Source organism: Cupressus sempervirens, chromosome 5, assembly GCF_028749045.1.
Source record: "Cupressus sempervirens isolate cs-2001-9-10 chromosome 5, ASM2874904v1, whole genome shotgun sequence".
NCBI classification, from domain to species: domain Eukaryota; kingdom Viridiplantae; phylum Streptophyta; class Pinopsida; order Cupressales; family Cupressaceae; genus Cupressus; species Cupressus sempervirens.
The window spans coordinates 610,876,028-610,948,116 of NC_143122.1; positions in this window are offsets into that span (position 1 = coordinate 610,876,028).

The following is a 72,089-nucleotide window of genomic DNA, read 5'->3' on the forward strand; positions in this document are numbered from 1 at the left end:
TTCCTAGTATTTTACGTGTGCAATAGTTATTCAAGTGTAGTATCTTGGCTCAAATTATGGATTACCATGGATAGAATATAAGTTGAGATGGCTTTATTTGAATTCTTGTAGATGGTTTGGCATTCAAGGACATAGAGGAAAACTGAAAATACTTTAAATAAGAACCTCACAATCTTAGGCTTTCATTGGTAGAAGACGATGTGAATCTATTTGGAGAGATGAGATCTATTTATTTAGTGTGGTCTATTTTTGTTATCAACTATAATTTTCCTCCATTGATGTTAATAATGAGGGAACACGTCATGTTGGAAATGATTGTTCTAGTTTTTTAAAAAAAAATTAATGGTTATATATATTTAATTATAAATTTTTCAATAAAATGGTCACAATAATTATTTAATGTTGTTCATTCAACTAGGCAAGTACCAAGTTTAAGATATGAATGAATACATTGACAAGCTTTTGAATTTATGGAAAGGTCTCACTATGCATGATGTCTCTAGGCCAATGGGACAAACAGAATTTCAATTCCATGCAATGCTTATATGCATGATACATAATTCCCTAGGGCTAATGCATTTTAGTGGTAACGTAAAGTATTCCAGTTGTAAATGATTATTATAATTATGAAAATTAACATATTTAATCAAATCATATGATTATCTTGTAGGACTTCAAACAAAGGAAAAATTTACATGTTCAATTTGTGGTCCAAAGATGAAGTCTCATGATTCAAAAGCTTTAGGAAAGAAGGTCTTTGATGAGTGTAAGCACTTCCTCCACAGGAATCATTGGTATCAAATTGTCAAAATTCATCTTTTGAATGGGAAAGAAGAGAATACATCAAAGCCATGAAGGGTGACACCTTGCCTATGGAAGTTGGGATATAAAAGAATTTATCATCAAGGTAATGTCATTCCACTTAATTATTTATATTTTGAATTTATATTTTTCTATTGTGTTTTGTTTACCCATGATGTGACTAATGATAGTGAAGGTCATCAAAGAGTCATTGAACACCTTCCAAAGGGACTAAAAACCTATCCTAGCCAATTTTATAGGTTTCCCTATTACAAATATCTACAATTTGTGCATTTGTTTGATATTATGCATATTGGAAAGAATGTAACAAAGACATTATGGAAAATATTAGATGTAAGGCATGACAAAGAAAAACTTATCAAAATTTGTACTGATATTCAAGACTACACTCACTCAATGAAAGATCTCATTCAGTCAAATAGTAATGCAAACCAGATCAATATAAGTGTCCTTCCTTGGTTATTAATGGAGTGGCAAAGAAATGGTATAAAAAAATCCATACAAAATATGCACTTTCTCATGGGATTTACTGCAAACATAAGAAATCTCTTATCAAAGAAAAAAATAATTGGCTTAGGGTAAAAAATGCATGATTGAACACCTTCATCAAAATAATTAATGTTTTTTATGTATTAATTATATATATGTAAACTACATGTCATTTTTGTTCTATTATGTTAGTAAAAAGTGAATAATCAATTCATACTTGTTGTAGTTGTACCATCTTAAAATGAATATACTTTCCTTTTAAGAGCTTTTAAATCCCTCTTTAGGATGCCTTCTCTAGACCATGGATGTACCTGTGCTTAATCTCCTTTTTTTCTATATTCTTCCTATTTCCACCATATTTCTTCTTATATCTGTCTCTTCTTTCTGTGGCACTCCAGACCTAATCTACAGGACTAGGTCAACTCAGGTTGACCTATTTTAGACTAGATTGACCAAGGTCAACCTAGTTCCTAGTGATTTTGGGACTCGAGGCCCAAAAGGTCTCAGGGGTTTTAGTAATTTTTGTTTTCTCTCCCATCGGATTATATTGCCTTATTCCCATAAAAATCGTATATAAGAAGACTTGGAGGCTTCATTTTTATAAATCAAATTCATAATTCAATTCCAACATTTTACACACTAGCTTTCAAGTTTAGATTTCTAGTTTTGCATTTGAGGAGTTCAAATATTCAAGATTTTCAAAGCTTTAAGAAAGGATGTTTCTATCTATCATTGAAGGGTCCTTTGTGAGCATTTCCTTGTGAAGATCTAGCTTAGTGTTGACCATCAAGGGAGGAGATCTACATTAAAGGATTCATCATTTTCTCAGTGGTGCACTTCTACATCCATGGAACCATTATGGGATTACATTAAATCCATTATAAATTGTGGAGATACCCTACATTCCTAGTTCAAAATCTATAGCACATTTACATACCTAATTCTTATTGACAAGGGTTTCAATCAAGGTGGATTGCAATATCTATCTTTTCTTTCACTCATTTACATATATATTTCTCAATTGTGGTTAATTCTTTAACCTAGGGCTTGACCAAGGAAAGACCTCATTAAACCCCATCAAAAAAACCTTTCTTTTATATGTTGATTTTTAGGATACAAGTTAGAGATTACATATTTGGATATACTTTTTGGAAGCTTTTTGGAGAAGTTAGTTTTAGGTCACCAAACAATGTCAACCTAGTTGTAGGATGCCCTTCCAACTCAACATAGTCATCCAGTCTCCTTTCTCAAGGAGATTTATGGGTTTTATTCCTTTTGTCATTTTATTCCAATATCTACAGACAAGTATTCAAAACTTTTTCAAATCTATGATTTTTTTAGCTAAAATGCATCTTCCTCTATGCATTTCAAGGAGAGTCTTTCATATTTTATTTCCTTTCATATATTTACCTTGGATCTATATCTTAATTGGGATAATTATCTTCACATAGCTTCTAGATTTACATTATTTAAGTAATTAATTCAATTTCACATTATCCTACCAAGGGCCAAAGAGTACATTTTCTTGTATTGTATTCATCTTTATAATTTGAATGTAGTATCAACACCCTTCTTCTTTTGGGTCCTACTTAATCTAATTTGGATCATAAGGAGAATCATATTTGGAAATTCCCCTATTTCCTTCACATACATATTTGAATGGCTTAGTGGCCCAAAAATAGGGAGTACAATAGTCCTATTAAAGTGCCTCCCTTTTCCCCCTAAAGAGTTTGGTGAACCCAACATTCTTACCCTCTCTCTTGGAGTTTGATATTCCTATTTTGGAAATCTCTCTTCTTTAGCCTTAGGTTCATCTAAACATTGTGGTGAACCTGACTTTTTTAGCTCTTTCTTTTCTAGTATTAGATTGACCATTTTCATTTTTACCTATGTTTACCTTGTTTTGGTGAACTTGACAAGTCCTCTCCTTTTTATTTTGGAGTTAGATCTCTTGATTATTTATTTTAGGTGTTTACATTTTTTTTGGTGAACCTCCTTCTTATCTTATTTCATAGATTTAGATTTGGCTATCTTCTGTGTGGTTAAATTTCTCTTTTATTATTTTTACTATATTTTCATGGTTAGATCTCATTACGTTTTCCTTTTTTTATCTCCTCATTTATGAGCTTAATTACATGAATTCCATCCTATAGAATTCTCATTAGGTGAATTTGTAGATACATGTGCTCCTTTGATCATGATTCTTCTTTTCTTCGTAGTCTACTCATGATGACACTTATGTTTTTATTCATTATCTTAATCATTTAATATAGCATAAATCTTCTCACTCATCCCATGATGAAGATGACACTTTAAGAGTTCCTCCTTCACAAGTTGATAAAATTTCTAGTTAATTTAATAAATTGGAAACTTGGTTTTCTCAAGGAAATTAGAATCCTGGTAGTGTTGCTTCTATTGAAGCTCTTAAGAAGCTTGCTAACAATGAAGATAATAATATTTCTATCTTTTGTGGTATATCTCACCTTATTAATACTCATGCTAATTCTTTAATGGAATGTGCCACAAAGATAGGATAACCTACTCCTTTGAGAATTGTTAAAACTTCTATTCTGATTTGTACCACTCTTTTTAGCATACCTACATATGCTCCACCTTTTATAACTACTTCTAAACAACTTTATGATCCTTTAAGTGTTGTTTTTTCTATCCTTTCACTTCTTGCGAGTCTTCCTCCTACTTCCATTCCTTCTTCATTACCTTCATATAATACAATTTATTTTACTTATTTAAACCCTTTACTTATTCCTTCTAATCCCTTGCCGACATCCTTACATATTCCTTTTTCTTCTTATAACTTTCCTAATCTATCTAGTGTATCAATACCTATGATAATTTCTTTTGATCCTACTATTGGTACCTTATTTCAAATTGCCACTTCTTTACAACAACTTTCTCAATTAACTCAATCTGAGTACAATATTCCTACATGTGATATTTCTAATCCAATTTCCATAGATATCCTTCTTGTTCTTATCCCACAATATGTTGAGGCACCTTTTCTTGAGACTTATAATGCTAAGAGAGATCCTATAATTCATTTTAAAACTTTCCACATTGTATGTAGTGAATTTTCTCATGAATATAGGCTTATGGATAAGTTTTTCTTGCGTACTTTTAGGGATAGAGCCTTCTAATGGTATTTCTCTCTACTTCCTTGTTCGATTGATTATTTTAAAACTCTTTCTAATGCTCTCATTCAACAGATTTAGAATAATGCTGGTCCACAAAATTTTTAAACTAATTTAATGCATTGTAAGCAAAATGTTAAAGAGAAAGTTTTTGAATTTATTGGAAAATTTAAACATTTTTTGCTCACATTTCTTACCCTATGCTTGATCAAAATATTCAATGCATCTTTATTTCTAATTTATAAAAAGACATTAGGGATAAGATTCTCCTTATTGATTATACCTCATTTTCATAGCTATGTGTATTGCTTCACAATTACCAATTAAAATTGAGTCAACTTGAGAGCTCTACTTTAAGGGCTCCTATTTCTAGTGATAAGAGTGATGTCACTAGAAATTCAAACAAGTTCTCTAAACCTAACTATTTCATCAAAATGAAGTCTACAAATACAGTTGATGATCAAGTGTCTAGAACATATAGAGGTACGACTACTTTTTCCTCTATATATCATCTTAATTGTTAGTATACATAATTATCGAAGCCTTTATCTAAGGTAATGACTAAATTGATTCATGCTCAAGTTCTTAACCTTCCTCCTATTTGTCATATTGATCCTAGTAAACTACCACCTAAGCCTTTTGATTCAAATTCTTTTTGTCAATATCACCCAACTATGTTGTGATACTCAAAAGTGTTATAGTTTGAAGAATGTTATTTAAGACGTTAATGATTCCAAGGCTATATGTGTTAATGCTCAAGTTAATAACACAAATAAATTTATCGTGTTGCCTAGTCAAAATTTACAAATTTACACCAATTCTTTAACTTCACACTCAATGAATGTTATTAAGAAACTCTTTTCTTCCAATCACCATATTGATTATGTTAAGAAGATTTAAGAAGTGAATCATATGATTAATCATGTTGAGTTATGACCTCAACCTCTAATTTTTTTCCACTTGAACCTAAACAAACACCTACTATTAGCTTTAGTCAGTCTAATATGTTTAAGGTACCTAATGGTCCTCTTTACATCACTGCTAGAGTTGCTCATATTCCTTCTTGTGGTAATTTTGTTGATCATTCATCCAATGTGAATGTTTTCATTGAAGAACACCTTTTTAACAAATGATTGCATAGAGATACTTATGATGCAACTCTTGTATGGGTTCAAACTCATAATGGTTTTCTTTATCATCCTCAAGGTTTTATCACTTTACCTAATAATCTATAAGGGAAAAATGTTTTTACTACATTTTTTGTTATTCCAACTAATAAATTTCAAGTTAAGCTTGGTATTCCATGACTTTCCATGCAATATGTAGCTTATTGTATTCATAAATGCCTTACATTTCCTCATGATGGAGATATTCTAACTATCAATCATTATCTTCATAAACTATCACATCCTAGAGATTGTAACAAGATTGATTTTTATTATCCATCTCATCCCTAAAAAAAACCTACTCATCATGATCATCTCTATAGAAATTACCAACAATATAAAGTAGTCAAGATCATGCAATCGAGTCTTCCTAAGTTTCATTCACCTGCACCTATCTTGCCTACTCCATTTTCTCCTTCTACTTCTATACCTATTTTATGTTCCACATCTATTCTCTTAGCTACTATACCTGAACCCATTGATGTTCCTCCTTTGGAACCTATGGTAGTTGATCCCAATCCTCCTATTTTATCTCATAAGACTATTCATAATTAACATGCTTGTTAGCATCGTAAGAACCATCAAGCTAAAGCTAAGGCTAAAGCTCATTATTTTTATTTTCAACTTGCATCTTCATCTCCACCTTTGCATTCCTTCAATCAAAAAATTACGAGTCTTTGGATGAAGCTAAACAAGGTAAAACTATGCATATGGATAAACATGATACTTTTGTTCATATTTAAGATTCTACTAATCTAGATATGTAGGATACTCTAGATGATGAACATGTTAGTAGAGATGATGAGTTAATTTATATGGAAAATGATATTCCTAAAATGCTTTCTATGTAGCTTATAGTCACTCCTATTAATGAGGATGGTGACCCTCAAAGTCCTTTCTTAGAACTTGCAATTCCTACTATAATGGATGTTGTTCCTCTCATGAGTCGTTGTCCTTCCCCATTAAATCAAGCTATCACTATTCTTCATTAAATTCTTCCAAATTTCCTATTTGATAAGCTTAACTATGTTTATTGTAGTATCCTTGACATGATGGTCTTCAAAAGATGTAGTTATAGTTTGTGCAATTGCACTATCCATCTTTTTTTTCATTTCAGACATCTCTATTTCACTGTTTTCATATTTCCTCTAGTTGTTATTGCCAATTAGTTTATCTCTTCCTCTCATCCTCTAATTCCTTCTTCAAATCTTAGTTTATCTTTATAGTAGTTACCTCTTTTTTTTTTCTCATCCTCGAGTTTCCTTTTAAAATCATGGATTGTCTTCACATTGGACTCCTCCTTTTTCTTCACATTGTCCAATTCCTTCTTCAACTCATGAAGTGTGTTTGCAGTATGAATAGATTCCTCTTTCTTTTCATTCTCTAATTCCTTCTTCAAATCAAGGATTTTATTTTTAGTTGAATCCTTTTTTTCCTTCACATTTTCCAATTCCTTCTTCGTATGGTGGATTTTCTAGTTGCATTAGACTCCATTGTCTTCACATTCTCCAATTCCTTCTTTAAATCAAGGATTTTCTTCGCAGTTGACTCCTCTTTTTTCTTTATTTTCATTTCTTTAAATTTTTTATTGTGTTTGCACTAGACTCCTCTTTCTTCTTCGCATTTCCCAATTCCTTCTACAAATTATCAATTATCCTTGCATTAGACTTCTCATTTTCTTTTCATTCTCCAATACCATCTTCAAATTATGGATTGTATTTAAAGTAGAGGAGTACTTTTTCCTTTCTTTCTCCAATTCAATATTGAAATTATTATTTTCCTTGATAGAAAAGTCCAAGTCAGTTTTCAATTTATTGTTTACCTGTGCACTACTCTCTACAGACTTGAACAATTGTATAGTAGATGCTTTTTCATGCTGAAATCTTTTTTTGCACTTATCCAATTATTTAGTCATATTTTTAGTTGTTAATTCATCTTTTCTTGTTGGACAATTTCCTCTATAGAAGAAGAATTCATTATCATGCTTTGCAATTCTTTGAACCTATTATCTGTTGCTTTCTCCTTGGCCTTCACATTCTTAAGGTTTGCTTGTAACTTTTCTATTTTCTTTCCAAGCCTTTTCTTGTCCCTCTCAACTTTCAAAAGTGTAGAGTAGACCATTTTGTTGCTCTCTTTTGATATATTGAGTTTGTCAATATTTTTCACTTTTGAGAAATCCATTTGAAGACTGGTAACTTGTACATCATTGCGATTTATTAGATTTTTTGGTGGATTATTATCTCTAGCTAGGGGCATAACAACCATAAAGTTCATCATTTTGATTTTTGGATCATATGTTGAAAATATATTGTTACTAGATCCCTAATGTTCATCAATTGCATCACTTTTCAAAGTCCTCAAAATTTGCCTATTTATTTTTCTTGTCTGATCAAACTTTGGTGCAAAGTCATTTAAAATAAAATATGGTTTTGTTGACAAAATTGAGTGTTTGAAAGGTGAATTATCAGTTGTATTTTTGCATGTTCCTCCAACTCCAGTTACACTTACTCCATCTACAATTGTATTTTGAGAATTGTCAACATACTAAAGATGACCCATTCCAAATTATGGTGTTTTAGGACTATTTTTAGGGTTTTCTACAAAAGCTATTGGTGCTTACATTCGTGAAGTAACTGCTAACATTCCTTGCATTGTAATTGTCATAATTTTTTTCATTTTTTGCACAAGATTCACCTGTGGTAGTGCCAGTGGAATCAACTACAATTGAATTTGAAGATTTAACAAATTTTGTCTTGGGATGACCTTCAAAAGTAGAAGTATAATGTTTTTTTCACTTTCTAGATGAATCATCTTCAATCTCATCGAAGAGTCTAATGACTAGTTTACTTCTACTTTTCGGTGGGTCTGGTACAAAAATTGGATTACAAATCCCTTCACCACATGCACCAATGGGCCCTATACTTGCATAACCCATGTTTTGTATCATACTTGCCCTTTTAGTATACATTTGTTTAATAGAATCACTAATTTTAAGTTTAACAATATGTTTAGTTGACCTAGGATCCTAAGTACCTTGAATGTCTTCATTAGACTTGAGGATCTTTTGTCATTGACTATTACTATCACTACAAGTGCCTAATTCATATAGTATAGTTGGATGCTCTTTATTCTAATAATTTCTAAAAGGGTTCATCCTCCTCAATTTCCTCAAAACCTGCTAAGGTCTTTGGTTCACCCAAATTTTGCCTCATTTCCAAAAATCAATCATCTTGGTTTGACACCGTAATTTAGATTTGCATTCCTCTTTAATTTCTTTCGACATAGAACTCTTAGAAGGTTCAGATGCTTTCTTGTAGAAATATAATTATTTTAGAGGCTTTGATTTGTGTGACTCTAGTATGTGCAATGTCATAATTTGGGATGACAATTCTTGCATTGAAATATTATTTTATATTGCATGTTTCTCCATCTCTTTCTTAACCTCATCCCACAAATCCATGTTTTTGAACTTTTCTATCAATGACATCTCCTGATATTGATATTTTCTTGCAGAGTTCTCATTGGAAATAAGTCTTGTTTTTATTATGTCTAGTGGATCATAATTCGAGTGATTGACAAAATCAAAGCTAAAAAAAATTTTAAAAATTCATTTTCCACTTTAAAAACCTTTCTCTCAAATGTGAGGCCTCCAACTGCGAAAGGCAACGAGAGAAATATCATTTTCTTTTACTATCTAGAAAAAAGTTCATCTGCGCTCTCCATATGTTGTACATATTCTAGCGCAAAAATTGTTTCTGTAATAAGCATTGGAAGCTTTCATGATTCAACCATTGAACCATAAAACCTTAACACAATGCAGTCTTCCATGAAGAACTAGTCAGCTAATTGAATTTGACTTCCTGGTTGAATGCAATCTTTACAAGACACAAGCAGTCTAGGCATCAAAATACCTATAATTTTTTGATAAATAGGTGCCAAAAAGAAGTCTACAAAATGGTTGTAGTTATTATTGTTACTAGTCATCCTCATCTTATGTGTCCACTTGTATACTAGACTTGGAGTCTCTGATTTCTTCTGGGTTTTCTCATCAAACTTATAGACCTCAATATCAAGCTTGTTGGTCTTTATCTCAAATATTGGGCGATGCTTTGCTAAAAGAAGGTAGCATAAGTAACTTGTGAACCTAAATGTCTTCATGTCACTTGTAGTTGTACTTTGTTTAATCATTAGTAATTGTTCTTGCATAGATTCAACAATGTGTTGAACATTATTATATCTTACTTCTACCTTCTTACATGATTGACCTTGACAATGGTTATTATAAATCATTTCAAGAACATTGGCCCCCACTTCCTTGTTATTTTTGTCTAAGGTTAACGCTTACATCTAAGAAAGATTTGAAATATCAAACCAAGGATTGCAAAGAAGTTTCAAGCCTTAAGAAAGAGAATGAAATCCTGAAGCATGAGTTAGAGATTACAAATTTAAAGTTGAGATTGAAGGATGATGATAAGAAGATTGAATTAGATTTGAGATATGAAAATGCAGATTAGAGATCTAAACTTGTGAAGGTGACATTTGAGCTTGAATCATCAAAGTTACAATATACATAACTTGAGAAGTATAATGCAATTGTGAAAAGAGAATTAATGCAATCTAAGAAACATCTTGAGAAGTTGTACTCTAGTAGTGAAAAGCATGATGAGAAGATCTGTATACAGAGACATTCTTATGATAAGACTAGTCATGGATATTTTGAAGGAGAATCATCTAAGAAAAATGAGGTTACAAAGGAATCAAATATTGTGATCCAACAAACTTGGCAAGAAAAATAAGATCTGAACAAAGTTGAGTCAAATCAAGCTGAAGATGTACCTAATAATCTGAGCAAGTTGAATCACCTAAAGAAATAAGAAACCAATTCACTAGAAGATGATATGCATGCAATGAGTCTGTTCACATTAAGAATGACTGTACATGTAATTTATTTAAACCCCTTTCTAGTTATTGCTATAATTGTCATGGTTTTGGTCATAGAGCCATTGAATGTAAGAAACCTAAATTCAGTAATGATAATAGTAGAATGTTTAGAGGTACTAACCCTGCAGCTAATAGACGTATTAGAGGAACGAATCATATAAGGAATGTCATTGTGTGTTATAAGTGTAACAACTTTGGCATATAGCTAGAGTTTTCATAAAACAAATCAATCAATCAGGACCTAGATATAGAAACAATGTTGTAGATTGTCATATTTACAACAACATGGGACATACATCAAGATTTTGTAGGATGAGTAATATGAGAATGTGGAATAACATGATAAATCTGAATCCTAGATGGAATATGAACAACAATAGGAGTGAGAATAATAGTAATAATCAGAAAGAGAATGTGAATTATCTTATAGGAAACCTTGATGAATCATTTGTTAAAGCTAAGGAACCAACAAGTTCATATGTGGTGCTGGAAAGTTAGTCAAGTAAAGCATCTAAAACCATATTAAAGTTAGTTATAGTCACCAACCAATCATAATCTTTAGCAGTTCATTTCATCAATTAATATAACTAAATTAACAGATCAGATCAATATATAATACATTAGGATAGGAATTGAGACTTGCGAAGTTAGTATGTGGTAAAGTAGGATTTAAGGAAGCTATGGTTAAGAGTGCATAATATTTTGAACTTATATGTGACTGAGTGAAGTAAAAGAAGTTTACTAGTAAAACATAAACAACATTTTGTCATGTGTGTACTTGCACAATTAATGCAAAAGTTAAGTGAAAGTGATTTAAGGATCAAAATCAGGTTTTTAAGTACCATTTGATCATGAAAGAAGTTAAGGATCCTTTGGAGTGAATTTGAGAGAAAAGTTAAAGTGCTTTGAAGAAGATTTGAAAACAAATTCAGCAAGCCTTACTTTCATGAATTTGAGGTATTTTATTGCTTGCACAATCATAATTTGAAGCTTAATTTGAAAAAGAATGGAAAAACCAACCGTGTGATGTACGTGAGAGACATAGATACAATTGTAAAAAGAACCCATACATTTCAATGGAAGATGACCCATCAAGAGCATTTTCACAAGTGTCAAATAGGGTTTTACATGAAGAAGACATTCATGCATACTTTCACTGCAATTTTGAGTCGATAGGAGACAATCATATTCATGAAGACTTGAACCAAGTATATAACAATGACCTAACATTTAAACAAGGATTTGAACATTTGGAGAAATTAAACATCACTAGGAAAATGTTCTTTATGGAATTTGACAACCATGAATGGACACGGATAATCAGTCGTGTACATGAGGACATGTTCTAGGTAGGAGACATACTAGTCATAATTGACAATGATATTATTAAAAAACTAACTAGATTAAGAAATGATGACATTGACCCTTTAAATGTCAAGAATGTTAAGAATTTAGTGGAAACAAACTTAAAAATTGTATTAGATGGAAGAAACATGAAATTGGACTTGATCAAAGAAACTATTGTCAGACTTGTAAGAAAAATAATTGGATATAAGATGAATTATGGTTATGGATTGAACTCTGTTCCAATATAAATTATCCATGTAATATACTTAATGATAGTTGAGAAGGAGAAAATCAATATGTGTGATATTTTGAAGCAACATATACTTGACAACATAGAAAACATCAAGAAGACTAAGAATGCAACATTTAGGTTTGAATCTTTGATAAAACATTTTTTCCAAGTAATCATAAATTTCCTTGGAATGCCAAGTTATGAATGAAACTCCAACAAATGCACAATGGACTTGATTACACATTACTATAGAAGCAACCTAAGGACAAAATAACATAAGATATCACCAATACAATGAAAATTTTCCAAACTAAAATGAAGCAAAGGTTTAGAATACCATAATCAATAGTTGAGAAGTACAAGGGTGAAATTTATTTTATGGTTGAAACTGATGTTATTTGCATGGAAGCAGTCAAACCAAGAGTAAAATTCATTGATCCTATGAGATATGAGATGAAAAAGGAGTTGATTGAAGGGAATGAGAAGATTATTCTAGAGTTAGAGAAGGATAAGGAGTGTCCTAGATGGGGCACTTATGAGGAAAAGTTCAAAGAAGTTGATAGTGAGCTATATAGAAAGGACATAAAGAAGAGAGTTGACAAAAAGATAGACATCGTACTAGAGGAAACATGAATGAACAGAGAATAATGTAGAGAAGATATGTGAATAACAAGTGAGATAAAAGCAAGTGGAAATCATATATTCTCGTTTCCAAACCATTAGCTATTGATACTAGATCTGAAGGATTATCAGTCGTAGTACCATCTCTATAGACTCCTATTGCACCCAAAGTAGCATTTTCATCTATGCAACCACCATTTGTTCCACCAATTTAGAGAAAAAGATGAGGAAAATGTTAGCATAATCAAAGTCCAATCAGCTAATCCACCTAGTACCAGAAGGTTTGCAAGATTTATAGAAGTTAAACAAGAACTAGTTGAACCACCCAATCATAAGAGAGTAAAAGAAATAGCTAGTGGTATAGGTAGGAAGAGAAAGACACTTATTACTTATAAGGAAAAGTAGGAAAGGAGAGCACAAGTAGTTGAGTAAAAGTTTGAAGAATCTGAAAAGGAGGAAACAAAATCAATAAAAAAAGACACACCAAAAGTAAAAGAAAAAGATATGGTAGAATCAGAAGTACCAAAGAAAGTAACAAAGCAAGGAAAATCAAAAGTTTCTACTAGAGAGAGGAAGAAGTAGAAACCAAAAATTAAGAGATTGAATTGTATGATAATTGATAATCAAGCTTTTCTACAATTGAACAAATTTTATGACTCTTAAAATAATTGTGAAAGATTTGAGCTAGAGAATGCAATCATTAGACATGTACTATTATCTAATAGGAAATTTGAAGATATATAAGGACATGTCCCCAAAGATCTATATGAAAGACTAGTATGTGGGAAAAAGAAAGTTGCAGAAGAGGACAAAAGTATAAGAGAAAGATGAATAAGAAAATTATGCGAAGTAAAGGATGATGAGAACATTACAAAAATAATGAAGATCATTGAACCTTTATTGAGAAACAAGAAAAGAGACATACTAATAATTGGAGGAAACTATGAAGAGGTTAACAAATCAAAAAAATATGTTATTGTGAAAGTTATGATGTCTATGGAACCAATCACAAGAGAGGAGAGAAAAGTGATAGGGGAGCAATCCCTGTAGTAGAGGTACAAACAAAGCAATAAGATAGACTCGTATCTTCACCCGCAACCACAAAAGATACATAAATGAAAGAGACAAAATAGAGACATCAGAGATGCCACAACTCATAATTACTGCAGATACAATGCTTGTGGATAGCACAAACATTACAATGCACACAATATAAGATGATTTAAAGGATTTTGGACCCTCCATTGTTGAAAATTTGGTAGATTACACAAGCTCTGCAAAAGAAGAAAATGAAAAAGAAGAGATAAGAAGAAAAGGAAAAAAATAGAAGAAGAAAAGAAGAAAAGAGAAGAAGAAAGGAAGAAAAGAGAAGATGAAAGGAAGAAGAAAGAAGATGAAAAGAAAGATGAGGCAAAGGAAACAAAGGATGAGGTAGAAAAAGATAAGAAAGATACAACATAGGAAGAAATGTAAGATAAAAAATCAACACACCTATTCAATAGACCCCTCAAAAGGTAATTGAACTAAATTTTTCAAGATCACAACTTGAATAAGACTTGTCAACTCTATGAGGAGAGGATGATGATCAAATTGAGTTGATATCATCATTGAGAAAATTAATTGAGAAGAATAAAAGGGTAAAGAATTTGCAAAGTTCATTAATGGAAGTCACTAACAAATTGCAAAGTACTATATCAATTAGAGTTACTAAATCTGACCCTTAGATAAGAGCAAAATAAGTAATCAAAGCCTTTGATAATGAGTTCACACAGTTATCAATGATTACAACCACAAAGGCCCAGACACTTCATGATGTTGAGATGTTTAGAAAAGTCTGTGAGAACATTAAAAAAGAATTGAAGAGCCTTGATGAATGCATCAAAGAACTAAGGAGATGTTTGACTGAAGAAAAAACATTTTATGAAAAATGTATTTTATCACATTATTTTGTCAAAGATATCTCAAGTGAGATATCAGTCAAATTGACAAAGTTGAAGATTCTTGTTGCTGAAGTGCAAAGTCCTAATTTACAGATCATGACTTGGAGAGAAGAGTTAACACAACTCATGAGGACTTTGGACTATTAGAGATGAGAAAGAAAGGACATTGAAGAGATTCTCACTACCAAGAGAGCACCTTACTTTATAAATCAACTATGTACAGATGCAATTGAATGAATGCCTTTCCAATAAAGAAACATATGAAAAATTTGTATATTCATATTTAAATGTAGTGGAGATTGCATCTTATGGGCTATGTGCATTACTCAACATATTTGAAGTAGTCAAGGAAAGATTTGAAAAATAATTCTCTATTTTGAAGAAGAATTTTGTAATAAAGGATTCGACATCCTTCTACATTGACTTCATGACTAGATAGAATCAAGCATTTTCCTAAGTATAACATACTGACTTCATTTTATTTGTCAACCTAGGAGCATAAGCTTGAAAGGGTGGCTGCAAATTATATGCTTTGATTCCTCTTTAAGTCATTACAACTACAACATGAAAGAAATGTTGAAGGAAACTAAGCTAGGAACTAAAACAACATTTTCCTTTTTGCTTAGAGTAATGTTGCAAATAGTAAATATATTTAAACACTTATGTTGCAGGAATAGTCCAATGATTCTGTTATCAATGGCTACAGGAACAACAGAAGTCTACTTTGCAAGGAAACAAACTAAGAAAGGAAATCTATTCTAAGAAATTAGTTTACTCACCAAGTGGGCCCCCTTGGATGAGTGAACAAAAAAAAATCAAGTCTGAAGGTGGAAACTTGAACTCTATATTCTATTCATTCATAATAAAAAATTACATTTGAAAACAAGATTCTACTCTACTGAATAGAACAATCTACTCTATTTCCTTCTGGTCAAACCAAGAAAAGATCAAAAAAAAAAAATCTCCTTTCAAGGTTACAGCAAAAATTATTTAAAGGAAAGCTTTAACAACTTCCTACTCCTACGATCACTCCATCAATGAGGATCAATTATAAATCATAAAGTTTATAACATAAACAACATTCATTGTGTTTTAACTCCCCCAGGAATATAGTAGGTTGAGGAAGCTATCTTCATGCACTGCCATAACATAATTCACACCATGATATGCTTTTGCGGTGATTCATCAATCATCTAGTTGGCTTTGACTCAATGCTTAAGTTGTCTTCAATACGCACAACAATACCTACAAAGCATTAAACACAATAACTTCTACATATATGCATTTATTTCATCATCAATGTTAGAAAAGGTATAATGTTCAAATTACCACACTTGCAAATCCTACAGCTCTAGGAAGGAACCTACCCAAACATAACATGGATGAGGAAATATTTATCAGCATGTAATATCCTTCATTAAACCATAAAAAGCCATAGATTAAAACAAACACATCATGACTGATCAATCTATTCTTCAATCTCCATGTCTTAACATATAGATAGCATATTCATAAAACATAAGTTGCTTTTGCTCAAACCATAGAGTCATAAACTGTTTCTTGCAAGATAACTATTAAAAACAAGATAAAAAGTTCACAAAATAATGGCCTTTTAGAGGCTCATCGGGTATAAAAAAGAACAATAATCCACAAGTTTTTAAAATTTCTGCAATGGCCATGTAACAGTTGTTACAAGTTTTGAAAATTTGAAGTTTTTGGAACTCAACCAATTTTCTCACATATTGGCATCAATGCCAAAGGGGGAGATTGTTGGCAATTCGGCTAGGATAGATGCTATAAGATTTTCATTTGTCGTAACATACAATCAAGATTAAGTGTGCAATTCATGAAGATGGAGATTTAATAGAAGTACTTAGAAAATTGTCTAAGTAGTGCAAAGTTTATCTGTCAACACATACATTATTTTGACTAGTGTAGTTCATAGTGATATTTATGGCACGGGCACACCGAGGTACAAATAGAACAAAGTATGATGATTCTACATCTAAGAACGTGGGGTTGTATAGATAGTACAAACAAAGTTATTACAATTTTTCCTATTGCAATAATGAGTTGAGAGTACAGGGTAAAGATATGGAATAACAAGGGGCATATCATGACTTGACTACACAAATTTATAATTAAATAATTAAATTTATTTGAATAGAGGATTATATTCCACTTCTAAAAATTACTTAAAATTAAAAATTAATAAAGATATCAAATCAATGAATTTTATCAAATTTCCACAATCCATTTTAACAACATGATTTGTTTATGGATTCGATTGTGTGTATAATCCTCCAACACATGAAAAGTACGTGCCATGTTGTTTACATCAAAATGAATACGTCGCTCTCTTATAATCCTCATTGTCCCTCATCTTCGACCACACCATCCTGACAGCACATCTCTTTTTTAAGTTTTATTTTTATTATTTTATACTTTTGTATTGTAACAAAATTCATTCTTCTTTCACCGACCAATGGAAACGATAGAGAATGTTAAGCCCACATTAGAAAAGTATTGTTTCCTTCTCCTCATATATTTCCAAAGAATATTGTTATTTTCCAATGGAATTAATTAAATCGAATAAAATGGTGGAATAAAATGGTTCGTCATATCTTAATTAAAGATAAAGTCTTGTTTTTGATATAGAAGCAGCCAAAACAAGGGATCTACTCTTTTACTAAATATAAAGTCTTGTTAATTTCTTTTAATTAAAATAATTTTTTAATTTGAAAGAAAGTTAATGGCTATGTAAAATTAAATGGCCATTTAAAATTTATTAGATTATATAAATTTATTCAATTTTTAAATTTAGATTTGACTATATTTTTTTATTTTTTTATAAAATGTGTTTTAGCATTATGACATAAAGAAAAGGAAATTCATATATTAAATTATAATTTTGAGTTTGATTTCAAGAAGGTAGAGTTGGGATTCTTGTAGACTTCTTCATTAATTAAGGCTTAAGCTAAGATTAAGAGATTAAATTGGATCATATAAAGACTATTTAGAAATCAATATATTATATTTACTAAATCAAATCATTTAGAGAGATATATAATTAGATAAATGAACCTAACTTTCTACAAAATCATATTAAAAAATAAAAACACTTGTATACATATATTAAACTATTCTACTGAAAAGTAATGTATCATTTCAACTTACTATAATATTACATGACATTGCTAAAAGACACTTAATTCCATCCTAAAGTCTATTTTATAAGTAGCTAAATAGTATTAGATTTAATAAAAATATTGGAGAGCAGTTGTTTTCAATACATTCGAAGCTTGAAACATAAGTTTTTATTTTTTCAGTAAGTTCATACAATATTGGACATGGAACCCATTCCTGGCGGCGTAAAATTGACAGGATATGTGGGTGTTTTGGTTTCGGATCCTTGGTTGCAAAGCCAATTCACCCAAGTGGAGCTTCGCTCTCTGAGAACACAAGTATGCAAACTTTTCCCTGTTAATGTTTAGTATGAGCCCATTTTCTATCAGTTCAAATGCATTTCGATATGAAATTGTTGCTCTGTGTAAGATGCGAAATTTATGTGATAAAAACTTCAAATATATTGAAGAGAAGAATGATTTATTGGATGGCGGAAAATCTTATTGAATAGATTGAGCAAAAGTTAGACATTGGGAGCTCTAGAAGTAAAGAAGAAATTATTCAGCTAAATAGATTTGTAAGAAAACTATTAACAATGAAGATAGGATTGCTTGAAGGAATCTTTTATTCATGCTATTTTCATTTTTGAGATTTTAAAGGTTTGACTTGAAGATTGAAAATAATTTAGGTTTCTAAAAACTCTAAAATCAAATTAGAAACCGACCTTTTCACAAGAATTTTTATTCAGTTGATACTTGATTGACAAGATATTTCGAGTTAAGAAACATTAATAGCAATCCGGGAAATAAATACATTTTGAAATTCACTTGAGTGAAGTAAATAGTCAGATTTCGAAAACTTCAAAAGCTAAGGGTGGAGTGATTCTTGAAAGACAATTTTATCTTTGGATTGAGGAAAAAAACAGATTTTTAAACCAGAGAAGCAAAGAAGAGGAAGATTTTAGGAAGATGAATTTATATGGTAGATTGCGGGAAAAAATAGATATGAGAGGCTTAAAAATCACAGATAGAAAGAATTGCTTGAAATAAACTTTTATTCAAAAGTCCAATGAGTAAAAACTCTTTTAAAAATTCAACAGCACAGTTAGAAGGGTCCAAAAATGGGTTTTATTTAAACAATGAAAATTTATTAACCAAACCAGGCGAGATGACACCAGGCCTAGTTCTGGTGAATGTTAAAATAATTATTGAAGGTGAACCAGGACAGACTATACTGAAAGTGGTTAAATACAGTTTTCAGAAAAAAACCCAATTTAGTTTTAGTGCGTCCATAATGTATTACTCAACATAATGATTGCTGGCTAAGGTAGTGCACAAAAGATAAATTATTAAAGAGACTGAGACAAGTTCTGGTTTTAAAACTTTGACAACTAAAGAAAGAATTTTTTTCCTTTTTTCTTTCTAGTAAACAACCCGGGTTGTGCACCCACGAACCACAAAAATTTGGCATCAATACAAAAAGTTTATTACCAAACCCTCAAATAAACCACTCCCAATTTTTACGTTCTGTATATATTGGAAATTTGGAACCATCAGACACTTATATGTCTGCTTTATGGGCTTCTTACAGTCGCTTCATTGATTGATTCTGTAAATATGGAAGACAAATTGTCTGCTACCAGGATGACTAGTCGCTCATTGTTGTGAACATCTTAAACCGACTCTTTGTTCCTTTTCATGTGATTTCATTGGAATAAGATGACGTGATTACAAGAGTCAACAATAAAAATTATGCCGAGTTCATTGATTTCTTCACTAGAGATCAAAGCTCATTCATATAGATGATTATTGATCACCTTTCTTTTTCCCCTTTTGAGAATGATCTGTATACATTAAGGTAACACAATGACACATAGTCCCTTAACAGGAGCATCTTATTTCAAAGGACTTGATAACTTCAAAAATGAGATTGCAAGCAGCTGAAGAGAAACCCATCCCAAACAATCATTTTCTATTACATGTCCATGGATAGTCTAACTCTGTCTTTGGCTGCTCACTAATCAACTACACCCTATCTACATGACAAGAATAGATGGAAACATGCTCTTCAAAGTGCGGCCTTTAAATATCTATTATTTTACAATAGTATCCATGGCTAATAGCAAAAAATTCAGAAGATTGAGACATTGAGTTTCAATTTGAGCAATGAAATCAGAAATGTGAATAATTGTTGTTAGTATTTCCTGAGAGAGAGACAGAGACTCCAATACCATGTTGAAAATTTAGAAGTCTGAATCATAAACAGTGAAATTGCATATTCAATATGAATGTTAAATTTTAATGTTAACTGTTATGCAATTTATGTCATTGGGTATGAATCTGAATCATCATATAATTATTGCCTTTACACTACGGGCACTGTTGTTAGGATTAATTTTATTGCTGTTATGCTACTGTCATTATTTTTGATTTCTGCTGTTATAATGCCCTCATAATATATTTAACTGTATTTTAATTAATGTTACAATTTTTTTTTTTTTTTGAAACATTATAAAAGCTTGCCATGCTGTCGGGGTTTCTGGCTGTCACCAGGCCAGTTGAGAGACATCTCAAATATTTCTGGGCATCTCAGGGACTGGCTATCACTCGGATGATCAAGGGACATCTCAGACATTCCCAAATTGCCAGCCATCTTGGGGATGGCCAGAGGTCACCTCCATGTTTCTTATTACTTCAAACACATTTTAAAAATTTGAGAGTTTTGGGCATGATCATCCCTGCTGTCCCACTCTACCTGGAACACCACTGGGGACAGGGAAGTTCATTTGAGGGCCAGATGCATCCCACTGGAACACTTTAAATACTGCTCCCAGCTCCCCTAAAGAAGCCCCAACTTTACCAGGCAGGAAACTGAAGTGTCTGGACATTGTTTACCGATCTTTTTCGGTTTAAAAAAAATTCTTTCCAATTCTGCACATGAGTTTGTTAGAGTCCCAGTGATCACTTCTGCAAAAGAAGCTATTTATCTACTTATGCACGTCTTTGTTCCTACTTTAATCTGTAATCAATCTTTCCTCCTTTTTCATACCAGGAGAAAAAATGCTGCCTTTGTTCCCTGCTTTTGTGCCATCCCTCTCACCTGCCTGTACACCCTTTTCTGGTTCTGTGTTTCCACACTCCCTTACTCCTGTTCTGTGTTCCATCTATTCAATATATTGTTTTTTTGTTAGTCAGAAGCTTCTATATGAATTGAAGGATTGTTTGAGAGAAATTTAATGTTCAATACTCTGAGAGAAACCTAGAGCTTAAAAGATCAAGAACAAAGAAGAAAAGTATGATTGGAAATAACTTTTTATTCGATTTGCTGTTTTTTTTTCAGTAGGTCTCAAAAAAGAGAAAGGCAACTTGAAAGGAATTTTTAGAGCAGCTTAAGAAAAATGTTGAATCAAAGGCGAACCAAAAAATGACTTTTAAATAAAATTTATGCTCATAAGTTTCGATTTTTTTTATAATAATTAGAAATTTCAAAATAGCAGTTAGAAAGATTGCTGGAATGAAACAAATTTAGTATATTTAGAAACTCCAAAAGTACAGATAGAACTGTTGGATGGAAACGTTAACTCAATAAATAATAAAATTAGGAAGCATGTGGAAAGATTTATTTTTGGAGAAATTTTCTATTTAGAGAAATTAATTGCTTTAAAATTTTCATGGGCACATAAGAAAATGGTTTCATGTAAGGGCATTCTTTTGTTATCAAAAAAGATTTTCTCAAGGTCTTTGGCTTGTGATACCCTGAAGTAGATTCAATTATACCAATCAGAATACTGAATGGGGCAAGAAACGCCATGCCTGGTTAATAACTAAGATTAAAGAAAGCAAAGTGATGCAGACTGCCACATGGAAACTTATTTTGTACCTTGCAGATGGTGGCTAAAAGCATATTTTACAAGTCTAGTTACTTGTATAACTGTAAGCTAAGTTTTTGTAAGTGCGATTTGGAATGCAGCTCAACATAACAATGTGCTTGCCTCTGCTAGTTCATGAAAGAAAATTTTATTCACTATATTGGGAGAAGTTTAAAATTTAGAAACTATGTAAGAAAGTTGCTTTGAAGGCTTTTATTCAAGAGATTGAAAAAAGTTGCATTTAAAAAACTTGAAATGGAAAGAAGAAATTAATCACGTGAGAGAAATGCTTATTCCACATAACTGAGATAAATTTATATTTAAGAAAAAATACAAATCAGAGATGAAAAATATTGTGTTCAGAAAAAAAGAAATATTACAAAACTTTTCAAGCACATATGAATAGGATTGTATAAAAGAAATTTCTGTTAAATAGGTGGACATAATTTTGTTTTTAACAGAGTTGCCTGCTATCCATGGGAATTCTGACTGTTTGGAAATAATGTCTTGTTTTTAACAGTTTTGGTCCATGAAGAAGGAAACTAGCAGAGTGACTCGCAATGTATTGAAAACTGAGTTGACCAATATGAAGGCATTTAAGGAGTTGTTTAGCAAGGAGGAAGTGGGAGATATTGTGGCTAAAGACCATCCAGATGCTGAAGAGGATATTGATTTTGAAGCTTTTCTAAGGGTGAGTCAAATTACAATTTAATCAAATTTATAAGGAAATTGAAATTTTATAACTATATTTCTATTTTAAGCTGTTTATTTTCAAGAGTCAAGTGCTAATCCATCTATATTAGAATATACTATTTTTGATACCTTTCTTTATAGCATTGCTGCAGAGAAATTTGTATTGAGAGATATAACTTATTGAAGGGGGAATAGCCCCCACAGCCCCACTGGACCAAAACATGTTATTGCTGGCTGTAAAAAACTAGTCTTAAATGAAGCCTCTCTAGGGGATTTCATGGCCTAATTATACAGTTTCCTGGTATGGAACAGTTTGTGGCTTGTGCATTGACATGGAATATCTCTTTCATCGTGGAGCCTAAATTGGTGTTTATATAGCTGATATTGATTTTAATTGTTTTTTACTGAGGCATAGGACTACAAGACTAACCCACGCCATTATAATGTGGGAAAAAACTCAGCCACAGGAGGATGTCTAAGATGGTAGTATATTCTGTTGTTGAGGGCCTGATGATCCAGGTGACTCTAAGCCTACACCCAAACAAAAGAAGAATCACCTGTGTCGTGCTGGCTCAAAATATATTTAGTCGGAGAACTTGGTCTGATACCATAAAGCAAACCATTTAAGCATTACGTGGCCTCACTGTAGGATTAGTGGTCTGATTAGCTCTTTTCTTGATCTATTAAAATGCTTCAGGAAAAAACTGTGCGAAGTGCTTCCAATTTATAACAAAATTTAACCTGAGAAAGTTGAAATGCTCAACTTAATACTGTACAAATGGATGATAAAAAATGCCAAGACTAGACATAACTACAGTGATTCTGAACCATAAAAATTGCACTCAGCGACATTCCAAACATATTGACAAGCATGCTCACTATGTTCGTTATGTGGTAGCAGAAGGAAAACTGAAGGTTACCAAAATTGATACCAAGATCAATCCGGCGGACATGTTGACGAAGGTTGTTAGTGCATCACCGGATGAAGACTCTTTATTAGTTCTCCTCATGTCTTCACTAAGCAATGTAGAGACTGTTAATTATTGTTAGTTGGACAGCTGTTATTTCTGACCTGGAAATAGCAATAGTATTTACGAGTAGCTTGGACAGCTGTTTGTCCTTATCTATGAATAGCAGTTGTATTTATGGGTGGTTTGGACAGCTGTTTGTCCACTTGCCAAGAATTAGTAAATGGTTATTATTTACTAATTTTAGAGATTCCCTTTTGGCAACCTTGCAACCAATTCTATTATTGGCTGTCGAGTTGTCTTAATCTCAGCCGTTGGTTTGATTTAATCTCAGTCATTGGTTTACCAACAGGAGTAGTATAAAAAGGGGTCATTGGGTCATTTGGAGAAGAAGTTTTGGAGAAACGTTTGCAGTGTTAGCAAATAGTCTTGCAGTGTTAACAAGGGTGCGGTGTTAGCATGGAGATAGCAGTGGGGAATATCAGCAGGAGAAATTAGGAGGTTGTCAGAGTTCTGCCAGTGAGAGGCAAGGAATTTTGTATCTCTTGTTTTGCTGAAGTTTAATATTATTCCTCATCTGTAGAATTGGTTTTCCCTTAGGAGTTTTTCCATGGACAATTTGTACGAAAATATTGTGTTCATTGTGTTGTTCATTTCTTTCCATATTATAAGTGAAATTGCAGTTGTGTTATTTTTCAATATTAGCTAGAAATTTTTTTTCAGCAATTTAATAATCATTTATGATAGGAGATTAATAATCAGTGACTACAATAGTTGATTTATCACATGGTATCAGAGCATTGTTAAGGGTAGAAGAGTTTTTCCCTAGGAAAGAAATTTTGATCTCTTTAGATTTATTATTGCTTTAAACCCTTGAGATGGCTTCAGCTGGTTTGAGAGATCAGGATAGATTGGATGGTGCCTCAAATTTTAGTGTCTGGAAGGCCAAAATTTTTTTATTGTTGGAAGAGAATGGTATCAAGGATTATGCTACCAGTGGTGTACCTGTAGCAACGGATGCAACACAGCTTGCAGCGTATAGGAAGAATGATGCCAAAGCGAGGAGGATTATCCTTGATGGTGTCAAGGATCATATTGTTCCACATATCTCGGAGCTAGATACAGCAAAGAAGATGTGGGACGCCATTCTAAATCTGTACCAAAATTCTACCACCAATAGGAAGTTGATTCTCAAAGAGAAGCTAAAGAATACCCGGATGAATCAGGGAGAAGACGTCACAAGTTACCTAACCAGGCTCAGACTTGTCAAGGATGAGTTAGCAACTGTTGGAGATAGCCCTAGTGATGATGAGCTAGTGAGAATAGCCCTAAATGGGTTTACTAAACAATAGAGTTTCTTTGTTCAAGTTGTCAGTGGATGAGATACTTTACCGAGTTGGGATCAACTATGAACTAATTTCACTCAGGAGGAGTTTAGACTAAGTCTTGTCAATGGGGCCAACAAAAGTCAGAAAAATGAGGTGGAACAAGAGAACGTTGCCCTAGCGGGTAAAGGGAAAGCAAAGAAGGGATCTAGCAAAGGATCAAATTCACAAAGTGAAAAGAAGAAGAAGGACCTTTCTAAGGTCAAGTGGTTTGGATGTCACGAGTTTGGCCACTATGTCAGTGATTTTCTAGAGAGGAAGAAGGGTAAGAAGCAGGTGGCAGCTTCAACAAGTGCAAATGAACTCTCCAGTAGAATGGAAATGAGTTTGCACTCATAGCTTGTATGGTTAGCTCAACCTCACAGTGTGTTTGGTATATAGATAGTGGGGCGTCATTTCATATGACAGGAGTTAGAGAGTACTTCTCGAGTTACAAGGAGGAGGACACCAACATCCAGATTTCTATGGGAAACTTGTCCAAACTCAACCCTGTTGGGAAAGGGACTGTTTAGTTTCAGAGGGAGAATGGAAAGATAATTCCACTTCATGATGTGTTATATGTACCAGGCTTAGGTATGAATTTGATTTTTGCATGTGTTCTTCAGGATAGGGGGTATAATGTACTCTTTAGAGGGACATGTGTTGGTTAAGCACAAGGATTGGAAATCACCCATAACTATTGGAGTTAGGAGTGGTCGCCTTTATAGATTGTAGTTTGATGCTCCTAAGGCACTTATGAGCAACAGTAATCCTAGAGATCTTGGAGAGCTATGGCATAGGAGGATGGGCCATATTCATCATGGAGCACCTAGATTGCTTCATGAGACCGTGACAGGTGTTCCAAAGGTGAGCACAGAGCATGACAATGTATGTAAGTGATGTGTGTTGGGGAAGTTTACGAAAGCATCTTTTCCAAGGAGTGACACCAGATCTAAGGGTGTTCTTGATCTAGTACATTCAGATGTTTGTGGACCAATGTCGATGAAATCTCTCAAAGGATATGAGTACTATGTTACTTTTATTGATGATTTCTCTAGAAAGACCTGGATATACTTCTTGAAGACTAAGGATGAGGTTTTCAGTCGATTCCAAGAGTTCAAGGCTCTTGTGGAGAACTTGACAGGAAAGAAGATAAAGGTTCTTCGGTCAGACAATGGAGGCGAGTACAAAGGAAATGTCTTCCAGGAGTTCTACACCAGAGAAGGAATCAAGAGAGAATGGATTGTTTCTTACAATCCACAGTAGAATGGAGTTGCTGAGAGGAAGAACCATTCTATATCGGAGGCAACAAGAGCTATGCTACATGACCAGGACATGCCCTGTTACTTATGGGCAGAGGCATGTAATACAATAGTCTACATTCAAAATAGAGTTCCACACAAGGTGCTAGGGAAGATGACACCAGAGGAGGCTTTCACAGGGAAGAAGCCAGATGTTAGTCACTTCAGGATATTCGGGAGTTTGGCATATTGTCATATTCTTCGAGATACACGTACAAAGTTAGATCAGACTGCAGAGAGGGAGTACTTTGTTGGGTACAGTGAGACCTCAAAGGCATATAGGATTTTCATTCTGGGGACTAAAAGAATTATTGTCAGATGGGATGTCAAGTTCATGGAGGACAAGGCATTCAGGAGATCCAGAGATTTGCCAATAGATGATCAAAGTGAGCAGCCAATAGAAGCTCCAAGACCAAGTCAAGGGCAGCAAAGCTCAAGTACAGTTACCAGTACGAATGTAGACTCAATTAGTGAAGATTCACAGAGTATGGCACAACAGGTGCAATAGGAAATGCATCTAGAAGACTTAAAGGTTGGCATTTCATCCTCTATAGTTGGCAGCAGGAATAATGAGGTTCTAGATACACAAAGGGATACTCAGGAGTTTGTGGGAGCTCCTAGGAAGAGTACTAGATAGCGAAGACAACCAGCCAAGTTCAATGACTATGTGGCATTAGTTAGTCAGTTGGTAGATAGTGAGCCTTCTAGCTATCAATAAGCTGCAGAACATCAGGGATGGTGAGATGCTATGGTTGAGGAATATTCTTCAATAATGCAGAATGATGTGTGGGAGGTAGTACCTAGACTAACAGATAGGGTTGTTGTTGGATCACGCTGTATCTATAAGATAAAGCACGGTGTAGATGGTATCATCGAGAAATACAAGGCTAGGTTTGTGGAAAAGGGGTTCTCTCAGAAGGAGGGAATAGACTATGAGGAGACATTTGCCCCAATTGCCAGGTATACTTCTATACGAGCTGTAATCTCACTTGCAGCACATATGGGATGGAAAATCCATCAAATGGATGTCAAGACAACATTCCTCAATGGTGAGTTGAAGGAGGAGGTATACATAGAACAACCAGAAGGCTTTGTAGCGCACATCAAAGAGACCCACATGTGCAGATTGAAGAAAGCATTATACGGACTCAAGCAGGCTCCTAGAGCGTGGTATGAGCGCATTGATACATACTTGTAGAAAATGGGCTTTGTGAAGAGTGAAGCAGATGCTAACCTCTACTACGTGATGGTTAGGGGTGAGATTCTCATTCTTGTTCTTTATGTGAACGATCTATTTCTTATAGGTTCACTAGGGCTCATAGTGGATTGGAAGAGGAACCTTGCAGAAGAGTTCGAGATGAAGGATTTAGGACTTATGCACTACTTTCTAGGCATGGAAGTGTGGTAGACAGATGGGGATATTTTCCTTGGTCAAGGGAAATATTGCATTGAAATTTTGAAGAAATTCAGGATGGAGGATTGCAAAGCCATGTCTACACCCATGATCATGAATTGGAGGAAGGTAGATACATCTAAGGAGAAAGATGTAGATCCCACTTTATATAGATAGTTGATTGGTCGCTTATGTATTTGGTCAACACTAGACCGGAGATAGCATTTGTGGTTAACTCTCTTAGTCAGTTCATGGTTGAACCAAAGAGAATGCATTGGATAGCGGCTAAGAATGTGCTACGTTACTTGTGTAGTACAGTCGAGTATGGGATCAGATATGTTTGAGGTGAAGGTATCAGGTTGATAGGCTATACTGATGTAGATTGGGCAAGAAGTACAACAAACAAAATGAGCAGTTCAGGGTGTTGTTTCAGCTTGGGATCAGGAGTTGTATATTGGTTCAACAAGAAGCAGAAGTCTGTGGCTCTAAGTTCAGCAGAAGCAGAATACATAGCAGCTATATGAATTTGGAAGTTGTTAGTAGCCTTGTTTGGTCAGAAGGTTGAGACTACTATGATAAATTGTGACAATCAGAGTTGCATCAAGTTGTCTGAGAATCCAGTGTTTCATGATAGGTCTAAACATATAGATATCAGATATCACTTCATCAGAGATTGTGTACAAAGGGGAGTTGTTCGACTACAATACATACCTACAGATGAGCAGGCAGTAGACATTCTGACAAAGGCTTTGGGAAAGGCAAAAATTATTTTCTTCAGAGATAAGATGGGTGTCATGCAGAATAGCTTCCTCGCTAAGAGGGAGTGTTAATTATTGTTAGTTGGACAACTGTTATTTCTGACCCAGAAATAGTAGTAGTATTTATGGGTAGCTTGGACAACTGTTCGTCCTTATCTATGAATAGCAGTTGTATTTATGGGTGGTTTGGACAGCTGTTTGTCCACTTGCCAAGAATTAGTAAATGGTTGTTATTTACTAATTTTAGAGATTCCCTTTTGGACACCTTGCAACCAATTCTATTATTGGCTGTCGAGTTGTCTTAATCTCAGCGGTTGGTTTGATTTAATCTCCGTCGTTGGTTTGCCAACAAGAGTAGTATAAAAAGGGGTCATTGGGTTATTTGGAGAAGAAGTTTTGAAGAAACATTTGCAATGTTATCAAATAGTCTTGCAGTGTTAGCAAGGATGCAGTGTTAGCGTGGAGATAGTAGTGGGAAATATCAGCGGGAGAAATTAGGAGGTTGTCGGAGTTCTGCCAATGAGAGGCAAGGAATTTTGTATCTCTTCTTTTGCTGAAGTTTAATATAATTCCTCATCTGTAGAACTGGTTTTCCCTTAGGGGTTTTTCCAGGGATAATTTGTCCAAAAATATTGAGTTCATTGTGTTGTTCATTTCTTTCCGTCTTATAAGTGAAATTGTAGTTGTGTTATTTTTCAATATTAGCTGGGAATTTTTTTCAGCAGTTTAATAATCATTTATGATAGGAGATTAATAATCAGTGACTGCAATAGTTGATTTATCACAGAGACTACCTCATCATAGACCAGCTTGTTTTTGCCGGTTATAGAAGTGCTAATTGCTGATACCACACCATCCCAGCTATCCGGTAAGGAACATAACAAGATGACCACCTTATTTTCGTCATCTTGAGGCATACCAATGGAGTGTGCTTGACATAAAAGAGTATTTAACTCATTTATGTGATTTGACATCACTGTTCCTTACTTCATCTTCAATTTGTAAAGCTTGTTCATGATAAAATTTTTGTTTGCAGCAGATGCCGTTTGATACATACCATGAAGTTTGTCCCACACATCCTTTGTTGATGTTTCATTGTTCACATTGAAAAATACATTCGAAGATAGCGAAAGAAAAATCTCTGTCATTGCCTTCTCATCAGTTTTAGTCCAGTCTTCATTTGACATAGCGGTAGGCTTATTTGCTTTACCTTCAATTGCTATTGCAAGATTGTGCGTGACCAAAAGTGATCGCATCTGTACCTTCCACAAATGGAAATTCTTCCCTGAGAATTTTTGCACTCTTGTTTCCTCCATGACTTCGGAATTTGGTCACCGAAATTGATTACGGCTCTGGTACCAATTGTAAATCAACCAAGAATGCGAAAGAAAAATACAGAACAACAAAAACGCATAAACATAGAGTTTATCGTGGTTCACCACAAAACGTGGCTACGTCCACACTGAGAGCAAAGGAATTATATTAATGAGAAAACCAATTGAGTTTACAATACATGTGATCAGCATTTATAGATCACAAATGATCAACTGAAGAGACAAAATAAATGGAGGGAAAAACACAAGTGTTTGTTGGCCTTCACAATTCAACACTTCCCTGATATGAGATGGAGATTATCTCAATGTATAGAAGATTGCGATGGTAGATTTCGATGAATTTATAACAAAAACAACTTTTTGAACCAGGGAATTGTGGTGCCATTGTTTTTGTTGTAATTGGAATAGTAGGTCAAGATGTAACTAAATAAAAGAATAATTCCTCAATGCGAATCGTGTGTTTTCTAACAATTAAATAGTGTGCGGTAATTTAATATTTTGTTAATGCGTTCTTCCAAATTTTAAATTGTAAATGGTAACTTAATATTTTATTCCTATATGTGGTAAAATTATTATTTTACCTGAAAATTATTTTCTAAATTATTTTTTGACATGAAAATTATTTTTTATCGCAAAATTAATCTTTGACCGGAAAACTGTCAGCCCTAACTTTAACTCTTAGTTTTTTTTTTTTCTCTATTTTTAAAACTTAATTAGCTATTATCTACACTATTTATTTATCTCAATTTTTAACTCTTGTATTTAATTTATAAATTAATTTATCCATACTTTTAAATTTTTATTTATTTATTTATTTAGAAAATTAATTCAGTGTTATCTTCACTTTTAACTTAAATTTTTCTTTATAAAAAAATCATGTTTTTCTTTCTTTTTATTTAATTTTGATTTTTAAAATTGATTAAGTTTTATTTTTTAAATTATTTAAATTAGTTTAGCCAATAGGATATTTGTGGGAGGAGTTGCTATTTTTTCAATTTTTTTTCTCATATTAATTTTATATATTAACTTTTGTAAATTTTTAAAAATAAATATTTTGTTCATATATTTATGCCAACAGACTTTAAATTAGTTAAGCTTTTTTTATAATTATTTTTTAAAATTTTAGTTTTTAATTTATTTTTTAAATTAGTTTAATTTTTAACTTTAAATATTAATTTTCAGTTTAGGATTAGTGATTAGTGATATTTGTATGATTAGTGATTAGGATATTTGTATGATTGAAGTTTTAGTTTTTAAATTGTTTAAATTTATTTTTTAAATTAGTATGGTTTTTCATTTAAATATTGATTTTTAGTTTAGCCAATATAATATTTGTGGAAGTTGCTATTTCTTAATATATATTTTTAATATTTCTCATATTAATTTTTCATGATAGTTTTTTTAAGGAGATTGTGATATTGTTTTTGAATTAAAAAAAGTCAAAGCAAGGGTTTAACTATGAAGTTTTTGAGTCAAACTCATTGACTCATGTTTAATGAGTAGTGATTTACAAGAATCCATCTCTCATGATATTATATAGAACACTTAGTAGTCATTGGATCTAGGTGATGCTCCACTTTATAACTATTATTTTAGTTTAGTTTAGTTTTTATAATAATTTCAATTTATATTGTTTGCTGCACTTTATAAGTGTTATTATTTTCATAGTATTTTCTTATTAGTGTTTCCTAATAGATTTTTATGGGAATTTTTTTTTAATGATAATTTATTACAAAATTAAATTTTATTTTCCTTAAGGTAAACACCTATCGACTCATCATTGCAAGCACAAAAGCTTGTGACTGCCAGTTTATTTACGTTATTCTTATTACTAGCACTTGCACATTTTAAGGGTGCAAGGGTTACCCTGATAGTTTTATATATATCAAATAATGTCACAAAAAGTTTTCTAATAATATTTTCGATACAACATTAGAAAGATAATTTTAAAATCTTTATCATTTTGTCTTCCATTCTAACCATGGAATACACCCTATTAAACCTTTCTTTCATCGACGTTTGTCCTTTCTTTTCAATAATTTATCTTATATGCAACTTTTGTTGGTATCTTTGCACCCTTTTTCATCTATAATGAACTTGATAGGATCTTAGTCATTATATTATATACTTTGATTATCATCCTCCAAAAGCATACCTGCGACATGAGCATTGGCATTGTTATTAATGAAGTACAAACTATTGTAGTGATTTCCGTCATGATATGAGACATGAAGTGTGGATGTTTTTGAGCTATCAATATTGTAGATTTGGGATTCCTGGCCCTTCAAGTAGTGTACACGAATGTTGATTTGAATCATCATGGAGGTTGCACAAATCTCAAAATGGTCTATTCAAGTTCTATCTTCTACCATTTTTTCATAGTATTCTTCAAAATTCATACCATCTTTTTGAGAAAAGAAAGACTCAAAGTATGAATGATTCTCCATAATGTACTCCACCACCATATTACAATACTTTGAGTGTTGCTTTTGGTCACCTTCAAGTTGATCTACTAGGGCTCTGAAAAAACAATTTCCATCTAGTAGCATTTGCACCACTCTTAACTGCAATCCATTATGTTGAGCCTTTATTTCTTCTTGGCTCTCCTCCTCACTTTCTGCTTCATCCAGAATGATGCTTAATTGACATTGTTTGTCTTCTTCTTTGATGGGCATGTCTAATTGAGGAAGAGGTAGTTTTGGTTAAATATTTCTTTAACATATAATTCAAATAGAAATTGAAATGTATAATTCAACCTTACATATAAGTCTTAAGAATCTTATTTCAAAAGTGAATAATTCTATGTTCAACTATTTTGTAATGGTCTCAACCTTTGCCTAAATTATTGAATGTATTCATGTGTGATTCTAGAAAATATGAAGACAAAAAATTGTAGATTCTATTAAATGTAACCTTGAATAATAAAAATTAAATAAATTTAATTCTATGAATGTATACATAAGACAATACCTCTCAAGGTGTAGGAGACAAGTAGTTACAATCAGAAGTGATGGGAGAGCCAAATGTGAAGCTAATACATCTTTCATAAGATGTGAGAATCAAATACTAATATGTCTTATATATATAGAAACCATTTAGATGTCCTTGATATATTGTGAGGAGAATGCATGATTCTACTTGAGGCAGTGATAGATACAATTTTTTAGCTCTATTGTGTTCACATGCATGTTCGGTAAACTTAGACATTGTCGGATTCATTTCCTTGTCACGATAATTTACCATACACAATGCCTATACTGGCATTTTAGAATTCTCCTTCAATTGTGATATATGACTGAGAATGAAAGACATTTTAGGATTTCACATTAACGTTCGCTTGCACGGGCTCATTTATTGCCCTGTCATTCATTTTGGATTACTAATACTAAGTCCAATTCTTTCATTTTATTTTGAACATTTTATATTTAAAAAATTATAAACAATCAATTAAATAGTATAAGAAAAACTTAATATTTTGAGTTGTATAAAATTCATAATATTATTTTTTGATGAGATTATTTTCATTATTAAAATATATAAATTAATAACATGTTTAAGATTAAAGTTTTCTCCTTTTCCTTGTTTACCTTCTTATCTATTTTTTCCCCCACCTACATTATTATCCATTACTTTATAATCATATCATATTTGTTTTGTCTTTGTCTTAAAACTATAATAATGAAACAATACAAAATTTCTTGCTTTTATAAATAATATTAGACTTGAAAGTAGACAATCATATAATTAATAATTACAATATAGAAAATTAAAAATATTTAAAAATATATTAAAGATTTGATTCCAAATGTATAAGAAAACATAAACAATAACAAATCTTTATAGTGCATATCTTAATCATTCTTTTAACATACTATGTCTAAAAGACGAGCAACATTTTTTTTGGAAAGAGTTATCAAACTTTATAAAAGGATGAATGTTAGGGCACACATGAATACAATTTTTTTTATAACCCTAATTTGTATATAAGGAAAGTGGAACATTTTTTTTATATTTCAGCCATTAAAGTGGCTTAGAATATTTCAAAAAAATTCTTTTTGGCATATGGATAATTGTTCCAATCCTTGTAAAGCTACATCCTATTTGAAAATCAAATGTAAATTATGGTGGAAAACGTATCTCCCAATCACATGGTTATAATTTTATAGACTTTATTTGTATTTAATAATAATAGTATTGAAATGTAGAGTGTGTTGTATTAGGCACTCTTTAATTAATAATATGTAAATAATTTTTAAAAGTATTTAAAAAGCATTCATATGTGAAATGTTGCCATGTTGCTCTTCCCAAATAGACTGATTTAAAAAATATGCATCATTATATACTTGTTTTCATTTAAGTTGAGTTCATAAAACAAGATTGGTAGGATCACACCTTTGTCAAACATTATCAACAAACATTGTCTTGCATATATCAGTTAGAAAAAACAAATGCAAAATCAGTAAACATGCCTTATCTTCTTCTGATGATTTTTTGACACCATTTGGTAGTTTTGGGAGTAAGATTACTGATAAGTTTGGTTTTATAACTTCCACTACATAGATAAATAGAACACTAACAATAGAGGTGGATTCAAAGTTTCTAAAGACCTATTAATAAAACATTTTCTACATACCATGTTGTCGTCTGTGAAACCTTACTATGCTTCATGAATGTCCACACTCATTTGATAGCCGACAAGTGTTGACAAAGTTTCTTGCAGAAGATAGGTCAAATCTTCCAGCCCTTCCTTAAATTCCTCCTACACAACCTGCAATGTACACAATTATAGGTTGCATTGACTTGAAGCATTTACAAGAACAAATTAGATTCTGAAAACATGCAATTAGGTGGATACTGGAAATTGATTCTTGAATCCCTTCCTCAAACTTCAAATTTCATCATCTTGAAAGCTCCCAAATGACCAAAAGTTTATCGATAACAATCATTGAATCCCCTCTACATTGATGGGAGTCAATGTCCTACTGAGCCAATGCACTATCATTCCAGTGTCCATGTTGGTGCTTTGATTCACATAGTATTTTCTAACACACTTTGTCCTTTCCCAACCATTTTTTGCGGCATCATTTTTACATTTAGCAATGTATGACTGCCAAAAATTCCAAGCATCTAGGTCAATGATTCTCAAGGAGTAAAGCCTATCAGCTTAAAAATTTAGAAAATAATAATAATTGTTAAGTTATGTAATGTTTTAAGAGTAGTCTTAGTATAGTCTTTTAATGAAGGATTGCCCAATGCCTTATTTTATTTAGTGTTTTTTATATCGATAAAAGGCCAATTCCATATAGTGTGTAGGTGTGTTTTTCTTTTTTTTAAAATTATTTATAATTTTTATATAGTGTATAATCTTTTCATTGAACGATTGCATATTTTTATCTAGTGGCATATTTTTGTTATTATTTATAATGGTGCATTTATCTTGGATTTTTTGTATTCTTATAAATATATTGTAATTGTGCAAATTGGTGATTTAACTTTATTGTAGTCTAATATAACGGAGAATCAAAACACCTTTTTACACAAGAAGTAACAAATTGGTTTTTCATGAAAATAAAATAAAATTACTAGGTGCAGATGAATAATAATATAATATACATAAGTAAATCATTTTTATAACAATATGAATGGAATTCTAAAATTAAACAAGATTGTGACACATGTCTTTATTGTATCACATGAGACATGAAAAATATGTTGTTCAAGTAAGCTTGATTAAGCTAATGTAAGAGTTACTTCAAAATCAACCAATTAGATAATACACAATTTTTACACCAACAAAAATGTATAGTAGAAAACATAGAACTTCAATAAAATAGTAAATTTTCTATTCATTCACAAGTTAATTCTCTTAAGATACAACAATGAAATATTTTCATGACACGTTTATAATTTTAGTAGTTTTACAAATTTATGTTCTAGGGATGATTGAATGTTATATGTAATATGTTTAGTGATAGTTATCCAATAAGAATGCACGTTCAAACTTGTCATCTAAAACACACATAAAAGAAACATTGCCCATTTAAAAAGCATGATATTACTAGGAATTTATATATGATAAAAAGATAGGGATAAACACATAAGTGTATTCAAATTATAGAAAAATTTAAGAATAAGGAATCATGTGATAAAAGAAAGCTAGTATGCATGTATAATTTCTAATATATTTACCAAGTACATTAGTTAGGTATTTCAAAAATATTCAAATATAGTGCTTTGATCATATACCATGGTCAAAGCTATTTTTATTTTGTTGTTGGCAAAAAAATTGATTGATATAACTATTGTTGAGGATATATACAATTAAGATTATGATTTTATGCCATCTCATTAAAAAAATTAGAATCTAAATGGTGCATATTGTCAACAATACTCAGATCTTTTAGATAGCCTTGATAATCCATAGTCCAAGCTGTCAAAAATTGATGTAAAATTTTAATGACATAAGTATTTATGAAAAGTGATGTCTTAGAGAAGAGTATATTTAGTCTCGTATAGTTATAATTTTTAGTTTCATTATAAATAATAAGTTAAAGGTATTAACTAAAATACTTTTGATTAACTTAAAAGAAGGTTTAAAGGGGACTTGAAACCCCAAACAAAAAGGAACCAAAGTAACGAGTTGGTTTTATAGGGACCAACAACCGAATCAAGTTGGTTTTACATGGACCAGAAACCAATAAAAGTAAATAAAATAGTAGTAACCAAAAGTTCAGAAAGAACCCAAAAAAAACTTATACAATTCTTTTATAGCACTGAAAATGGTAGTACCTAAGACAATAACCTCCTTAAGAGAATCATGAGCATTCTTCAGAGGAATTTGGAGGTCATCTTTCATAGTGCTCTATCTAGTCCTAAACAACTGCATTTAAGATTGCAGAAAAAAATCACCGCAAATCTCAGAAAGACCTAATCCTGGTACACATTTAGATGTAGGAAAATCATATCACTCACCAAATAGAACCTTGAGAAGACATATTTCATAGTCATTAATGTTTTAACTGAGTAGATGGATAACCAGGTAGTGATGGATTGCCCCTTTTTCATTTATCAGTCATAGGGAACATTGAAGAGTGGTTGTGGACAATCAAGAAGAACAGATTTTCCATTAAAGAGAAATTTCTTTCTTACTATCAACACACCAAGTTAGTGATGTCATTGGTCAATTGGAGTCAATCTCTAGGTTTCACGACATGGACCAATCATAGTTTATTATTTAACCACCCAAACACTCTTGTATCTTTCATGTTTGACCTTGAGTACCAGTAATCACCTATCTTCATTAACTATTATTTCTTGTGAAACCATTACCAAAAATCTATCATTGCTTCACAACTTGTCTTCAACATTTTCAACTAACTATTGTCACCCGATGACTGCATGATTCTAACCCTTTGCATAGTCATCGTAGTTTTCTTGGCTAACATCAAATGTTAGCGATCTTGTGAACCATGGGGACCTAACCACCAATAAACCATTCACACTATCATGGCTTGGACCTTGACTAACATGAAATCCCATGAATTTGCAAAAATGAACTTAACTGTCATTGCTAACTGCTTACTTGTCACCTGGGCTTGCTTAGACACATGTCACATCATCACTATCTCGCTATGTATTTTCATCGTACACTTTTTCTTAGCGATATAGGGTCATGCATTCATCTTAGAAGATCAGACAACCAAGGGAAAACCATAGTTACCATCCTCATTAGTACCTCTAACCAATCAAGTACTGCCACATCATCAAATTTTATCCATACAATGCTATGTCATAACTGTGTGACCTTATCCCATGATTAGCCATTGACCTCAGTGACAATGTGACTCATAATGCTTTGCCACTTCACAAACTTAATCTAGGGTTAACCTCAAACTCATGTGACCATGCAAACAAATAAGATTTGCTCCATCACCACTTAAACCTTGATTAACTATTATAAATGTGTGAACATGTGGAGAAAAAGAAAATGTAGCATTGTGGCCTTGATCACGGTTAAGCCTAACCACCAACGACCTTGCGATTCACATTAAATATGTCTGCTAGAGTTAACTTCGCATCTTCACAACCAGGAACTGCAAGCTACCATGAAATGCTTCAAAGATGTGATGACTGTAGACTTAGTTGTTTCACCCCATTGTGGCCTACCTAAGTGTTAAGTACCAACAACTTGATACTGGGCGATAAAACAACAATCGTACGGTCACAACTCAAATAGTTCATAACATATAACATGAAAAACATGAAAGGTTAAGGTTAGAGCTAGGAAAATAAGGGTAAAAACATGATGTGCTTTGTTGGTGCTAAAAATTGCATGGTCAATTTTGAGCACCATTGAAATTTTGAGTCCTATAAATGCTTTAAAACGACTTTGTACATGGCTGTCAGTTTGTGCCCCGCTGTTGAGTTAATGCATAAATGGTGTTTAATGTTTCTAACACCTTCCATTTAGCCTGTCTAACTGTTCCATGAAGTTATAACATCATTCCGAGCTGTTCGGCGAATTCCTATTTTAAGTAATGGCCAAATCTGCAATTTTTACCTTAGTGTCAAATAGTCACAGAAGGCTGTGTTTGCACCCGAATATCTCGTACCCAGAAATTTTTTGTGACTTTCTACTTTGAGAGTATCTAGTGTCCATACCGAAGAACCTACATGTTATATTTTGAGTTGTTTCGAGTTCGTATGACTAGGTTTTGAATCCCTCGAAGTTGGTAAGTTACTTTTTTCACACAATTGCAAAATGTTTATAATTCTGGGAAGCCCTGTTTGACATATTGTAGCTTTTGACCAGTTGAACCAAATGTTGAAATTCCTTTTGCATTGCATTTTAGATGTCAGAGAGTTGTCATGTTTCAAGTTTTAGCCCTTGACGAATCCATTTGATCAGTCTTCAAATGCGATTCCAAATGGAATTTCTAACCTTTTATTGGTGTCAGCATTTGCAGATTGATTGAAACCCCTGTTTATGATGTCATATCTCTTGATCCATGATAGGTGAGATCAAATGGCTTGTTTCCCTATGTTCTATACTAAAAATACTACAAGTGTGCCAGTTTTTAGAACTTGACAAATCTGTCTTCACACTCTACTAGGTCATTTCCATTCATGAAAATCATTATCTTGTCAATGTTTCCAGTCTGCAATTCCAAGTAGCCCACTTTGACGACTTGCCAAATGCATCCTGTTATTCTTCATGAGCCCAAATCGTAGATCCATAATGTCCTCATGACAAAGAACTAGTGTCTCAGTTTTCATTTCCCCAAATGCTCATTTTCCTAGTTTTTTGAGCTGAATCCAAACCCAGTTTATCGTTTTCTGACATGTTTTCTTGCATATAATTCTGAGTAAGCAACTTTGACGATCAATATCTTTTGATCCCAAATTCTTCATGAGACAAGATTTGACAGGTTAGGAATATGAGGAATAGAGATTCAGTACTATTGATCTCGGAGCTTAGTTATCTATCCGAGTCAGTTTTTAAAGCCAACCGAGAAGCCCTGTTAGCAAAAAGTCAAAAGTTGTAGATAAGTGATAAAATGAGCTAAACTAATGTCTCAATGATGGATTTTGATTCAAATCAATATCAGATGTTCAGTGTATCAGTTTGAGACTTTAGTCGTTTGAAAACAAAAAATTTTTTAGCCGGACCCACTTTCTGGTCCCGACTAATTACTTCAAATTGATGAGATGTCAAGGAATGAAGGTGTTTCAAAAGGATATTATAAAAATTCTTTTCATGTTGATGTCTTGGCATGTACACATATCGTTGCAAAGTGAAATGGGATATACGTGTAATGGCCATAGCAAAAAGGGGATTTCTAATTGATCATTACTACTATGTTTGCACGTAAGGGAGATGTAAATTACAAATTTTATTGGCTTGCCTCTATAGACAATTACAAGTGAGAAGAAACTTGCTATTATAGTTAATAATTATCATTGCACTTAAAAAGAGATACAAAACAAAGGGAAGCCAAAGTTTTAATAGAGGAAGCTACTGCCATTGCACAGAGGAAAGAAATACCCTTACAAAGCTCTGTGTGGAGAAATTGAGAAAGCAAAAGAACTCGTAAACAAGATAAGAAAAGTAAATGCAAGCAAGAAATCTTCAAAAGGCAGACCACTAGTCAAATGTAGAATGTTGGCAGGGGACATACATTAAAGAGAGGAAATCTTCATGAGCAGGATGCAGGGCAATCCATGCATGGGAGGAGGCAAGGGATCTACCTTGAAAGCAGTCGTTTCCCAAGCAGACCCACGCAGTTTTAAGAGAGAACATGCCAAAGAAGAAGCATTCACGGAGGAGAAGCCCACGTTTGGAGGCAGTTAGCAAATCCAGTAGACAAAAGCCTCCACGCATAGAAAGCCACTCCATGTCTAACAGCAGAAACATCAAATGAAGAGAGATACTTGGAAAAGGTCCACCTCCAACACTGCAAAACAGACGCCAGGAAAAGGTAGTAAAAGGACCACGTTAAAAAAAGGGGACCCATGTAAATGTGGAGAATCAGCAGTCAAAAACATGAACCCAACGCCTTGCTAAGTAGAAGTTGCAGCCAAACAGGGAGAACACACGCCAAAGAAACACATTAAGAAACAACAACAAGGGCATCATGACAAGTGATCACGCTGGAGGAGAAGGCGTAGGCCCATAAAAAACTCACTAGTGTTTATGCTCGAGCAGTCCCATGCAAGAAAAGAGCTACCCACGCGCAGGAGAATGGGAAACCATGGAAGTTATTTATCCCACATGCGTTGTGGCACAGTAAAATTGTTTTTTAAATACTATTGCTTGAATCTTTTGAGTGTGTAAAGAAAGGCGCCTTTTGGAAAAGAAATGCTCCATGATGGGTCCTAGGTAGTTGTAGGATGACATCAGCTGCGCAGTCAAAGACACAATTTTAAACGAAAACGCAGTCCAAGCAGGATGACGTCAGCGAGCTAGAAGGCAAATCGAAAAACCCAAGAATCCGATGATCACTACCTTGCTAGCCGGAAAATCTTGGCAACTCCAACTAGCGAAGTAGCAAGTTCGCCGAAAAAACATAAAAAAATCGGCAAGATCCAAAATGTTGCGTGGGTTCCATGTTAGTGTCATCAGTGAATCAGGTCATGACAAGTGGTAGCAAGCAAGAGGGGATGTGTCAAGTTCAGAGAAGTTGAACGAGATCGTGCCACGTGGCACATCCAGTGGTCCTCGCTTACTCGTCAAGCGGAAGATGCACAACAATTAGCATGGTGAAGTAGCAAGGAGACGACACATGGCGGATGATGTAGATCAGGTGTCTAATGAGAGTGTGCCATGTGGCATTGGTCAAACCTAGAGTTGACTCAAAGTTGGAAGGGCTAGGAAAAATAAAATGATTTAAACATTTTCATTTTAAAATTATTTTGCCAACAAACTGATGTGACATTCAGGGTCTTTTAAATTGAAATTTTTATTTCCTAAAGTTTAAAGTTTAAACTTTTTGAAATTATTTTAAATACAGACCTGAACAATCTTAACCAGAGGAGTGTTTTTCAAATCAAGATTCTAGGCATTTCTGGAAGGCAAAGTATGCCTTATCATATACCGTCGGAATCGTGAAAGCCTAAATTTTTTGATTCTAAGATTAGTTTTTGCATAGGTATCAGTTAGTTTGAGCTACACAAGGTTTTCCATCAGGTACCTGAATCGCATCTATATTCAGACCAGGAAGTTCAGTTTTGATTTTTTGTGAAGATAATGACCTGGATATGCATAAAAGATGGTAATAATGCAGTTGGGGTTGAATTGGTTACATTAAAATTAGTAAAAACTCATAATTTCACCAGAATTGCATAAGGTTTCAGATATTTTAGATGCAAAAGGATTTCATCATTAGGCAGAGATATTTCAAAGCAGTTGCAATGTTATGATGAAACAGAAAATCAAATCAGATGGGATGAAAGAAGAAAGAGGTTACTCAGTTGCACATGATTGAATTTCAAGTGGGCACTTGTCGTCTTCAGAACAGATCCAAGAATTATTTCTCTTCTATATCATTCTTTATTTCTATCATTTAGGGGTTCCAGTTTCTGGGAAGAAAAAGTTCATTGCTATGATACCTTAAGGGATTCCAGTTTTGCACTGTGAGACCATTGGTTCCAGTATTTTGACATGTTTCCATGACTGTGACACCACTTTCTTCAGCAGAACTCTCATATGAACAACATTGTAGAGATAATATAGATAGTTCTGAGATATTAAGTTGTTTCATGTTTAAATTTTATGCATCTGAATGTATAGTTTCAAGGAAATGAATACATATGAGAAACAATTTCACTAGTTTTGTTATGGTTCTTGTCTCTTGTCTCAACAATTTGTAAGTCTTATGTAGTTTTGGAACAAAGATTTGAGACCCATTTGCATCCCTTTCAGGTTGTATGTTTGATGTATTTTGCTGTTGGACCAAAGGGCCAAGTAAATGCTCGATATGCTTAAACAAGGTTATTGGTTATTTGAGAAGGATATTTTGTGAGAATGAGACCTGAATGAACACTGATGTCTGAATCACAAGGTGGTTGGATAGATCTGATGTCTGGGTATATGAGATACGTCCTGATGTCACAAATGTATGTTTTGCATTCATGGAATTGCCCAATGGATCAGGCATTGATCAGTTATAGGATAACTGGTTATACTATTGCACTTTTGAGGTTTTGTTGAATCAACATCTTTAATCAAATGAATTTCCCTTTCATGTTGAAGAGCTATAAACAGAATGCCCTCACTCAGCTTATGAATTTCATTGTTTTGCATCTAGCTACTGCAGATATATGTTATTTCATAAGTTATTAGGAGAAATAAGGGTTTCTATCTACTTTGTATTAGATTCAGTGTATGCTTTGATAACTGGTACCATATAAAGAATCTGTAGGTCCACTTGCGTAGGTTTTGCAGAGCCTAAAGAAGAAGAAGGGTCATGCCTTATAGTTGGCCTGGTGTTGGAATGGATGTGTTGATAATGGGAGTTAGCTGCCCCTAGATATGTTTTGTTCTCATCAGGGTAATTGGAAACAGGTAACATTTTCAAACACCCACATGCTTGAGCCTAAGTGAAAAATTAAAATTTGAAATAATTAATTGACCATTACACATGTTTTCCATTACTCACAATGATTCAATATTTTTTTTTGAGAAAAGGAAGCAGTCCATATGTTGTGAAGGATTTATTCCTTCCAGACATCAAGAATCAAGATAATGAGTTTTAATTTCTAGATTAGATTGTGTATAATTTTTTACCATCAACGTTTCGGATCATACTACAATGATCCTAAACGTTGATGGTAAAACATTATACACAATCTAATCCAAAAATTAAAACTCATTGTCATGGATTGTGGAAATCTTATAGATCTAATCAAGATAATGTTAAATGCTTTATATAGACATTAGCTTTAAAATCATACAGAGCAGTTGTCATTGCGAGTATAACTCCCAAATGTGATTATACAGGGAAACTAAGCAAGCTACAAGTTCAAATTTACCATACGATAATACATATAAACCAACATGAAACCCATTCACCTCAAATCACCATATTCAAACCCTAGCAATTGACCAAAGACCTAGTTTAAAACTGTCATTCCGCATAAAAACACCCATAGGAAAAGGCTTGTTATGATCCTTTCTTTGAAGAAATATGACAGAATTAATCCTAAGATTTGTGTGATATAATGCAATCTCTTCAATATCAGGTGCCTTACAATGTTGCAGAAGTTTTGTACTTTTGTCAATCTAAAACTCCTTTATAATAGTTTTGTACAGTTTATCATCTTTTTATTGATGATGAGAAAACTCCTGAATAATATTCTTATAACATGTGAACACACTTACATCACAACAATTTATATACTCATGAAATATAGAATTTGTTTAATGTTATTCTGGCTGAGAACAATGAGAAATTCATGTCACTAGGCTAGAAGTCCTTTCTGGCAGTTGTCTGTATTGAATTTGGTAAAAGTATTATAGAATTACCTGGTGGGTTTTTCTATTTATGAATGTGATTATTTCTTCCTTGATATATTTTTACGAAATATTTTTGTCACCGTATATAAACCCCAAAACAAATGGCTGGTATTATGAACTATAAAACGGCTGGTATTATAAACTATAAAAGAAACTTATTTGTTGCATTTATGACTAGAGCAACCTATAGAAACAATTAGCATGCTCAAAAACAATTAAAAATCAATGTCAATATAAGAATACCCATGCATGACCTGGGTCAGAACGATGTTGGTAGAATAAAATATCAGAACCAAGTTCATAAAATAAAATTTGAAAATGGATTATTGGGAATTGAATAAAATTGAACTCAGAAATACACCGTTGCTCCCAATTGTTTGTAGCAATCCATCTACCTAAAACTGTGAAGATGCATAAAATAATAAACTCTTACATATTTTCTCAACATTGAACTAAAGTAGAATGTCCAATAGATTGGAGTATTACTAGCAAAAGAAGCATTGAAGCGCTGATTTGCAGCTTTGCAATACCCATATTGAGCAATGCAGAAAATGATTCAAATGAAGTATATTTCTTACAATTAACAGATTGTAAGAAATGGTAAGGGAGAATTGAAGTTTTTTCAATAACTGAATTCGTACATCATTAGATCTGGTAGTAATTTTATGATTAAATTGTACTTCAACAGATTTTTGAAATGGAACTCCCAGTTAACTTTTTGTTTTTCACGTTATTTATAATTTTAAGTTTTTAAAATATTAATTTATGTTAGACTTACATTTTTAAAAAAATTAGCATATCTTTAAATAGCCATCTACTTCTACTCATTTGTTTTCCTACCTTCTTTTGTTTTATTGATTTTATAATTTAGGTTTTCGTATTTGTAAAATTACTTTGAACAACTCATCTAATAAAAAATAATTCTGATCACAAAATGGTAAGCACCTTAAAATGAAATCTGACAAACTGTGTACATGCATAATGACTTTAATTTCAATTAAAAAATGGAAAAACAGTATCCTATATATAGTTCTAAATTATCAGTTACATTAATGACATCTTCTCACCCAAGTTAAAAAAAAGAAAAGCAAAACAACACGATTTCTGACCAACTCTATTTACATGCATAGCAAAATCTAAAAATAGAGTCATGTTCTCTAATTATAGACTAAAAAATCAGTACATACAAAGATTGAAATTTTAAAGTTGATATATAGAGTTACCTCTCGTTCAATGTTTGATAGACTGGTAAACTTTAGAATATTAGAGTTGTACTAAACCAGGAACAACACTAGTGTTTTGAGTGTCAAAGGTTTTGAGATGCAAACACTACCACAAGACAAGCCTTCTCAATATTTTTATAGTTAACCTCATACTTGAGTTGATTTATGTTGATATAATAAATAGATCATTCCTTCTCATTTTCATCATTTTGTGCTAATAATTCCTCGAAGGAAGAAGATGTAGCTAAGATATACAAAATCAAAGGTTTTCCCAAGATAAGATGCATGTGAATAGGAGGCTTAGCCTAGTATTCTTTGATCTAATTAAGGTTCTTTTCAAATTATTCATTCCACACACATGTGGATCCCTTATGTAAGTTATTGTTGAAAGTTTGTGATCTATTAGCTAGCTGAGAAATAAACCTCCTTATTGATTAAAGGTATCCTTGAAGACTTCTTAGTTCACTAATAGTACAAGGATATGGTATCTCCATGATTGCTAGGAGCTTTTTAGGATCTAACTCAATTCCCTTAGAAGATATGATATAGCCCAGCAATTTACTAGGAGTGACAACAAAGGCACATTTCTTAGGATTTAACTAAATTGTACCATACAATCCAATATCAAGCACAAGTCATCTAGGCGTGTGTTCCTTTTCTTAGATTTAGCCAAATTGTCATCTACATAGTCTTCCATGTTCGTATGCATCATCTCATGGAAAATAGTTGTCATAGCTCTTTGATATTCTTTAGACCAAATGGCATGACATTCCACAGAAAGTACCTCATGCACTAGCAGAAGTAGTTTTTTTCTTGATCTTCTAGAGCTATCATATATTTTAAATGGATTTTTTTCAAATCTTTTGGTTTAAATGTGTATTCCTCTAATTGAAATATATTTGTTGGTTACTTCACTCATGTTTTAGATACTGTCTAATTATTTCTTGTCAAGTGTGATTACATGTAATACAATCTATTGGTTTTATTTAGTCACACATGGAAAAAATTAAATATCAAATCTCCCCTTCATTTCTCTATGAAAGAAAAGATTATTTAGATGGTCTTTGTGCCATATATTTATTTTCCTTTAAGTTATTGAAGTTCGTAATCACATTTATGTCATGTTGATGGGAAAATTTTAGTTTACCTTTATGTCTTTTGGTTAAAGTCATGGCCAATAATTTATTCATTGCACGTCTTTTAGATGTAAGTTATACCAAAAATATAATTGAGTCTCTCAATCTATTATTTTAAGCCTCTATTTCTATAGCCATCTTGAAGTTCATTTTAACAACAATAGCATGGTTAGAGGCAGTCAAGCCTCTATATCTACAATCTATTGAGATTTTTGTTGAATCTCCATTGTCCTTGATGAACTTGGCTACTTGTGACAATTTGTATCCATTAGCAAGAGCTTTCTTGAAGGTTTTGGGCTAGAATGATGAATGCTAGTTTTAGGATTTATGTCCCTATTGTTCAAGCAGATGATCAAGAAATATGCCCTTTTTTTGAGGCCATATATGATGAGGATAGATGCATGCAATAAATGCTTGGGGTATGTTTGACAGAGGTAGGCCCCCCACATAAGGGACAATCTCCTCTTTAATGGTGGTATTGTTTGTAGACCACACTCCAAATTTTTTTCGTCAATATTAAAATCCTTATCTATCATTATTTTCCTATTAGTGTCTTTATTTTGTACAATGGGTTGCATAGGCCAATGACCAATTAAGGGTTAATTGTATTTGAAGAGTTTTAATTTCTAAAAAATATATCCAAACAAAACAAGGATCACTATTGATCCACATCAACTACACCAAGACACTCTCTTAGGTGTACAAAAGTTTTAATGCCTAATGGCTTTGTGAAAATGTCTGCTAGTTGCTGCTCAAACTTACAAAATTCTATTTTGATATCTCCATTCTCCACCAACTCTCTGATGAAGTGATATCTGATCTCAATAGGCTTGCTTCTACCATGGAAGAATGGATTCTTGGACAATGCAAATTATGAGATGTTGTCATAATAAATTGTGGTTCCATCCTCTTGCCTTTCATTTAAATATGTCAAGATCCTCCTTAACCAAATGGCCTGACATGCTACTACATTTGCTGCTATATATTTAGCCTCTGTTGTAGATTGAGAAACAATAGGTTGCTTCTTGGATGCCCATGAAATTGCACCCGATCCCATATGAAATACATATCCAGAAGTGCTCTTCCTATCATCTATACTTCCAGCCCAATCACTATTATTATAACCTATCAACTTAAATCCATTTGTTGCAGTATACAAAATCCCAAATCCCTTGGTACCTTTCACATACCTTAGGATCCTTTTTCCTTCTTGCCAATGGGAATCCTTTGGTGTTTCCATGAATCTAGAAATTAAACTTATTGCATGCATCAAGTCTGGCCGAGTTGCAGTCAAATACATTAAACTTTCAACCATACTCTTTTATAGTGTCAGATCCACTCTCTTGCTAGAGTCTTCCTTGCTCAAATTTAGACCTATTATTGTTGGTGTGGGGGCTGGCTTACTGTTCTACATTTTGAATCTCTCCAAGATCTACCCTACATATTTTTCTTGAGAGATGAAGATGCCATCATGCATTTGTTTTACTTATATGCCTATAAAGTACTTCAAGAGACCTAGGTCTTTCATTTCAAATTCATTTTTCATGCCCTCTTTAAACTCACCAATTAGAGTCTTGTCATTACTAGTAAAAATCAAATCATCTACATACAAGAAAACAATCATTGCTCACCATTACTTTTGTTAAAATCATTGCTCATCAAATATGAGCCAAACCTATTGTACCATGCCCTTGGAGCTTGCTTGATCCCATAAATAGCTCTCTTCAATCTATATACTTTGTTCTCTTCACATGCTACTTCATAACCAAGTGGCTGCTCCACATATACTTCTTCCTTCAATACACCATGTAGAGAGTATGCTCACCATTGCTTTTTCTAAAATCATTGCTCATAAAATATGAGTCAATCCTACTATACCATTCCCTTGGAGCTTGCTTGAGCCCATAAATAGCTCTCTTCAATCTATATACATTGTTCTCTTCACATGCTACTTCATAACCAAGTGGCTGCTCCACATATACTTCTTCCTTCAATACACCATTTAGGAAGGCGGACTTCACATCCATTTGATATACTTTCCATTTGTGCTGAGCTACAATTGCTATGATAGCATGCACAATTTTCATTCTTGCAGCCGAGGCATATGTCTCATCATAATCTTTGCCATACTGTTGTTTGTAGCCCTTAACTACAAGCCTTGCCTTATGCCTATCAATCTTGCCTTTAGAATTGAGTTTGGTCTTGTAGACCCATTTCACTCCAATCACTTGCTTCTTGGGAGGTAAATTAGTTAGCTCCCATGTCTCATTCCTTTCTATAGCATCTATTTCCTCATCCATGGCCTTACACCATTTCTTCTCCTTAAAAGCTTCTTCAAAATAAATTAGATCACTATGAGAAAATAATGCAAAATTAACACTCTCATCATAATCTTCATACCTTTCATTTTGGTATATCTCCCTAAGACTCTTAGTCTTTCTTGGTAAAAGGGAGGAGAGTGTGGGATCAGAATCTTCACTATTCCTGCTTTGTCGGCTAGCCTAGTCTTCACGGTTACTCAACACTGACACTTGGTCATACCTAGAGGAGCTCGGCAATGACTGAGGTTGCTTGGCTTTTCTTCTATTTTCTCCTTCTTCTTGCTATTCATTAGCATCCTCTTCATTCATAATTGGCACTTTACTTGAGGTGTTGGGTGACTCATTAGTTTTTCTGTACCAAGACTAATTTTCAAGAAATTCTACGTCTTTTGAGAGAATCATCTTGTTGTTCAATGGGTCATACAATCTGTATGCCTTTGATTTTGAGTTATAATCTATGAAGATGCACTTCACATCTTTGTCATCCAGTTTTTGCCTTTTCTCTTTAGGCACATGTGCATATGCAACACATCCAAACACCCTTAGGTTTTCAACTATCCATCTTCCTCGTGACCATGCTTCCATCGAAATTCTATCACGGGCTGCCTTTGTAGGACACCTATTAATTAGGTAAACTACTATTGCCATAGCCTCTCCCCAAAATTTAGTTGGGAGACCTTTCTCTTTCATCATGCTCCTTGCCATTTCAACAATGGTCATGTTCTTTCTTTCAACCACTCCATTCTACTATGGTGTATAGCTCATTGTGAGCTCTTTCTTTATACCATGTTTCCTGCAAAAATTTACGAGAGAATTGGAGGTATACTCCCCTCCTCTATCTAATCTTAGGACCTTGATATAGTGTCCACATTCTCTTTTATCCTAGGCTTTAAACTCAAGAAACTTATCAAATGCTTCAAATTTAGATTTCAAAAAATAAACCCATGTCCTACGATTGAAATCATCAATAAATGTCATGAAATAAGTACTCCCCTCAATGGAAGTAACTTGCATAGGACCAACTAGGTCAGTATGCACTAACTCTAATGGATATCTAGCCCTCTTAGAATTTCCAAAATTAAAGGGAAGCCTATGTTGCTTACCCAACATACAAGCCTCACACTTGTCAAATGAATCTCCTATTCGTGGCAAACCTTCTACCATTCTTTTATTTGACAAAAAATTTAAACCAGCATAGCCAAGATGACCATACCTGAGGTGCCATAGCCATGAAGGGTCTTCAATCACATTCCTTAGAGCTGATTGTGTGTGAGGTGCAACACCAACTTGAGATGAGAAACATGTCTCTATCCTCAAGGGAAACATTATGTTCTTTGTCATTTGAACTACTGCAAGGAAGTTCTTGCTCCCATCCTTTTTATGAATGACACATGTGTCATTCTCCATCAACACTTTGTATCCATTTTGAATGAGCTGACCAATGCTCATCAAATTTTTCTTCATACTAGGGGAAAAATACACATTTTTTATTTCCTTCTTCTCACCTTGCTTGGTGCGGACCATAATAGATCCTTTGCCCACTATTGGTAGGGTTCCATTGTTACCCATTTTAATCTCAGATTTGAAACTCTTGTCAATGAATGAAAACAAGGTTTCATTACCACTCATGTCATTGCTACATCCACTGTCAAGGTACCAAACCTCAGGGCTTCCTTCTTCACCAACATTACACATGATGAAGGCAGTGGCATTGTTTCCACTTCCCATGTTCACATCAGCCACATTTGCTTGTCATGACTGGTCATTTTGCTTCTACCAGCATTCACTTGCATAATGCTTATATTTATGATAGTAGTAGCATTCTACATTAATCCTATTTGAGTTGTAGTTTTTCTTACCTCCTCTTGAAGTATTTTGTGAGCTACTTTCTCCATCTGCTCTTCCTAAGCTTTCTGCTACAACATTTCTTTGTCCTCCATTACCTCGGCTTCTACCTCTAGAGTTTCTGCCTAAGCCATTTCTTCCTCTCCCCCTTCCTCTTGGATTTGATTAAGCCTTGAATGCTTTCTCTTGTGAAGAAGAATATGTAGATCTATTGATCCTATGCTCATGGGTTGTAAGAGTACCCATCAACTCATCCATTGTCAAAATAGTGAGGTCTTTTGCCTCTTCTATGGTCATGACCAAATTGCCATATTTATGATTTAAACTCTTCAATATCTTCTCCACTATTCTCTACTCTTGATAGTCTTCTCCATTTGATTTTAGTTGATTAATCACATTGGAGGTCCTTGAACTAAAATCTGCAATTGATTCATTTTCCTTCATTTGAAGCTTCTCAAACTCCCTCCTTATATTCGGTAGCTTTAATGTATGGACTTTATTAGTCCCCTTGAAGTTCGTCTCAAGGATATCCCAAGGTTCCTTTGCATAATTTTCTACTACAATCTTTGGAAAAACTATCTCTTTCATAGCTGCCTCAATCAAACTTAATGCTTTAGCATCCCTTCTCCTTGACTCTTTTAGTTGAGTCTTATGTGCATTTGTGAGAGCAGAATACTGAGTTGGGTCTATCACATCGTTGAACCCATTAATCACAAATTCTCATAAATCATTTGCAACCATTATGGTCTTCATCTTCTTTGCCCATGTATCATAGTTTTGTCCATTGAATGGTGGTGGCTGCTGCCATATCTTTCCTACATCTCTTGCCATGTCAAAAATCCCAGAAAAAGCTTTGCCCTAACTCACTGTGGATGTGGGGCCTCAAAGCTCTGATACCATGTGAGAAATAAATCACAACTTTGAAAAACTTTGCTCAACACTAACAATTGTCGAGTGCCAGTTTGCTCGACACCTTAAGGAGCCGAATGGCAGTTTTCTCAGCACGTGAAGGTGCCAAGTGATTGACAGTAGGTGCCAAGTTAGCTCGACACAAGAAGAATCCAACTAAGCTTGGCACACAAAGGGCAATGCTCGACAACAATGGATGCCGAGTAAGCTCGGCTAAAATTGGAAAAATTATAACTTAGAGAAATTTCAATGTGAATGTTTCTACCATTAAAACCAGAGAGCCAAAGCTTGAAGCTTCTAAACAAACTTCTCAAATGCAATGTATAGAAGAAGAACAATGGATTCAAGTATGCCTTCTTGCTTTCTATTCAACTTTGATTAAAAATATTACAAAATCTAGGAGCATTCAGCTTCGACCAAAAAACCCTAAAATAACCCTAAAACTTGAACAACTTCAATACATCAAAATTTTAAACTTGCAGCTCTAATGGCTGCATACAATGGTGCATGGAGCAATCAATGCTTCAACATACAAATCCAAAAATAACAAACTTACATAATGAATAGAGGAAGAAACACATGCAACTGCAAGCACAAACTTCTTTCCTTCTTCCTTCCCTGCTCTACCTTGCTCTGCTAAACTTCTGATCTGTTGAATATCGTTGAACCCTCATGAAAATGAATGTAAAAGCATTCCTTTTGTCATTTTTTTTTTCTTCCCTTCTTTTTAGATTTCAAAATCTCACCCACTGCAGTTATTGTTTCTATCTGTTCTGGAGTCTGTCAGGTGGTAGGTGAACATTTGCTTCCAGGGGCAAGACAACCACTGCATTAAATTCCAATAGTCATTACATAATAATGAAAAGAAATATCATATGCACACAGGCATACATAAATTAGCCCAAAATCTAAGATATACATAAATGCAGGGTTACATGTATGATAAATGTATGATAAAGAACATGTGATTTCTACTAGAATAAAGGACGCTTGTTGCGAATGGACAATGTCCCACAAGCTGCCTTGTCGAGTCCCCAAGTCATCTCGTAGCCCGGCAACACATTATTCCATTTCAGGGAGCGCATATCAAAGGTAATCAAATTTTTACATCCCTTAATTGTAAGCAAAATTTTATTTGATGCAGCCACCAATTCCATTGCACGAAATGGTCTCTGTATGAAATCATGGGGAGTAAGAGAAATAAGAGAACAAGATCTAGGAACCGAAATCCACAACATTTGTCATATATGCAAACAACTTCAAGATGCAGAAATATATGTAGAAATAAATAAAATTTGAAAATTCAAAAGTTGATTTAATTCAAAAAACTATATAAATCAATGTTCATTTCCAAATGGAAATCTATACATATCAACAAATAGTCGTGAATAACTGGAATCACAATCATTATTACATATCACCAATTTCTCTAAATACACTTGATAATACAAGGTTGACCACATATCGATACCATATACAAAGCAAAGTATAAATACTGGAAATGAATCATATGAACATGATGTCTTTTATCAATACTATGTAAATCCTGCATGGTTGAACATGATTATAACATTAGCACATTGTATGATATAAAACATATATAACATAATCATTTAAAAATAACATGCCATCAAACCTTAGTGTCCATCTGCATGTAATCTCATCTCTGAGCCATCATAACTATGTCCATCCGTTATCATGAGATGGAAGAGTGGTCCAGGCACTTTTACCACCCAACCATGGAGTGGTTAGCTCCCCAAGGTTCTCTGGTCAAGGAGAACTACCCTACCCTAGCACAAGAAGGCTAACAACTCAGCACAATTGGATCGGAAAGATCTGGTTTAGCCTTTGTGCCTAATCTACTTACACATATGTCTAGTAGAAACATACACAAGGATGTGGAAGAGGGAAAACAAATATAAATAACCAATGCATCTCAATCATATGCATAACTATATTTAAAATTGGCCAAGCAAATAACCAATGTAATGTAAAAGTACTGGTAAGTGGTAATGAAAGAATAATAAGACTTTCAGATTTCTACCCTCTCCTTTTTGCCCACATTCAACACCCTTCCATACTAAAATTTCTTCCCCAAGAAGTACAGATAAGTCAAATGAACAACTTAATCATATTATATTAAAATAAATAAAATAAAAATCTGCATACTTATCATTTCTACGCATACATGTTCTGCAACATTTTAGCAAGCAATAATAATAAAATATAAAAGATCTAACTTTTGACCAGCTTCTTACACTTTCTTCTATTTGTCATGGAAGTTTACATCTTAAATGTCTATCCAATTCCAAAAGAAAGTTCAAAATCTTTTATATATAGAACTTTTTAAAAACTCATTTAAGATCCCATTACATTTATAGTTTAGGAAACAATTTAATTTACCCAGTCCCTATGTTTATTAACCAAGATAACATAAATACTTGTGGCTTTGTGTGTGTGTGTATGTATGTATATATATATATACAAAACCACAAGTGTTGAGAAATCATACCAAGCCTAGGGAAAAATATGATGTGAACAAGGAGTAATTATAAGCGTAAGATTTTTCTATATATATATATATATATATATATATATATATATACAAAGCCACAAGTGTTGAGAAATCGTACCCAGTCTAGGGAAAAATATGATGTGAATAAGGAGGAACTATAAGTGTAAGATTTTTTTCTATATTATGTAAAGGGTTAGGAACCGAAAAATAAAACAAAATTTATAAAGGAATTATGAAGTTGGGCACCTTTCCTGGTTGTTGTGTGGTGAGATTGTGAGTTTTTAGATGATCAACAACAATGGTCATAAACCCACAATCTATTGTTGTGCATCGATTTATGCAGAAAAAATCATTTTGCACACGGCTCTCTAAAGTTTGATGGAGTGGCATCGATTTTAGGCTCAAATCTTATAATACTTCTTTCCAATCTAAAAGTTTTACATAACTTGCAAGATGTTTTGAATGATGGAAAAAAAAATTGTATTTCATTGTTTAAATTTTGTTCCTTCACTATATTAGAACTATACAAGTAGAATAAATTTGAAAGTCGACTACATCTTTGCTATCTATGAATAATTTACCATGTCAAACAGCAACTAAAACTTTCTTCCTTTATAATTTCATTGCCAATAATAGATAATCTAACCACATACTGATAGCATAATAATGGAAAGAAAAAGTAAAAGGGAACTTGGACTGTTTGAGGAAAGTGCAGGACCCTTAAAGCTTCTCAAAATCAAATTATATCTGCTGCTCATGTGTCCTCCTCTCCTCTTTTTCCCATTGAATCTCTTCCTTTTTTATCAGCAAATATGTCCTCCCTTTGCATATGTCCAATTCACCCTATAGAATTTGGGAAGGATTAATCCTTCTCCTCTTTTTCCACCCATTTTCTCCCCCTCTCCCTACAAAAATGTCTTCCCTCTTTCTTTTAAAAAGAAAAATGTGCCCCTCTTCAATCTGGCCTCCCTTTTTAATGCTACCTTCCCCACATAAAATTGTTTTCTTCTTCCTAATGATACTTGTAGTTATCAAATTTTTTTGTGCAGTTCTTTAATTTAACAGATCTTTCTTCCCCTCATTATTGCAGCCGACAACAAATAGGATGATTCATAATTTTAAACAAATTACACTTGGCTTTAGAATATAAATAAACTTACACTTCTATTAAACAAAATTTTAAACCAACTCAAGATAAATTCCATCTTCTTATGTGATTGCCATCATGATCATAAATTTTAAAATTGTTAGCAATCAATTAATTTTTCTTGTTTGGATCTACGGCTACCACTTGGCTCAAGAACTTTAAATAAACTTTAAGTTCTATTAAAGATTCCACATCTAATTCAAATCCACCATTTTCAAAATAGAAAAACTATTAATCACCATTTAATTTTTTCAACTAACTACTACCATTTCAAATTCATGCTTGTAATTATTAAGGAAAAATAAATTGAGAGTTTAATATTTATTTTATAATCAAACTTATAATATTTCTAAAGAAAATAATATTTAATCATTCATTTTTTTAAAAATTATTTTCATTTACACCACCTTATCATAAACAAAACATTTAATCCATCTAGATTAATTAAAATTCAAACCAAATGATTTAAATTCAAATAAAAACAACTGTGTGTGTGTGCGACTACACCATACAAATTCTAGACCAACCCTACCAAGAAGTTAAACTCCTCTACCTCAACCACACTTCTGCCTTCAGTACCTACACACTCACAAACTCGACATCATCCATTGAGTCAGTAATGTCATTGTCATGGAAAATAAATAACATCTTAAATACAAATTTTAAAACATTATTCATACATCATCAAATATAAATGTATAAAAACAATGATAATTTATCCATCATATCAAAATCTCGTATGATCAATCATGTAACAAAATCACTTTTTCTACAACAAATAAAATGTATCCATCTAATATCATCAAATAGTAAAGTCATTAAAATATATATATAAAGGTATTCGATTCAAGTTGAATCATACATAGTCTTAGTCAAAAGGTCAATCAATATAATAAGTCTGAATAAAAAGTATGTCAAAATTTGAGTCGTGACATCCCTCCCCACTAGGAAGAGACATCAACCCAATGTCCATCAACATCCATTGTTCAACATAACATAAAGTAACTACAATAGCAATAAAAACTACTAATCTAAGTAAAAATATGTGGAAAACATTGATGCATATCGTCAACATCCTGTCATGTAGCACTATCAACAGAGAACTAGTCCCATTGGACCTTATACTACAAGATGTCTTAGTCATGCACTCAAATAGTGTGCTCATCCATGAGGCGGGTAGGTAACACCTGCACCACCGCCTGATCCTAAACCTACAAGGCACGTCAATCAAGAATATGAGACACATCAGGATGATATGGCTTCAATAATGAAACATGAAAAACATTATGGATATGGGCCAAAGCTGGTGGTAGAGCAAGTTGGTAAGCCATAGGAATTATGACCTCCAAAACATCAAAAGGTCCAACATATCTCAGCATAAGCTTAGAAGACTTGCCAAAAGAGATTGAACTCTTATGTGGATGCACACGTAGGAAAACCTTGTCCCCAACCTAAAACTGTCTAAAAGTATGCTTCCTATCTACATAACTCTTTTGCCTATCTACAGCTTCCTTTAGACGAGCACGAATCATAACCATCTATTCTTCCATCTCCCTGAGCATCTTAGGACCAATCACAATTCGATCCTCCACCCTATCCCAACTGATAGGCGTGCTACATTTATGCCTGTAAAGTTCCTCAGAAGGAGCCATTCCCAGAGATACATGGTAAGAATTATTATATACAAACTCAACCAAAGGTAGGTATTCTTCCCACTTATACTAATGATCCATGCAATATATACGAAGTAAATCTTCTACAACCTAATTCACCCTTTCTATCTGGCCATCAACCTATGGATGATAAGTAATTTAACTAAGTCCCTAGTGAAGCATTCAAGGTCATCCAAAACCTTAATGTCATTCTCATGTCCCTATCAGAGATGATAGTCTCAGGTACACCATGTAGCCTGAATACCTCTTGCACAAACTTCTTGGCCAACGCTAATGATCCATCCTTCAAACTCCTTGGTATAAAATGTGCTACCTTGGTCAACTTATCAACCACAACTAATATAACATCATGCCCCCACCTAGTCATAGGTAGACACTGTATAAAATTCATAGAAATCACTTGCCATTTGTACTCTAGTATGTCATGAGGGTACAAAAATCTAGCTGGATAAATATGCTCAGCCTTAACTCGCTAGTATTCTAAACACTGGGCAAAAAAAGCAGTCACATCATCCTTTAACCTTGGCCAAAAATAAAGTGGCCTCATATCTGCAACCATCTTAGTCACCCCAGGGTGACCTGAATAAGGAGTACTATGTATTTCCTCCATTACAATTTTCCTCAACCCTGCACAGGTGGGAATATACATACGACCCTAATATCTTAGAAGACCCTCTATGTCAAAATTGTATCTATCAAAATGGTGATCAAATGGATTAGTGTACAATGCAGTTTTAACCATCTCATAATGATCATCACCTGTGGGGTTTTCAATAAAATTCTCTTTTAGTCATGTTCTAGTAGTAGATATAACAAATATATGTCCTCTCCTACTGAGGGCATCAGCCACCTTGTTCTCTTTACCCTTAATGTACTCAAAACTGAAATCATATTCACTGAGGAATTTGAGCCAATACCTATATCTGGCATTCAAATTCAGTTGAGTAAAAATGTATCTCAAACCCATATGATCTATTTTTAGCTCAAACAGTTTACCAATAAGGTAATGCCTCCACATCTGCAATGCATGAACAATGGAAGCCAACTCAAGATCATGAGGTGCATAATTAACCTCATGTTGTTTTAGCTTACGAGACTCATAAGATACAACTCTACCTTCTTGCATCAAAACTCAACCTAAACCATCACTTGAAGCATCGGTTATCACGGCGAAATGTCCATTAGGATCGAGAATCACAAGAATAGGAGCGGAGGTGAGTTTCTATTTCAACAACTAAAAATATTTATCACACTCATCAGTCCATACATATCTCTTCCCTTTCCATTGTAGTGAGGTAATAAGTGCTGCAATTTTTGAAAATACCTCAATGAATTTCTGATAATAGCCTGCCAAACCCATGAAGCTCCAAATTTCACTCAGATTCTAAGGAACCAGTCATTCAAGAATAGCCCTAATCTTGGAAGGATCTACTGAAACTCCATCAGCATTGATGATGTGCCCAATGTAGTGAATTTGTTTCTGATAAAATGTGCACTTAGTAAGCTTCGCATACAACTTCCTATCACGAAGGTGCTACAAGACAATACGCAAGTGCTCCTCATGCTCATTCATGGATTTTGAATAAATTAGAATGTCATCAATGAAGATTTCAACAAACTTATCCAGACAATCTCGGAGCACACTGTTCATAAGATTCATGAATGTTGCAGGTACATTTGTAAGACCAAAAGGAAAAACTACAAATTCATAATGCCCGTACCATGTTCTAAAAGCTATCTTAGCTATGTCTTTGTCCTTAATCTATAGTTGATGATACCCAAATTGTAGATCTATCTTTGAAAATACCTTAGCTCCCTTCATCTGATCAAAAATTTCATCTATTCGTGGAAGTGGATATCTATTCTTTATGGTAACCTTGTTTAACATCTTGTAATCAATGCATAGGTGCAAGGTTCCATCCTTTTTCTTTACGAAAATCATCGATGCTCCCCATGGTGGCACGCTTTGATGTATAAACCCTTTGTCCAGAAAATCTTGCAATTGAACCTTGAGTTCATACATCTCGGTGGTGGTCATCCTATAAGGTGCCTTAGATTGTGGCTTAGCTCCTAGCTTAATATCAATAAAGAAATCAAACTCTCTCTTAGGTGGTATCTCGGGTAAATCTTCAAGAAAGACATCCTAAAACTCCTGCAATATTGGATAATCCTCTATGGAAGATATAGGATCTTCAAGATCTTTAATATGTGAAAAAAAAAGCTGACAACCCTTCCTCTTAGCCTTCTTAAACTACATAGCTGAAATATGTCTAAGCACTATCGGCCTCTTAATCCCATTCACTACTACTAGATTTCCAAAGTCATCCAAGCATTCAACTAGCTTATCCTCACAATTTACTATAGCCTTATGCTTAGTAAACCAATTTATGCCAAGTATGACATCGTATGACCCAAGTGGAGCTACATATAAATTTACTTGCATGTGAAAAGTTGGAAGTTCTAACTCACTACAGGATAGACATTGCTCCACTTGACGCTCTGTCTAATTTCCATACTCAAGTAACTAGGGGTTTTCTATGTAACCAACTCTAATTGGAAGTTTAGCTACTACAGTAGGATCTACAAAAGACTCTGTAGCACTAGTATCAATCAAAATAGAGACTTCACAACTATAGAGCTTACCAGTCAACTGCAAAGGAGCTACTTGAAACTCTGCTTGCCTATGGTCCATAGCTGCATGGATCTGGTGTTGAACCTTTAGTCCATTGCTAAGTGCACTCCTCTAAGGGCATCTAGCCGCATAGTAATTACCTCCACATACAAAGCAACCATCATGAGGTCCTATTTGAGTTGTTGATTTATCATTCCTATTCTAGTTCCTATTATTGCCACCATTGTTATTCTTGTTGTTGTTACCTCCTCTACCCTTGTTCTGATCTTGGAAATTCCTATTATTACCCTTTTGTGATTCTTCTTGTCCCTTTCCTTTCATGTTATTCATCTACTATCAACCACCTATTGCTTGTTATTATCCTAGAATTTTCTCTTGAAATATTGGTTCTTATAGGCTTTTATTGGAGCTATATCTTTCAACCATTGTTCATGTTTCAGTGCCTTTCTCAGTGCATAGTCCATAGACTCTGGCTTGTGCATCTCCACCTCATTATAGATTTCTGGGTGCAACCCCATGAAAAACTTGTGAGTCTTAAACAAGTCATCATTCTGGTACTGAGGTAAGTATGAACTAGATGGCAAAATTATTCATGATACTGTGTGATTGACATGACTCTTTGGATCAGCTTATAGAAACTTTGATGCCTTCTTGTCATAAAATAGTTGAGGTAACCATCGCTTACGGAATTGTTGCAAGAATTCATCCCATGATATCTCACCATGCTGCAATTTCTTCTCAGCCATTACATTTTCCCACCATGTTGCTGCTTCATCAACCAACTAAAAGGTACCCCATAGTACTCTGGACTTCCTAGTGAAATTACGAACATGAAAGTACTTTTCCATGGTGGCTATCCAAGCTTTTGCTTCTTCACCTGTAGTCTTACCATTAAAGGTAGGAGGTGTAACCTTTTTTAGGTCCTTGCTAAGATCTTCTGCAATTTGGACCCTATCATGAACTAGCCCAGCCATCCTATGGTTAGCTTCTTCCTTCTGTTGGTCTTCAACCCTTCGATCTTCCTCCTACTTCCTCTAAACCTCAATCAATTGGTCCTCCTCTCTTTTCTTCTGTGCTTCTTCCTACTGACACAAAGCTTCTTTGCACTCCTCCTCCTCTGCCAGTCATCTTCTTATGGCATTTTCCATGCCATCCATGTGTTGTCCTTGCTGAGTGAGGAGTGCCAAAATCTAGTCAAGCCTTTGGTTTCAAGGCTTATCCTGAGGACCATTGTTGCTTCCAGCCCTATTGCCTCTGCAAGAATACATGATGATAGGTCACCCCTATACCAAGAGTAAACTACGCAACATTAGCATCAGTAAGACCTTAGGTCCTAGTGTTTAACATAGCTCTGATACCACATGTAAGAACCGAAATCCACAACATTTTCCACATATGCAAACAACCTCAAGATGCAAAAATATATGGGAAATAAATAGAATTTAAAAATTCAAAACTCAATTTAATTCACAAAACTATATAAATCAATGTCCATTTCTAGATGGAAATCTATACATATTGACAAATTGTCGAGAATAACTGAAACCACAATCATTATTACATATCACCAATTTCTCTAAATACACTTGATAATATAAGCTTGACTACATATCGATACCATATACAAAGAAAAGTATAAATGTTGGAAATGAATCAGGTGAACATGACGTCCTTTGTCAAGACTATGTAAATCCTACATGGTTGAATATGATTATAACATCAGCACATCGTATGATATAAAACATATATAACATAATCATATAAAAATAACATACCATCGAACCTTAGTGTCCATCTGCATGTGATCTTGTCTTCGAGCCATCTAAACTATGTCCATCTGCTATCGTGAGATAGAGGAGTGGTCCAGGCTCTTTTACCTCCCAACCATGGAGTGGTTAGCTCCCCGAGGTTCTCCGGTTAAGGAGAACTACCCGAACCTAGCACGAGAAAGCTAGCAACTCAGCATAATTGGATCAAAAAGATCTGGTGTAGCCTTTGTGCCTAATCTACTTACACATATGTCTAATAGAAACATACACAAGGATGTGGAAGAGGGAAAATAAATATAAATAACCAATGCATCTCAATCATATGCATAACTATTTTTAAGCTTGGCCAAGAAAATAACCAATGTAATGTAAAAGTATTGGCAGGTAGTAATGAAAGGATAATAAGACTTTTAGAAATCTACCATCCCCTTTTTGCCCACATTCAACACCCTTCCATACTAAAATTTCTTCCTCAAGAAGTAGAGATAACTCAAATGAATAACTTAATCATATCATATTAAAATAAATAAAATAAAAATCTCCATACTTATCATATCTACACAGCAAGAAATAATAATTAAATATAAAAGATCTAACTTTTGACCAGCTTCTTACACTTCCTTCTAATTGTCATGGAAGTTTACATCTTAAATGTCTATCCAATTCCAAAGGAAAGTTTAAAATCTTTTATATATAGAACTTTTTAAAAACTCATTTTAGATCTCATTACATTTATAGTTTAGGGAACAATTTAGTTTACCCAATCCCTATGTTTAATAACCAAGATAACGAAAATAAATTAAAACATATATATACAAAGCCAGAAGTGTGGAGAAATCGTACCCAGACTAGGGAAAAATATGATGTGAACAAGGAGGAATTATAAGTGTAAGATTTTCTTCTATATTATGTAAAGGGTTAGGAATCGGAAAATAAAACAAAATTTATAAAGGAATTATGAAGTTGGGTGCCTTTACTAGCTGTTGTGTGGTGAGATTGTGAGTTGTTAGATGATCAACAATAGCAGTCATAAACCCATAATCTATTGATGTGTATCGATTTATGCAGGAAAATTTGTTTTGCACAAAGCTCTCTAAAGATTGATGGAGTGGCATCAATTTTAGGCTCAAATATTATAATACTTCTTTCCAATCTAAAAGTTTTACATAACTTGCAAGATGTTTTAAATGATAGAAAAAAAAATTGTATTTCATTGTTTAAGTTTTGTTCCTTCACCCTATTAGAATTGTACAAGTGTACATCTATAAAAAATAAAAAAATTGGGCATATTGCTGGTTTATATCAGAATAGATTTGAAAGCCGACTACATCTTTGCTATCTATGAATAATTTACCATATCAAACAGAAACTAAAACTTTCTTCCTTTATAATTTCATTGCTAATAATAGATAATTTAACCACATACTGATAGCATAATAATGGAAAGAAAAAGTAAAAGGGAACCTGAACTATTTGAGAAAAGCATGGGACCCTTAAAGCTTATCAAAATCAAATTATATTTGTTCTTTTTGTGTCCTCCTCTCATCTTTTTCCCACTAACTCTCTTCCTTTTTTTATCAGCAAATTTGTCCTCCCTTTGCATATGTCCAATTCACCTTGTAGAATTTGGGAAGGATTAATCCTTTTCCTCTTTTCCCACACATTTTCTCCCCCTCTCCCTACAAGAATGTCTTCCCTCTTTCTTTTAAAAAGAAAAACGTGCCCCTCTTCAATTCAGCCTCCCTTTTTAACGTCGCTTTCCCCCCATAAAATCCTTTTCTTCTTCCTGATGATACTCGTAGTTATCAAATTTTTTTGTGCAGTTCTTTTTTTTAACAAATCATTCTTCCCCTCATTATTGCACCCAGCAACAAACAATATGATTCATAATTTAAAAAAAATTACAATTGGGTTTAGAATATAAATAAATTTACACTTCTATTAAACAAAATTTTAAACCAACTCAAGATCACTTCCATCTTCTAATGCGATTTCCATCATGATCATAAATTTTAAAATTGTTAGCAATCAATTAATTTTCCTTCACTGAATGATTTGGTTTCTAAATGGTGGAGGAGGGGGAGACCAGCTTTTGGCACATCAATTTATGTCTTTGCTAAACTCCTTCAATATGTTAAATTTGAGCTTAAACGGTGGAATCATCTATATTTTGGGAATGTGTTCCAAGCTAAGGTGTTGGCCCAAGTAGATCTGGATGATATTACAAGGAGAATTAGGGAGAAGGAGCTTACAGCTTATCTACTTCAAGATGAGGCTCGGGCTGTGAAATTGCTAGAAGAATGGAAGTTGTGGGAGGAATTGTACTGGAAACAAAAGGCTCAGATTGAGTGGCTACAGGAAGGGGATAAAAATACTGCTTTCTTCTTCAACTCTGTGAAAGCTAGACGACAAGGTAATTATATTACTGGATTGGTTAATGACAGGGGTGATAGTCTTCCTCCCTGGATATCTCTAGTGAGGCAGTGCAGTATTTTGAGTCTCTATTTCATGAGGACCTGCAAGGGGGGTCTCCTGAGGAGGAGCAAATTTTTTCTTGTATCCCTTCTCTTGTTTCTGAAAATATGAATCAGCAACTCATGAGGGAGATTTCGTTAGAAGAGCTTGAAGGGACTGTGTTTAATATGAAGAAGGGGAAAGCTCCTAGTCTGGATGGTTTCCCGATTGAGTTTTTCCAGGAATTTTAGGAAATCGTCAAATTTGACCTCCTAGTGGTGGTTCGTGAATCTCAATAGAACAAGCAGATGTTAAGGGCTCTCAATGCTACTTTTCTTGCTCTTATCCCCAAAATGGAGGAGATGGATAGGTTGAGCCAATTCAGGCCCATTTCATTATGCAATGTTATCTATAAAATTATTTCTAAACTTATGGCTGACAGATTGAAGAAGGGGATTGTTGATTTGATCTCTGAAGAGCAAAGTGGTTTTATTGTAGGTAACCAAATTTTTGATGGAATTTTCATTGCAACTGAGGTTATCCACCCTATGGCTAGGTCAAAGGAAAAGGTGATGTTTATTAAACTGGACATGGCTAAGGCATATGATAGAGTTAGATGGTCCTTCCTTTGGCGGGTTCTTAGCATGTTTGGATTTTTAGAAGATTGGATTCAATGGGTCAGAAGCTATGTTACCTCAGTATCCTTTTCAGTGCTTATCAATGGTAGTCATTCTGATCTTTTTAGAGCCTCGAGGGGTCTTCGTCAGGGGGATTTTCTCTCTCCTTATTTGTTCATTCTTTTGGCTGAAGGTTTGGGGAGATGGATTAAACAAAATGTGGAATTGGGCCTTATCTAGGGTTGGAAGTGGGGGGGTGTATTACCTCGACAAAATCACCTGCAATTTGTGGATGACACTGCTATGATGAGGTTGGCCACTATGAGGGAGGCCTCTAATCTTCAAAGGATCTTGGATGTGTACATGATTGCCTCTGGTCAGAAAATTAATGAAGGAAAGTCTTCTATCTTCTTCTTCAATACTCTAGGTCCTATTCAGCAAAGGATTGCCCAAACATTAAGATTCCAGATTGAGAGTCTTCCATTGATATATCTCGGTATTCCCATCTCAGTGAGTAAACTCCCTAGAGAGTCCTGGCAGATTATTTTGGATAAATTTTGGGTGAGAGTTAATCATTGGACTCATCGCTAGCTATCTTTTGCTAGTCAGGTCCAGTTGATTAAGTCTATAGTGCAAGCTCTACCCATTTATAGATCTATGCTCCAAGTTGCTCCTATGGGCTTTCTGAAGGATCTTGATTCTGTGGTGCGCCAATTTTTATGGATTGGTTGCTTGCAGTCCTCTAAATGGAGTTTGGTTAGATGGGAAGTGGTATGTAGCCCAAAACAATATGGTGGATTGGGCCTCAGGAAATCGGCTTTGACTGGGGAAGCTTTGGTGGCTAAATTGTATTGGTGGTGGTCTAATGAGCAGGATAAGAGCTGGGCCAGAATTATTTCTCATAAGTACCTTCCAAGAATTTTCCCTCTTGACATCTCTAGATACCCCCTTATGGGAAAGGGATCTTCGATTTGGGACACCCTTAAGAAAGGTGCAAAGCTTATCAAGGACGGATTATTTTGGATCTGCAAGGGAGGGGAGGCAGCCCAGTTCTAGTCAGATTCTTGGGATGGGTATCCTCCCATCAGTTCTCAGTTCCCCAATTTGGGGCTTCTTTGTCAGTAGTTTCAAGAGGCTGGCTGGATTCGGGTGAGGGATTTCAAGTCCTTTTATCTTTGTGATTAGTTAGAGATGGCAAGATGGAAGCCCCCAGAGGAATGGCCAGTTAATGGGTTATAGGAGGGGTGTGATGTGCTGCATAATATTCTATCTAGTCAAAGATGCTGCTCTCTCCAGGAAGATGACGTGCTTGCTTGGTCTCCCAATCCTAAGGGGATCTATACTGTTGCTTATGGTTATAGTAGGTTGATGTCTCATAAGTTGGTTGGGCCTGAAATGCAATGGTGGAAAAAGGTTTGGAATAAGCTTTTGTGGCCAAAATGTAGCTGTTTTGTTTGGATGTTGGCTTGGAATAAGTGTTTGACTTGGGATAATATTCGAAAGAGAGGATTTCTTGGCCCATCTATTTGTGTTATGTGTGGGGCTAATGAGGAGGATTCAACCCACCTATTCTTTTGTTTCCCTTTTGCCATGCAGCTTCGGCACCTTTGGTGGGGTGTTTGGAATACTCCATGTGTTCATGCTTCTTCCTTGATTGAGTTTTGGCAAGGAATGGTTCAACCCCCTTCTATGGCTCCCTTTCTGCAGGAGGTGTGGTTTGTGGGGCCTATATTCTTGTTGTGGCAGATTTGGCTAGAGCGTAATCAGAAGATATTTTGTGGGGAGCAGAGGTTAGTGCAGCAAGTTTGGCTAAGGGTTCTAGGAATGGTTCAAGAGACAGTTGCAGCTAAGTGTGATGTGGAATTCCCTTTGAAGAAGAGTGATGTGGAGCTGGTTGAAAGATTGGGGTTTCTGGGATCCTCTTGGCCTTGGCCAGGGATAAGAGATGGCATCGTGAGAAGCAAAAAGTTGACAGAGTTGGAAAGTGGTAGGCCCCTCCCTTGGTGTGTTGAAGATCAATATTGATGGTTCTTCAAGGGGTAATCCCGGTCTAGCCGATATTGGCAGGATTGGTAGAGACTCTTGGGGCACTGTGATCTTTATCTTTTCGATCTATGAAGGGGTTCAGACCATCAACTGGGTTGAAGGCCTGGCTATTTTTGTTGCTCTTGAGAGAGCTCATGCTTTGGGGTGGAAAAGGATTGTTTGTGAGTCTGATTCTCAAGTGTTGATCAATCTGCTTATTGAGTAGAAAGTGGCTGATGTTAACTGGAAATTGGCTAGGATTGTCCAACAAATTTTAAGGATTTATTCTCTGATGGAAATGGTGACTTTCGTCCATATCCCAAGGGAATGGAATAGGGTCGGTGATTGTTTAGCAAAGTGGGCTTCTGAGTATGCTGATGGATGGAGAATTGAGGAGTGGGAGTTAATCCCTCAGGAGTGCTGTCTGGACCTAATGAATATTCTGGATGTGGATGGCATTGAGAATGGTGATAGATAATGGTGAGGGTTGTTCTAGTTATGTGTGGGGAGGTGCTTTGGCTTTCTTGGGACCCTAGGTCCGTGCTTTCTCTGTAATGGTTCTTTCTGTTCTTTAATAAAGTTTTTACCCCTTTTATCCAAAAATAATAATCTAACTTATAATATTTCTAAGGAAAATAATATTTAATCATTCATTTTTTTAATTTTTATTTTCATTTACGCTACCTTATCATAAACAAAACATTTAATCCATCTAGATCAATTAAAATTCAAAGCAAATGATTTAAATTCAAATAAAAACAACTCTCTGTGTGTGTGCGCACGCGTGACTATACCATACAAATTTTGAACCAACCCTGCCAAGGAGCTAAACTCCTCTACCTCAACCACCCTTCCGCCTTTAGTACCTGCACACTCACAAACTCAAAATCATCCATTGAGTCAGTAACGTCATCGTCATGGCAAACAAATAACTTCTTAAATACAAATTTTTAACATTATTCATACATCATCAAATATAAATGGATAAAAACAATGATAATTTATCCATCATATCAAAATCTTGTATGATCAATCATGTACAAAATCATTTTTTTTACAACAAATTAAATTTATCCATCTAATATCATCAAATATTAAAGTCTTTAATATATATATATATATATATATATATATATATATATATATATATATATATATATATATATATATAAAGGTATTCCACTCAAGTTGAGTCATACATAGTCTTAGTCAAAAGATCAATCAACATAATAAGTCCGAATAAAAAAATGTCAAAATTTGATTCGTGACATCAGACCATCTTGTATTATCATCTGAATTCAGCTCCCATATTCCCACATCCTCTTGCTTTACAGGCGCCACCAAAAGAAGCTTTCCACCACACAAAACTATCGAAGGCATGGCATAATGATAAAAAGACCTCTCTAGAAAGCATCCCACAATCCACCTCAACTAAAACTCTTGGCATTTAATGTCATACCAAGCAAGATGAGTACTAGAGAAAGTCACAATGTTAACTATGATCATGCTATAATTATAATTCTAACATACAACAAAGAGGTAAAGCCCTGCTACTTCTGCTGTGCACATGTGAAGATCAAAATCATCTGTAGTCGTGAAAAGAGGCATTTGAAAATAGTGGTTGAGGGCGATGCTGAACAAGGCTACGTTACTAGCATCCACCTGGGCCACAAAATAGTGATTATTTATACCGGGATCCACATGAGCATTGAAATTGGGGGATGATATTGTGGTATTCTAGGCTTTGCAAATGGTCGTGGCTCTCAACAACGATGGCAATGGAAGCCTTCCCAAAATCTCCTCAATCATGTCATTGTTCCAATCGAAACAATCTCTTTGTGGGGAGCAGCCCTTTTTATGGGAAATTGACGAGAACAATCTTGAAAGAGGAAAGCAACACATACGACTGGTATTGTTCTTTTGTCATCCCTCTTTAATAGTTGGATAATTCTTCTCATCAATTTCTCTCGCCATATTGTTGGTTCGCTCTTACATATGAAATCCCAACAAAGACCAAGTTTAAGTAGGTGATACCGATAGCTTCTATTAGAAAAAATAAAAATAATAAAGATACTTGAAAAAAATAGCCTGTGATAAACTTTTTTTGACAATTAGGAAAAATAAATAATAATACTTCTAACAAAATCAATAAAGCTTTTTTTTGACAATTAGAAAAAGATTTAAAAAATCTAAAATTGTAAAAAGCTATTTTTTTAAAAAAAAATTTGATCAAATAAAAATAATAGTTATTGGCTTACATTTGTTAAAAATTATTTAGAATTGTTTAAAGTTATTTATCATTTATAAAAAGAAATTAATTTGATAAAATAAAATAATAGTTATTAGCTTACAATAATAAGTATTTTATTTTTTTTGTTGCAATATTCTATTTTTTATTTATTTAGTCGATAGGCTATTTGTGGGAACTTTGTTCTTGAAAATTAAATTTTTAACGAAAAATTTGCAAGAGTTTAGCCAAAAAATTGGAAATCTTTCCCGTTGATTATTTATCAGCCAATTTTTATCTATCTCCAATTTTAACTCTTGTTTTGATATTTATAGTTGTTATCTCTACTTTTAACTATTGATTTACTTTTTCTATTTATTAGTTGTGATCTCCAAATTAGCTCATGTTGTGATCTATTCAGTTAACTTTTGATTTTTAAAATTGATTTAGATTTTAGTTTTTAAATTATTTTAATTTATTTTTATATTAGTTTTTTTTTTAAAAATATTTTTTTTAGTTTTTATGATTTATTTAATCAATAAAATATTTATTAGACTTTTTTTTTCTCTTATTAATTTTTCATAATAGAATTTTTGATGATTTTTTTAAAAGATTATTTTTTCTATATTTGATAAATTTAATTTAAATAAATAATATTTATTAAGTACCAGTAATATGAAAAGAGTCAGAGGTTTTCCTAAGTTGAAGAAGTCTGACAATATAATTTGCAAACAATGTCAGTTACGCAAAATGACAAAGTCAAGTTTTAAGAGTAAGACTCATATCTATAAAAGAATATTAGATATTATTCATAATGATTTGTGTGGACCAATTGAAGTGCAAAGCTACAAATGATATAAGTATGTTATGCTGCTTGTAGATGATTATTCTAGAATGATGACTGTTATGTTTCTGAAACAGAAATATGATGCTTTCTAAAGTTTTAAGTGGTACTTAGCAAGAGTTGAGAAAGACACAATTAAATGCCTAAAATGTTTGAGATCTGACAAAGGAGGAGATTTTTTATCAAATGAGTTTGAGGTATTTTGTATTTATTAATCTATTTAAAATATTTTAGTAAATATTATGTTATTTAAATTAAAATTATTAATAATCCAATTTGTTCACATAAGATTATAATTTAAATATTCACTTTTCACTTTTGTTTTTTTTTTTTTTTATTAAAAAAATAATTACTTGTGATCTCTATTTGTTAAACTTTTGATTTTTTAAATTGATTTAGATTTTAGTTTTTAAAAAACTTTAAATTATATTTTATATTAGTTTAATTTTTTCTTTAAATATTGTTCTTTCAGTTTCTATAATTTATTTTGTTAATGCAATATTTGTTAGAGATCTCGCCATTTTTCATTTTTTATTTTTTTTGGTATTTCTCTTATTAATTTTTCTTAATAAATTTTTTGATGGGTTTTTTTTAAATGATTTTTTTTTCATATTTGATAAAATTGAATTAAATTGTAAAATATTGAAATTATTGAACACGTTTGTTAAGTAATATTCAAATTTCCTAAATATTGTAAATTTTATATCTATTTTTAATCTTTAACTTTTTTATTTTTTTTATTTTTATTTTTTTTAAACTTATATTTACATTATTTAATGTTCATTCTACATTTTTCTCTTAAATCTCATCTCTTATTGGCGCGCTCATTGCATGTACAAAAACACGCAACTGCTAGTTTATTTTATTTCCAGCGATTAAATCTTCTTGTTTCAACCAATAATACTTCAAGTATTTTTTTGGTGGATGAATGCACTCTTTTGGTGGATGAAAACACCTAAAAACTGAACTACCACTAAACTAATGAAGTCAATGCAAGTGTTCAGGAATCTTTGTACCTGCACACCTTGGGAGCTTGTGCACCTATGCATCTTTAGGTATTAAGGTTCAAAACTGGTAGGATTTTTCTAAGTCCACAATCATTAATTTCTTGCTTTGGATGGAAAAATTAATCTATTGAGGTTTAAACTTTGGGACTAGCACAATTGAATTTTTGTGTAGTTTATGGCCTTATGCCTAGATGTGCCACTTTAAACTTTTGGATGGCAGAATTAATCCACTGAGGTTTTAGTAAATCTAAGGTTTGATAGTTTCCTCTTACTTTTCAATGAAAATGACAGACCTCTTAATGATTCTCATAATTTTTGAACCACTATTTCCATCGATAAAAAGTATTTTTAATCTCCAAACTCATTGCACTATAATACTTATTTTCTTCCAAAAATTGGGTCTGAGTTCTACACTACATTTCTTGGGTATCCTCATATAGCGATGTGTAGAGATAAAATGGAAGAAATCACCCTAGCACATTTAGTACTGGGAAGACCAAGATCCACCCCATGGATTAGGTTAGATTGATACACAAGGAAGTATCAATGCAAACCCTAATGAAGAAGGAATGAACAACCTATATTTATTTTCCTCTCACCTCCTCCCTAAGAGGATTTAAGAAAGAAGATTGGTAAGATAGAGATGAGCTATAAAAATATGAAAACATGATAAACTATATATAAATAAAAGAGAGGAAGATGAAATATCTTATGAGATGCAAAACAAAACATGGCCTACCAAACAACCTCTAGAAAGGCTGATTATTAAATTTGCTACTGAAAATGACACTATGGAAAAAACCCAGAAATAGTTCCATGATCTCTCAAGGTTGACCTCCTCAAAGAGGGTTGTAATAGAGCAACATGGGTATCTAGAGATGCAATTTTTTCACATATCTGAGATCTAGCAAAATAAAGGAGTGTGTTTGTGGTGGGGGGAAACCCCAGTTTAGGAATAACCTTAAATTGAAATAATTTAAATGGAATAATAGAAACTAATAAATCTAACATGAAAAAATGTAAATCTATGAATGCTTCTAATGCTTATAGTATGGATCTACTCCCTGTGGATCTGTACTGTACTTGCAGATTCAACAATCTCTTCTTAGAATGGGTAGTGTTGTTTTTATAACTCATTTGAATTCCTTACACACTATCTCTCTCTTTGAAATCTTCCATCCTATACGTTTCCCTGGTTGTATGCATAACAAATAGCTTGATAAAATTTGAAAGTGAAAAACTTCATTCCTTATGCATCAGGTTTGACACTTTGAGCATCACCCCTTGCATTTTTCTGTGGAAGCACAGTTGCATTTGTTCTCTATGTTTTTTTATCAGTATTTTGGTGTATCATCATGCCTTTTCCATTTAAGAGGGCAACAAAAGTGGGAGTGTTAATGCTAATAATAAGTGTTCAAAAAATGATGCTCCATCATGTGCAAGCTAACACATTTTCATCGCATTGTCCACTGCCATTTTCCAGTTCTATAGTATGACATCATCTCGATCTGATATGCTTTAATGGATGTGGATACTCTATTCTAAAGTTCCCATATTCAACATGGGCAAGATGGCAGCCTTGTGTATCAGCCTGGAATTTTTTAAAACCCTTTTATCAGTCCATCTTACATGTTCCCAATATGCTTATATCCATTCCAACACACTATCACAAGGCTTCCCATTTTGGTGCAGAGCTCTATCTTTATGTCTGCTAAGAGGGTTGTGGCTTGCAGCCCAAGTGTTCAACATTATTCTTAGCAACTCAAAGCTTTCCTGTGATGAAACAATTCCCTCCATGTAATTTTTGTGCCTCGGTAGAATGGTGAAGAGGAATATTTTTAGCTATATGGTCTTTGGCATTCCGTAAGAAAAATACTTAGAGTTCAAGGACGTTTTGAACTCATTGCAACCTGCAGTCTAGCATAACTATTCCTTGATTTAATGGAATGAGAACTTTTGTGTAATATTCTGAATTCATCGGCTAACTTCTTATTGCTCACTAAATGTGGAGCTTCCATATTTTTCAATTATTTTAGCAATCTCTTCTCTTTTTAACTTTTTGGTCTTGAGCAATTCCAAACCTTCTAATTTCGCACTCCATAAAATCATTTCTCAAAATACTTTCACATCTTAATGATGGCCATTTGCAACTTTTTAACTTGATTCAATGCTTCTATATTTCAATAATCTTCTGACTTAATATTCTCTGTACAACATTT